This window comes from Melanerpes formicivorus, unplaced genomic scaffold, assembly GCF_026170545.1.
Source record: "Melanerpes formicivorus ecotype bairdi unplaced genomic scaffold, bMelFor1.0.p_v2 SCAF_43, whole genome shotgun sequence".
NCBI lineage: Eukaryota > Metazoa > Chordata > Aves > Piciformes > Picidae > Melanerpes > Melanerpes formicivorus.
This window is the reverse complement of record NW_027142395.1, coordinates 2,059,298-2,131,106: the sequence shown is the minus strand read 5'-3', so window position 1 is coordinate 2,131,106 and position 71,809 is coordinate 2,059,298. Positions and strand designations below refer to the sequence as shown.

Genomic DNA, 71,809 nt, shown 5'->3' with positions numbered 1-71,809 from the left:
ATTCTCTGATTCTGTGATATCATGAATAAAGGTGTGGAAAGCTACCTGAATAATTTCATTTCACAAAGTGAGACCACAAGCTACCTGAAAACCAGCTTTGCTCTACTGAACACAAGGTAAGGATATCCAGATTCAGTATATCTAAAAGCATCTCACTCAAATGCACACCAAAATTGTTATCCTTCACCTAGGCAAATGAATAGTTCAATGTCTATCTGAAGGTATAAACAGGTATTTTGTGCCTGCAAGTGAAAAACTGACTTAGTGGGCCAAAATCAGCTAGATTTCAGTCTACATTCTCTATCATATAGAGTTAAGTGGTGTCTATTGCCAATTTTTTTTTATGTTTCCTACACCAAAACTGGATTAATATCTTGTACCTAGTAATAGATGATACCTATAATTATATACCTTATATATATTATAATATATGTGTCATATCTATAATTTATATATAATATAATATAATATAATATAATATAATATAATATAATATAATATAATATAATATAATATAATATAATATAATATAATATAATATAATATAATATAATATAATATAATATAATATAATATAATATAATATAATATAATATAATATCTGTTAGATATATTATGTATTATAGTAATAGACAATATCTACTGCAATAGGCTGATCTTAGGAACAACTGAGAGTCTTTGACTTACATTACCACATACATACAGTAGAAAACAGCCTGCTGAAAAAAATAATAGTAATTCTTGTAAGTTGAGCAGATTTCACCTAAATTCAGATGGTTGTTGCAGTTTAAAGGGCATGGTCTATTTCAGATTTCAGTTCTAAAACATTGTATAATCAGATGTATAAATCTTATAAATCCTTTTAAAGGAAACATCTAAGTGCACAACATTCACTACAACAGTATGCAGTGGTTATTTTTATAATATCATAATTATTTTTCTATTATGCATTTTGGTGAGTTCCATTTTGCCTTCTGTTATACTCCAGGTTCAGATCCTCAAAGGGTAATTAGTATCTATTTCACTAGAATAGGTGGGAGTTAGGTATTTCAGAGATAAGGAATTCTGACATTGTAAGGAGAGATCAGCATGACTGTTTGAGTTTCCTCAAGTAAATTTTGCTCTAGTTGTAAGGCTACATTTATTTTAGGGATACTGCCAACTAAGAGGCCATCTACTTGTCAGTTACAAATAAAGAAAATCTAATAGTACATTTGTTTACCACAAGAGCAGTCTTTACCAATGGAAACAGCCTGATGGGAGAAAACAAGGTAGCCTGGAGGCTCAGGGAAGACCTTATTGCTGTCTACAACTACTTGAAGGGAGGTTGTAGCCAGGAGGGAGTTGGTCTCTTCTCCCAGGCAACCAGCACCAGAACACGAGGACACAGTCTCAAGCTGCTCCAGGGGAAGTTTAGGCTTAAGGTGAGGAGAAAGTTCTTCACAGAGAGAGTCATTCGCCATTGGAATGTGCTGCCCAGGGAGGTGGTGGAGCCACTGTCCCTGGAGGTGTTCAACAGGGGACTGGACATGGCACTTGGTGCCATGGTTTAGTCATGCGGTCTGTGGTGACAGGTTGGACTTGATGATCCTTGAGATCTCTTCCAACCTTGGTGATTCTGTGATTCTGCTTAGAAAAAAATAAGCACTGGAACTAGTAGTATTATTCGACCGTATGTTACGTTCCCACTCAGCCAATATATGCAGGTTGACTCCAATGGGCTTTCAACACAAAAGAGGTGGAGATGAGGAGTCATAATAGTCAGAGCATAAAGATCTAGCATTGCACCTCTGCTTCAAACAGACAAAATTTAAATAGCATCATTTAATAAGAAATCAAATGCCCCTTGTGCTGGAACTGGACTGTTTACCATGCACAGCTAAACCTGTGGTAAAGATGAGACACATATGATGTCCAAAAACACTTCAGACTGCCTCTTTTAGTCATAAGCCACTGCTCTTTGAAACAATTCTTGTGTGGGTTTGAGCATATCCTGAGAAAATGTTCTAGTTGTCCTACTTCTTCTAATGTGAGCCCTAATAAGAGCTCCTTTAATCTGTGCTTTTAATGTCCTTTAATCTGGTCACTGTTTTACACTTTAAGATGTGCCCCTGAGGCCTTCTCTTGCCTCAGAAGAGGTTTGAAAACAACCATAACTTGCTGTTTGCTTTGTCAGATGTGTCTATGTCTACATTCCTGGAGCCAGTGTTGGTCCTGATAGACAGACTTCACCCTAGATTGAAAAGGGGTCTGTGTAACTGGCAATGAAGCATAGCACTCATGGAAATACTCACTGGTGAAGTGAAGGTGTGATGAGACATGCAGCTTGCTGTTCAGCCCATTTTACAACCTGAGCGGCTTCACATTATAAAGCTGATCTCACAATCCATTTGAAGTCCAGAAGAATAACTGGAAAAGTTTCCTGAGCAGAATGGTATGCCTGTGGGGAACAACAACAGTGTCCCAAAGCTCACTGTTTTCACTGTCCCCTCAACGGTACAGGGTCACACAGAAACAAATGAAGCAGTGCCTAGCCTTACCTTGTGCAAGTACAGCCTGGCTTGGGAAGAAGTATGTGCTTGATGAACATGCTTGGTTCAGTGCTAATTACAGTGCAAAGCACCGTATGTGTATGTGTACGTAGTTGTGTGAGGCAGAAGATCAGGGAATTGTCTTACCTAGCTCTATTACCTGAGCACCTAAACAATTCACCTATGCTCCCTTTTTGTCCATAGCAAGGTAGGTAGGGCAATACATTCTGTTCTAACCTAGGAGAAAAGGCCTAGAAAACTAATACAGAAAATGAATAGCTCCTATATAGTTAGCTGAACATGTAATAAAAGTCTCCCCTTGTTTAAAAAATAAGTCAAACTATCACAAAATATTTTCAAAACATAGCACATGTAAGACACCTTAATTCCCTTCTAGGTTTAACATTCACATCTACAACTTTCTTGACCGCTTTAACTCACCTATTACAATTAATTTTGACCCTCTCCATTTTGAACCTAGCCTGGTTCACTTCTCCATAGGCAGCCTCGTGAGCCTGAGCGCTCTGGAGATAACCATACAGATGCTGGCTTCAGTGCAGACACCTGCTTGGCATAGGGCACTGCAGCCCATGACTCCTGTGCTCAAGAAGAAGAGGGAGGCTGACTATTCTCAGTAGAACCCAGAGACATAAGAACAGACAGTGGGCACAAACTGGAACACATGACATTTAATCTCAACACAAGAAAGCATTTTTTTTATTGTGAGCTGATTGAACAGTGGTGTGATAGTTATGCCCATCCTGAAAGCAGGGGGGGAGAGGTTGTGAGAGCCCTGCTCTCCCTGGAAGGGGATTTTCCCCCTGGGAAACCGACTTAGTCTGTTCTGCTCCCCCTCCCTGTCCAGCAAGTCTATAAAAAGGAAGACACTGCAGCCATTTGCTCTCTTTTGCTTCTGCCTCGCCGGGATGAAAGGACTAAGAAAGCTGCTGCTGGCTTCCTGGTCTCTGCCATGTGGTCAGGCCTGGCCTTTCTCCCTGCTGCATCCATGTTTCTCCAAGACTGTTGGTTTTGTATATCTCCCTATCCATCCTTGTTCCTTGCCTTTGTGAACCCTTCCTGTCATTGTTTTACATATATATATATATATATATATATATATATATATATATATATATTTTAAAGAAAATCTTAGCTCTCTACTTCCAAACCAACAAACCAACTCCAAATTATTTCTTGGTAGATTTACCTCCTCCCTTTTTTTCCCCTTATCCCCCTTTCTTTCCTTTTTTTTTTTTTTTCCCTTCCCTTATCTCACCCAGTTCTTTCCCCTTCCCTTTTTTGTCTCGATCAGGAAAGAGGAAAGGGGAGCGGGAGAGGGAATCTCAGTCTTGCCCCCTATCTGAGCTCTTCAATCCCAGTTAAGGCTCAAACCACAAGTGGCACAAGTTGGTCAGACAGGTTGCAGCATCTCCATTCTTGGAGATACTCAAAATCCAACTGGACACAATCCTGGGTAACCTGCACTATGAGGAGAGGCTGAGGGAGCTGGGGGTGTTTAGCCTGGAGAAGAGGAGGCTTAGGGGAGACCTTATTGCTGTCTACAACTACCTGAAGGGAGGTTGTAGCCAGGTGGGGGTTGGTCTCTTCTCCCAGGCAACCAGCACCAGAACAAGAGGACACAGTCTCAAGCTGTGACAGGGGAAGTTTAGGCTCAAGATGAGGAGAAAGTTCTTCACAGAGAGAGTGATTTACCATTGGAATGTGCTGCCCAGGGAGGTGGTGGAGTCACCATCCTTGGAGATGTTCAAAGAGGGATTGGATGTGGCACTTGAAGCCATGGTTTAGTTGTCATGAGGTGTTGGGTGATAGGTTGGACTTGATGATCTTTGAGGTCTTTTCCAACCTTATTGATTCTACGATTCTATGATCTGATCCTGCTTGAGCAGAGGGGCTGAACAAGATGACCTCTAGAGGTCCCTTCTGACTTGTAAGTTTTTGATTCTTTGGTTTTGGTTTAAAAAAAAAAAAAAAAAAGAAAAAAAAAGAAGAAGAAAACCCCCAAAACTTCAGGTCTTCATTAAGTTCTTAGTATAAGGACAACATTGTTTAATATCCAACCTGTATTAAACCCAGGCAGCCCTGTTACAGGAAATAGGTGCTAATTTTAACATAAATCCTGTTACCCTTATGTAAATGCCACTGGATTCACATGAATTGTGTTTTCATTCATAGTCTTTCCCTTCAACAGTCATTTGCCTATAATTTTCATTTGTGCAGTGCTCTTCAATTATGGCTTTATTTGTATATCCTAGTTTGTATTCTCCCCTCAACAGGGAAAGAAAAAAACACAACCCATCAACCCAAACAAAACCAAACCTAAGTAAATAAAAACACTGTGTTTTGTATGTTTCTTGATGAAGAGTTAAGAAAACTTGACATGCGTTCTCTCCTTTTTTACTACCATGCTATTGATTACTATTTTATATTTATATTTATGCATATGCTCAGACACAAGATGATTTAAGTTAAATTACTTAGGTGTTTTGATGTTGTATGGACTCCTTCAACACTTTCTTCCAGTCTGTAAATTTAGCTGTCAGCTTTTGGAAAGCAGCCCTGAGGAGAGAGACTTGGGGGTGCTGGTGGACGAGAAGCTCAACATGAGCTCTCAGTGTGCACTTGCAGCCCGCAAAGCCAATCAGATCCTGGGCTGCATCAGGAGAAGTGTGGCCAGCAGGTCAAGGGAGGTGATTCTCCCCCTCTACTCAGCTCTGGTGAGACCCCACCTGGAGTACTGCATCCAGTTGTGGAGCCCCTATTACAAGAGGGATGTGGAGGTGCTGGAGCGTGTCCAGAGAAGGGCCACGAGGATGATCAGAGGGCTGGAGCACCTCTCCTATGAGGACAGACTGAAGGAGTTGGGGCTGTTCAGTCTGCAGAAGAGAAGGCTCCGAGGTGACCTAATTGTGGCTTTCCAGTATCTGAAGGGGTCTACAAGAAGGCTGGGGAGGGACTTCTCAGGATCTCAGGTAGTGATAGGACTAGGGGGAATGGAATGAAGCTGGAGGTGGGGAGATTCAGGCTGGATGTGAGGAGGAAGTTCTTCACCATGAGAGTGGTGAAGCCCTGGAATGGGTTGTCCAGGGAGGTGGTTGAGGTCCCATCCCTGGAGGTGTTTAAGCCCAGGCTGGATGAGGCTCTGGCCAGCCTGATCTAGTGTGAGGTGTCCCTGCCCATGGCAGGGGGGTTGGAACTAGATGATCCTTATGGTCCCTTCCAACCCTGACTGATTCTATGATTCTATATTAGTATCCACTAACACCAAACATTACTGACTGTAATCAGATTTTTGTGAGAGTAAGGGATCTAAACCCTCAGTGCTACATCACTGATCTTCAGTGCTCTGAAAACACAGCAAGTTCAAAACTTCTTTGCTGCAAGTGTGTAATTCTCCAAGTGCCGTGAAGCCACCAAGAAGAATGTCTCCCAGACCACCTCCTTGTAGGCACTGCCACAGAAGAATATAGCCTGCACAGATATTTCTTGGACTGTTAGGCTGCTTCAATTTGTACTCAAATTATGTTGACAGTCAAGGGACCTAGGGAACAAAAAGATGTTTTAAAGCAGCTTCATAGGACACTCAAATCTATATTCAGAAATCTTGGACCCTGTCTCTAGTATTGATTCCTTATCTGTTTGCCTAAATTTCATTCTAAAACTCAGAAAGACAATACAACCCTGTTCATGCTGGTATCAGGCACCTGAGTTACACATAATTTTGCTTCACCTCTTCCTAACCATCCATGACTTCTGCGTATGAGAAGTGATATATTGGTGCTGAAAACTGGTCTTCCACGTTGAAGTGCAGAAGGCACAGCCTGCCAGTCTTGCAGCTCAGCGTGCAGTTACAGGGACTGAGCACTGAAAATACAAATCCAGAATGTATTTGGGTGGCATTAAATAGGTTCCAGTCTTTTTCTACTGTTGCTGTAGCCTACAAAACTATGCAAATGCACTGCTGCTGACGAAAGGAGGGAAAACAGAACAAGCCCAGACAACAGAACTGCCATCTCACATTAACATTCTGCCCCGGTGAAATAAACCAGATCTTTCAGACAAAATAGGCAGAAATTAAGATCTCATCAGGAAAATGGTTGCTTGTGTAGGACCAGCTCTAATCTCAGCAGTGCTGCAAATCCCCTTTGAGACAACGAATTCTGGAACACTTTAAATGTTTTACCATTTTCCAGTTTTCATGGAACAGTGCTGTGCCTCAGGCCAGTCTAGTAACATTCCTGGCTTGCCCTGCTGTAACAATCTGTAAAAACTCATCCAGTCAGATGATTTGGGTTTTAATATCAAGTTGCTCTGGAGAACATTCATGTTTGGAAGTGCATAGTAATGTGTTTTATTATTGCTGTGAAAAAAATAAATCTAGAGAAGAAGTGGTTTGCATTTGCTCATTGGGGAGCTCTGGTCTGTTATTATATGCTATGCAATGGTAATTAATGACTCCACAACCAGCACTAAAACGGTGTTCCCTGGCTAAAATTTTCAGAAGCAACTAATGATCTGGGGTTTCTCTGCTTTTATGTGTTGAGTTTGAAGTAGGTTAAAGAGACTTTCTGCAAATCTTCCTCTTGAAACACTCAGACCTTGTCATTTTAAGGTCATGGAAGGTGCTGTTTATTGGCAACATAAGGAAAGTTAATTCACAAATTAGTAATAAGGCACCAGAGTAGATCACAAATAAATCCCTCTCAAAAGAAAATATTCTAAAATAATACTTTCCTTGCACCTGCAAGAAGAGACTTAGAGACTCTTGGGATGTTTGGAAACTGCTTAATGAACAAGTATGTAAGCAAAAGAGGGTAGCGTAGGGACCGGTTCTAGCAGTTGTTTTGTATTACTCAGTAAAAGAAAAATCAAGACCACATCCTGCAGTCCTGGGTGGTGCTTGGACATGTCAGAGTGCTTTTGAATGTCACTGTATGTGTTGTGCCTGCTTGAAGTTGCCCTGGAGCCTGGCTGTCTTTTACCCAGCAGGCTGGCTGTCTTTTACCCAGCAGGAGGAATCACTTTTAACACCTGTGCAAAATGGGGAACCTGCAACATAATCACAAAGCTGATGTTTCAGCCTTGTGTCAATGCACATCTGAGGTATGCAACAACCATCATATATGTTCTTATTTCACCCACCCAAATGACTCATGTTCAGAAGAATCCAGAAAGGCTTCTAGGTCTTTCCCACAGCTCAGCTGCACTGGAGTTGGCAAAGCAAAAGACTGAAGAAGAAAACAAGTAACTGCTTCCAAGCTCTTCCTCTGCCACGGTGATTAAACCAGGCTATCCTCATGTCACACTGCTCTACTTCTAGTTGTGCTCAGTTAGTCCAGATTAAAAACCTTTGGACCTATGTCTCCCTGTCTTGGTTCCAGTCATTTAAGCAGACTTGCCATTTCTTCGAAGGGCAGTCCCTGGCCAGAGCAGGTGTGCTGGATGTTCAGGTCAACATTTCAAAAACATATTTCTCTTCTGATACCTGAGGTTTTCAGGTTTTTAAGTGCCATTTTGCCTTCTCTTCCTTTGGGCAAGATGCAGCTTTTAGTGCTGTAAAATGATGCTTGCAAACAACCAAATCACTGTGCAGTGGCTGATTTTACATGCAAGCATACCTGTCAGGGGTAGAGAAGATAAAGCAGGGTAGCACTTGGTAGCTTAAGGTGCACAGCTGCATGGAGATGGTTGACTCGCCCATGTAGGTTCCTCAGTTCTTTAATACTAGATCTGTCCCATGTTGGGATTATTTTTGACCAGACAAGGCTCCACACTTGTGTCAGCTTGCTCTGCCTTCCCCAAAGTTGTCCACTCTTGCTTTGCAGAGGTCTCTGTTACTATTGTAAGTCCCTCTTCCTAAATCCAGTGATTTATCTAGTGTGTGCTCAGCATTCATTTCCTTAAAGGTGTCCTTTGCTGGCAGGATTTATCCATAGGCACAAAGATTTCCTCATCAGGATAATGAAAGTGTTTAGTTTTTCACTCCAGCTCTTTTTCCTTGCTACTATCTTAGATTTTTCCATCATTATTTCTTTTCCTTTGCCTTGATGAAGGATAGGGTTCATCTAGTTCCAGTCTGAAGCGATAAAGCCTGGAAGTAAGGAGGCAGTGTCAGATGATCACACTTCTGACAACTACTCTGACTTTCCAGGGCAATCCTCTGGCTGCCTGTCATTACGGCTTAGAAGCACTCTAGCACAGGAAAGTTCTACCACTATAACTACACCACGGTTCTCACACACAGACTTCTGGGCAGAGGGCAGAGATGCTAGGTCTGCAGGGCAAGCTGCTTGCTACACTAGCCAGAACTGAAAAGGTGCTATTTCACTTTGCTGCACTCCAAGTGGATATTTCAAGTCCTGATGCACTAACTGAGGTTTGGTATGTGAGTGATGCTGCTGCCTTCACTAGCTTTGATATCAAACTTTGTGAAATTCTGTTTGGAATTAGTAAGTTTTATTTAAGGTCTCTGCCTGCATTTGCTTTCTCAGAATTACTCCAGGCTTCAGAGAGGAATAACCCTGGAGAAGGGAGTGGGAAAAGGTGCTCAGAGCCAGAGCTGCAGAGTTTGTCAGGGTCACGAAATCACTCATGCAGAACCAGGATATGGTGGGTTGAAATTTCCCCCCAACATTAACTTTGCCAGACCAGCTCAGTTAGAAGCAAATGGAAGCTGTATTTACAGGCAAAACTACACTCTACAATGGAATGCAATGAGTATGTACAAAATATACAGGAGTTACAATATTTACAATTAACAAACAACACACACACACACACACACCCCAGTCAAAAAGACCAGGGAAGCTGTCCCTCTGTCCCCCCAGCCTCTGTCCAAAAGGGAAAAAGGAGCAGAAATAAAGTAGTTGTTAGAACTTCACCAAAAAAAATGCAGCCAAGCCAAGCAGAAGCAGGGTTAGTATCCTCTCCAAAGCAACAAAGCGAGCAGAGAAGCCCCCAGAATGTTTTGGTACAAGCAGTCTTAGGGCAGATATTTCTCCAGTGGAATCGTTTAGAATTACCTTTATTTTCTTTGTAACACCCAATAGTGATTTATTTATGTTTCTACTTTTCTGCTCGAAATCTGTAACAAAATTTTAAAGGCATGGCCTAAACCCACCACACAGGATCAGCCAGTGGCACGCTGAGAAGCAATGCTCCAGCAGAGCTGGGCTAGGGAAATGCAGTCAGTGTGGCAGCTTGGAACTGGTGAAGCAACCATGGTGGCTGATAGCATAGAAAGTGGGCAGTGTCACCCAGAAGTGACAGGCTGAGGGCACTGTGCATGGCATGCCCAACAGTGCTGTGCTGTTGGCAGCACATACAGGAGCTGGCAGCATGCCCAGGAAATAGGCATCAAAAGATGAAAACGACCAATGTGGAAGGTAGCAGCCTGCTCGATTTCCAGCCTCTGATCACCTTCTTCGAAGCCCTGTTTTCCTCACAGTGTACCCTTGTCCTCCCACAATGCATGGATCATTGCCCTCCATCAGGAAAATGAATTGCCTTATGAAAAAAGGGATTGCCTGGATGTTTCCCCAGAAAACTGATTTGCATTCCAAGGCGTGTGCACATCCTGTGAAAGGAGGTGATCTGAATCCTTTTAATAGACTTATTGGAGTCACATAGTCTGGAGCATCCACAATTGTCCATGACTTCCTCTTACCCTTCTCAGAGTCTCACTGATACACTTTAGGACGTCCACACCAATGTACAGAAATAACATAGCAAGTAGCATTGTGCTTTGAGGTCTCAGCATTGCTCCCTTGCACCAATGCTTCCTCCCAAAATCTAAGTAGCTGCCACACCTGTGTGGGTCATGCTGGTTAAACCTGGGGATGATAACCACCAGTTGCACAGCCTGTGTCTCGCTAGGCTCTAGCTACAGCCTAGCTCTTCTGGTATTTTATATATTTTATATATTCTGGAAATTCTCCTGTTTATAGCAAGTCGCAGCCTATTTTCTTTCTTCTCCTCCATCCTGCCATCAGCTCCCCAAAACAAAACATAACACTATTGAGAATAAAGCAGTTCATTATTTCCTTCTATTCAGCTACCAGTCGTTTGCCCAAGGAACAGACCAGAATGGCCAGAAGACCCTGGACCTTAATCCTGACCAAAAAGGTAGTATCAGGATTTGCTCTATGAATAAGAAGAGATGTAGCAAACCTGGGGGTTTATGTTACTAAACCTTTATGTTTAGTAACATAACTATGTATGTTTAGTAACATACAAACCTTTAGTTTGTATGCATCTAGCATAACAATATTTACTACATCTTCAAAATTAATTCCAGTTGGCTGAAGTTAAAACTGACTTATAGAACTTTTATATAAATGGAGTCAGTAGCAAGAACTGCAGAAAAGAGTCATGGTTTAACCCCAGCTGGCAACTAAGCCACACAGCCACTCACTCACTCCCCAAGGTGGGATGGGAGGGAGAATCAAAGTGAGAAAACTCATAGGTTGAATTAAAGGCAGTTTAACAGGTAAAGCAAAAACTGAGCATGCAGGCAAAGCAAAACAAGCAATTAATTTTTACCAGCTTGCATTGGCAGGTAGGTGTTCAGCCATTTCAGGAAAGGTGGGCTCCATCATGTTTCCTGGGAAAACAAACAACACAGCTCTGAACTTTCCCCACCCCTGCTTACTGCTGCTTCCCCCAGCTTTATATTGTGGAGCATGGCCTCACACAATGTGCAATATTCCTTTTGACAGGTGGGATCAGTTGTCCCTGCTGTGTCCCCTCCCAGCTTCTTGTGCACCCCTAGCCTGCTTGCTGGTGGGTGGGGTGAGAGGCAGAAGAGGCCTTGACTCTCTGGAAGCACTGCCTAGCAATGATGAAAGATTCCCTGTGCAAATCCAAAACATAGTCCCACACAAGCTACTATGAAGAAAACTAAAACTCAGCCAAAACTAGCACAAAGGTAAGTGATGCTTCTGGAGTAAAAGCTCTCAGTTGATGTGGTGATACTGAAAGTTACAGAATGGTAGAGGTTGAAAGAGACCTCTGGAGGTCCCACCACCCCTGATCATGCAGGATCAGGTAGAGCTGGATACTCAGGACCATGTCTAGCTAGCTTTTGAGTATCTCCACAGATGGAGGCTCCACAGTCTCCCTGGATGACCTGTTCAGTATTATATTACCCTCACCGTGCAAAAGTGTTTATGTCCTGTGTTTCAGTATGTGCCTAGTGCCTTTTGTCCTGTCACTGGTCACTGTGGTCAAGAGCATGGCTATGTCCTCTTTATATCTTTCCTTGAGACATTTATATACATGAGTGTACCTTCATTTCTCTAGGCTAAACAGTTCCACTTTTTGCAGCCTCTCTTCATGGAAATGATGTTCCAATCCTTACTGGCCCTCTTCAGCAAGTCCACATCTCTCCTGTACTGGGAAGCCCAGAAATGAACATGGTGCTCCCCATGTGGCTGCACTAGTTCATAGTACAGGGGAAGGATCACTTCTCTTGATCTGCTGGTAACACTCCTAATACAGCTCAGAATACCACTACCCTAATCTGCAGCAAGGGCACATTACTGGCTCATGTTCAATTTGGTGTCTACCAGGACTCCTGGGTCCTTCTCTGCAAAGCTGCTTTCTAGCCAGTCAGCATGGACAGGCACCTGGAGCTGTTGCTCCCCAGGTAAAGGACTTTGCATTTCCCCCTGTTGAACTGCTAGACTCACCAGATCCTGGCCATGCTTACTCTGTATTTATTTTGCCTGTTGTTACTAAGCTCTCACTGTTTCTTGTACTGTTTATGCAGGACTGCCAAGGACTGCTGCAATTCAGCAGCATCTGTGCTGAGTGCACATGAATCCCTCGCGAGTGCTGCCCTGTTCTAGAGATGTAAATTCACACACTGGCTTCATCAGTATCATTTTGAATGCAACTAATATCAATTATGTATGTTTCATTGTATTTTTCATCCTCTTCCAAGATGCAGAATTGCTTATACAGTGTATTATTTCATCTTTGGGACTTTTGCTGGTAATGTACATGCTGTGTTCTGCATGCAGAAGGATTCTGAAGCTGCCTCTGCTCAAAGCTGAATGAGGCCAGTTACCTCACTCTCTTCCCTGAGAGTGCTACAGCTTCCCCTGGACAACTTGGTGGCCTCCACTGAGCTTGCTACAGTTTGTTGAGGCTTTCCTTACATTTGGGGACCCAAAACCGAACACCTTATTCTAAATGTGGCCAAGTAGAAGCAGATAATCACTTTCCCTGGCCTACTGCCTATGCCTCTGGTGGTAGGATCCAAGATGCTCTCGGCCTGCTTTGCTGCCAGGACACACTGCTGGCTTGTAGTAAACTTGCTGTTGTCCCACATCCCATGTCTTTTCCTGCAGAGCTGCCCACCAGTCCCCAGCTGCACTGTTTCAGAGAGCTCTTCCTTCCAAGGAGCTGCACTTGTTGAATTTCCTCGCATTTGTCCTTGCTGAATTTCAAAGATTTCCTGTCAGCCATTCCTTCAGCCAGTCCAGTCCCTTTGAATGGCAGCACTATCCTCCAGCATTTCCACTGTCCCAGTTTGGCATCACCTGTAAACTTGATGAGCATGCACTCCCATCTCTTCCTCAAAAATCACTAAGATGTCAAAAAAAAAGAACTGGTCCCTGCAGTACTCTGTTTGCTACTGGCTTCCAGTAGAGTACAGCCCATTGATCCCTACCATTTGAGTCTGAAAATCTAAGCAAATTTCCCCTAACTGTCCACCCAGAAAAATGAGGTGTGCTCTGTTCCCTAGAATGTTATCTTTTTGTACTGATGCATCAATGAGCAGTTCTTTTGTCTGATATGATCAAATGTACTTCTGCTGTACTTCAGCCAAGCAATGAATTTACTCCCTATTATAGGGAGGGAAACAGTTTTGAATGGGGGTATTAGGCCCTTTCAACAATACCCAGGTCTTCAAGAGCCTCACTTTGTAAGAATTTAGCAGCCTCTTCTGCTCACAACATGTTGTTTCACTTCTTCAAACATAAGGCTAGAGCAGATGCTGCAGCAGTTATGACAGACAGGTAACTAGTTCTATAAAACATGCACTCAGACCACGTTTGGGAGCTGCTATGAACACTTCTTGAATGCTTTTATGGGCTAGTAGTCTAGTGGGTCAGAGCAGAGCCTAGTAGACCTGGGCAGCTGGGCTCCCTTCAGATTGTTTGCAGGGAGGCAGCCTAAGCCCCACCCCAAGCCCATGTTCAGGGGGATTTATAAAATAGTTTGGGTTGGAAGAGACCTTAAACATCATCTCATTTAAACCTCCTGCCATGGGCAGGGCCACCTTGCACTACACCAGGCTGCTTAAAGCCCCATCTAATCTGACCTTGGCACACTTCAAGGGATGGCACACACACAACCTCTCGAGGCAACCTCACCACGATCACACTGAAGAATTTCTTGCTATGATGTAAAACGACCCCCTTTCAGTTTAAACCCATTAGCCCTCATCCTATCACTACAATCCCTCATAAAGAATTCTATCCAGTCTTTCCTGTAGGCCTCCTTTAAGTACTTATAGGCCACTGTACAGCCTCCACTGAGCTCTCTCTTCTCCAGGCTGAATATGCCCAATTCTCTCAGCCTTGTCCTCATAGGGGGATGCTCCAGGCGCCTGGTCACCTTCGTGGCCCTCCTCTGGACCCGCTCCAACAGGCCCATGTCCTTACGCTAGACGCTTTCTTATTTCGGATGCTTTGCCTCCCTAGAGCGGTCCCGCAAGACCAGGCAGCCAAGCACACTTTAACTGATGCCCACGGGCAGGTTATCAGCCTGCGCTCCGGAAGAAGCGACTCCTCCCGGTCTGCCCCTCCGCAGCCGCCGCTGTTCCTATTCTGACGCCGAGCATCATGGGTGAACTTCGCCTGCACTCTGACCACGGCACGGCACGGCACGGCACGGCACGGCACGGCACGGCACGGCAGAGCCGGGTTGCGCCGAGCTGAGGCACCACCCCCTGCCCCGCCAGCGGCCGCCTCCAGCCTCTCCCGCGCCGCTTCCTCCCGTCGGCCCCCGCCACATGACACAGTCCCTCCCCGCTCCCCTTGCCCGCACCCAAAATGGCTGCAGGCAAGCCCCTTGCCAGATTGGGCATCATGCCCGACTTTAAGATGGTCTTCAATGGAGGCTAGCTGAACACATCCTAGCGGGTCAGTCTCAACGCTGCGGCCTGGTAGGTTACACGAAGCCCCGCCTCACCCAGTTTGCCGTTCCTATTGGCTCTGCAGAGGGCCAGGCCTGTTCCTATTGGCTAGAGAGGTGTCGCTCCCGCTCTCTCGGCTCTAGGGCTCGGGGAACTATTTTCCATTCGGCGGAGGGGGGCTGGGGAGGGGGATTTTTCGACTCGCTCCGTCCGAGCCGAGCGGCAGGCGGCGGGCCTGGCCCGGGCGGGGCGGCGGAGGATGCTGCGGCCGGTGGGGCCGCCAGGACGGCGCTGAGGCGTCGTTCTCCCCGCCGCGGCGCAGCGGTAGGTGCCTCTCGGTCGGGGCTCGGGTTTGGTGAACGGGACCTGCGCCGCTCGCCCCCCGGCGGCGACAGGCGGCCGCTCCCGGCCGCGGCCCCGGCTCCGGCTCCGCTGCTGTCCGCCGAGGCCGCGGCTCCGTGAGGCAGGCGGAGAGCTGCCGCCGTCTCCCGGCCGCGGGCACCCAGCGCCTGAGGGAGCGTGGGGAATGGACGGGGCCGGGTGAGAGGAAAGAGGTGGGCTCGGCCAGGGCGCAGCGAGGTGCCGGAGGGGAAGAAGGCCGCCCCGGGGCAGAGAGGGCACACACAGTAGTTAGGGCCAGTGCTGCTCGCTCTCAGGTACTCCTCTGAGGGAAGCGAGGGAAGCCGGGGCTAGCGTTTGCAGCCCGAGGGCCCGGGGGTTAAACCCTCCCTAGCCTGAATGCAGTGACGGCACCCTCAGGCCGGCGGTGAGGGCTGCCCCGTGCCGGGCAGCTGGCGGGGCGGCAGCGCCAGAGTGGGGCTCCCTTTGGGCTCCCAGGGTAATTTGGAAGCTGGTGTAGGATCAGGGGGGTTAGTCGGCGGTCTCCTGAAGTTTAGTTCGCACGCGTGTTTGTCCATGTGGAAATCACCCGTGTAGAATTGCTGTGAGAGAGCCCTCAGGGCACATAATCACTTCTGTGGAGTTAAACATCAGGCAGTACTCAAAAAGTTTTTCGAAGTCATCTTTATATGCATCCAACTCAAAGTTATGAATGGTCTCTTGGAATTGTAGAGACTAAACCGTGTTACTTCTGCTGCTGTTAACTTCAATTCAGTGCTTGCACTGAATCACAAGAGCTGAATTCTGTGTAGTATATCTCTGATGTTCGTTTCATCAGGTTTATGTATCATCTGTTCATATGTTGTGATGAACACAGCATGCACAATAGTTATGCTTCCATTCCCTGAAGAATTACCAAATGCCTGGTGGGTTTTGTTTGGGTTGTTTTGTTTGGTTGGTTTTTTTAACTTTCTGCCCCCTTGCCTTGCTATCTTCTCTAAAACTTGTTGAAGTTTTCGCAGCGTTTTTGATTGTGAGCTATCTGGTTTAGGTTAATCATCATATGGGATACCATATCCCGTCATGTAAGGCGTGATCCCTGACTATGCCACACAACCCCTCCTAAGACAAATACAGTGCTTTTCCACTGAAGCTAATTCCAGTATGGTTTGTGAGTTTGGTAAAGGTGTGGCTTTTCTCACATAAATTGCAACAACTTCATGAGTGCCCTTGTCAGGGCAGTATGTTCCTACCAAAAGAAGGTATTTTGGGTACAAATGTGGCTCAAGTGAATTATTTGCATGGATAGGATATAAATGGGAAATAGTACCTAAGCTTGCATTTCTGTAGTATTTATTTTAAAGCAAATGCATTCTGCAGATTTGCACAGAGGTTGACTGAGTATAATTTTAAATTGATCTGCCTCTTTTGGAAGACAAAGTGAACTAAGTGTGTTCATTGGATATCACCATGAGCGCAGAAGTCTTGGGAGTTGTTTTTTTTCCCTGGCTTTAAAACATTGTGCAGAAGACTAAATTGCTTTTTCATGCCTAGCTAAAGCTTTGAATGTATATGAGTAATGAGTAGTCTGTTTTCTTGAGTTTTTTCCATAGTATCTTCTGTATAATTATTTTTTAAGCTTAAAATTCCCAGAGAGATGAGTGTTTCAGGGCACTTTGGGGTTTTTGTTTGTTTGTTTTTCCCCTTTTGGGTGAATGGCAAAAAAGACCCTTCTGTAGTCGCAAATGCCACAGTAAATATTTTACTAGGTTTTAAGTGCTTTGTCATTTAAAATGTAGCTTTAGAGTGATTTAACTTTAATTTTGTTAATACTGTACGAGTTAGGATGCAGTACTCCAAAGAGATTGTTCAGTTGCTGGACCCTGTAGTGTGAACTTCTTTATGGAGTCTGTCTTAATGTGCCTTTCTAGAAGTGATTTTTTTTCTTAGCAGATTATGCAGCGTGAGTGTAATTCCTAGTTTCATCTAAACCTGGCCAAGTTCAGTTCAGGGATGTTACTCCAAGACACAGTACTCTTCAAACTTACCAAAGAGACTTTTATTCATAATACACCCTACAAACCATTAATACAGTGTAGTTTGTGTGCTGGAAGTTTTGAGTCCAGTGAATTATTGAGGATGGCATGACCTTTCAGGAAGGAGAATTGGGGTTGTGTCACTAGGTGGTGACCGTGGAGTACATCATAGTCCATAACTGCCATTTGCCTTACTTGCATCTCAAAACTTTTCTGCTGAGTTCAAATCTGATGTGCCACTGTGTGCACAGATGACATTAGGGCAGTTCTGCAGTTAAATTGTGTTGCATCCATAGAAATCCTGAGATGTAAATCACACACCTCATGATACTGGGTCATGTAGGTTTGTGCCATTGGTAAAAACTTCCCTGCTGAAGATGTCATGCAGCCTTCAGCCTGAACATTGTGCTTGCTACTTTGAATATCCCCCGTTGATGAAGCTGTTATAGTGAGATACTGAAAGAAGGCAAGTTTCTGATTGAGCCTCCTAATTAATACAGTTGTGAATCTGTAAACCAAGATGTGCAAGTGGGCCTGGCATCAAAGCAATTGCTATAGGGATAGTGTCTTTGCCCAAGCGTTTAATTCTGGCTTTTTGTGGGTTTTGTACATTAATAACTGCAGCAGACTGAATTAGCTATACATTTAGTGTGTCTTCTTTGTCAGTTCCAAAGCAAACTACGTAAAAGAGAAAACAAAACCATTGTGAGACGTGGTGGACTGAGCTGTTGCGATTTGTTCTGATTCTCCATTGGTCTAAATGTGTTGCATCTACTCTGATTTTAGAATTGCATTAACAATACAACCTATTCAAACAGCTGGGTAACAGACCATAGCTTATTGTGACTTTGTATCTATGACACCATTGGAAAAATGGCTAGGTTAGTCCTTGGAGGAATATGTGGAACTTTCTTCTGTTGCTCTTTTAATGATTGCAGGTACATCTAAGAAAGAAAGAGCAGATGGAAGGGGTTAGACATCAACTGTGCTCTATTAGAAAGGGGTTTTTTTAAATCTTTGAAACATGTGAAACCTGTCACTCTGTGGCCAGGCTCTAGAAAAATGACTTTTGATCAAATTTTTTGTGGCAATTCATGTGTTTCTATGATGGAAATAATCTTGGAATGGTGTAACATGCATTTTGTCTGGACTTACTATGCTTAAAATTAAGAGATGTATTTTAGTCTAATTGAGGGATAGTAATGATGGATTTTAAGAGTTGTAAACCACCTTGTGCTTTAATCGCCTGTTTATAATTGCTTAGTTGTGGGGAGCTTTTTCATGGGGTTCAGATGCTTCCATGTGAATTTCATATGGTAGGTTTATCTATTCTAAAGATTTAAAGTGATGGTGATGTTTAATTTACTCTTACAAACAGTGGAAACAATTCAAAATCGAAACAGGATACCCTTGTCTTCAATAAAATGTACATTTCTGATTTAATAGAATGCAAGGAAGAAATTTCGATTTAAAAGCTTCCCCACGAGTGCCTGAAGTACTGATTTGTATTCCAAAATATTGAAAAAGGCTGGCTAGTTAAGTAGTTCTTTGGTAGCTGTCTGTTTGAGATTTCCTTGCCTTTGTTTCTCCAAGAGCTATGCTTGGTAGTTTCTTCAACCTTAAGGGGAAATTAGCACTTCGTATTCTGTTGTGGTATTTATGCCTAGAGGCTTCATTAAGGCCACAGGGCTTGGTTAGGTTGAGCAATCTGTGGTGGAGCAATCTACAGTGCTTCTCCATTTGATCTTGGCCTGTACTGTACTGAGATGCCCGATGTCTTCTAAAGATGTTTACCTGGTTTAATAAAAATAATGTATTTTGCTTTATGGCTCTTGGGGTCAAAAGAGCCGTCACCTTTTCTGATGCCGATAATGGATGCGTTAGCTTGAAACAAACATGGAATTACTCCATTAAATAAAAAGTGCCCTGAAACGAGATGCATTTGTAGGGTTTGGTTGTTGGGCAGCTTATTTTAATCTTTGTGTTATATCTGGTTAAAATACTGTATTTAAAGTTTAGTAAATGTATGCCATACCTTCTGCTATACCCTTATACTTTGTCAGCTCTATAAATTAACTCTGACACACTGAATATTTTTCACCAGCTAACATAGCTGTTAGTTAAGTTAAATAAAGGAGAAAAGCCCACATGCTTTCTCCATGCATACAGCTGGACATCTCTGTTAAATTTCCTCCCCCCCCCAAAAAATAAAAAAAAAGAAATTTTGATTGCTTTTTAAAGCTTCATGAATACACTAATTGGTGAATCATCTAATGTGCAGTTTAGTTTCAGGAAATATGAAATGGCTCACTAACTTCATGGTTATAAGATTATGCAGACCTTCTGAAAATCTCAGTGAGAAAATGTGTGCAGTGGTGGTGGTTGATATTTTTGGCTGCGAGAGAGGTTGGCTAAAACTCAATGTAGTTTTGCATAGTCTGCACTAGTTTATGTGGTAGAAACTCCTTTGAAGAATTATCTGGAAGGAAGAAGGAATATTTTTACAGGTTTACCTGCTCTTGGGACTTTATCCAGATTTTGTTGAAGAAGTTTGCACTCAGGAACCTCTTCTGGATCCGTAACTGCTCCTGAATTCCTGGATAACCAGTAGTTTTCATCCTACGCTTTTACACAGCCATGGCTGTTGAATTCTTAAGCCTTAATGCTGGACAGCTGCAAAGCATTTAAAGCCTGTCTTTGAAAGCTTGGGATAAGAAGGAGGGAAAATGGAGGCTGCCCAGATAATACTTTTGAAGACTCTAAAGTGTTTTCTTTATGTAGCCATATACGGTGTGTACCTAGCTAGCTCGATACTACTTGATGATGTTCTGTGGCTGGAGTATTTAAATCAGTAGTGCTTTCTTGTGAAAATTTGGGTCTCTACAGTAGTGAGATCCAGTTGGTCAGGAGTTTGCTTTTCGTGCTGAGGGGAAAAAAAATCAGTTCAATGCATTTTTGTAAACTCAAGGTTTTTATAATAAGTATTCTTATTGTTGAAGATGCCTGGAGCATTGTTAGAATAGTCTTGTGTTGCAATACTTGTGACAGGCATCAGTTTCTTATATATTTACAGAGGTGAAATTTGAAAGCTTGTTTAAAAATGTAACTATAGTAGAAGCAATGAAAAAGAGTTTTTCTGCAATACCATATCTGAAAACATTTTTGTCCTCCTCAGCAGAATGAATTCAGATAGTAGCTCAACAGTCAGCCTAGCTCCCAGATTAAATCATTTAGGTCTCATTGGTCTAGGCCCAACTGTCAATCACAGAATTAAGAATTGTAATTCTGGGATGAAATGGTCTGGCATATAGCACCTTTTACATATTTCCATTAGGCTAGCAGAGACTCCAGGACTGCAGTTGAATGAATTAGGGCTTGATCAAGACTGGTAAAAACTGATTAAGATATTCTCAGAGTATTTGGCCATTAATAACAAAAGCTTAGGTTGTAGGGATTGTTTATGCCAGTTGACTGTAAGTTTTTTCATGGAACTTGGCTAGCTAAGAATGGGCATATTTTTAATAGGGCACAACTACAGGTACCCTGTTTCTTGAAAAGAACATGAACTCCAGATTTCCATCTCCAAGGTGTCTCTAACTTCTGATATCCTAAATTCTATCTGCTAGCGTACATCTGCTTTTATATGTGACTATACACTTTGCCTCTGTACCTTAGGTTTATGGTTTTGAAGTAAGGCTTGTGGAGCAGTCTTGATTTTTTTTTTTTTGCTGGTGGTTTTGTTTGTTTTGGTTTTGTGGGCTTATTGTTGTTTTGGTTTGGTTTTTTACTTACCTGCTTATGGAAAAAGTACCCATTACTAAACTTAGATTTTGGAGAGCTTTGCATGTGGCCCATGTGAATAAGGAAGTATTTTAATCATTCCATTAGTGCAATAAAGAAGTCTTGTATTCTCTGCAGTAGTATATTGATAAATTAATTTTGGACTGCAAATTATCTTTAATCTGAGGCTGACTGGAATCTTTGAGGCAGGTTTGGTTAAAGACTTACATTGCCTAGTGGATGATTTGTTTTCTTAGTTTTTAATTTTCACATTCCTCTTGGGGAATGGTGGATTGCATCCTTTGAAACATGTTAAATCTCACCTGTATAGAAAATGGAATTTCATTAAATATCCAAATAGCATTTTAAAATTGGTTTGTCATTTTGTTGCTTTAGATATGCTTGATGAGTGCTCAAACCTGCAATTTAATTAAAACACATGCTTTTTAAGTTTAGCTTGGTACGTTAAAATTTCTACTCCCTTGTGTCTTGCTGTATTTTGAACTTGGTAGATCTTGGTTTTTATTCATTGGTTTTACTCATGGCTTGGAAGAGGAAGATAAACATGTATTTGTAAGCTGCCAAGCACTTGTGGTGATAAAATACTTAAAATTGAGAGGTCTGGCTGTCTTTACCAAATGAACATTCCTGTCAACAAAAAGCATGCAGCCTCCATTTGTTTCTGACTCCCCACTTGTGATCTAGGCTAATACCAGGGGGTATACCACTCCTATGGGCTCCACCAGAAACCGTCTCTCCATATAATCATATTACTGCTTGAGGACTCCTTAATGTGGCTGTTTGGCGAGGGATTTAAGGAGTCTACCCCTCCCAGTGGTGGATAGCTGGCTTTAACACTGAAAGTGTTTTTCCTCACCTTTTCTTGTTTTCTGAAATAGTATGTAGGTTGAGTCTCTTTTATCACTTGGCAGAGAACTGGGAGCAATTCTATTAATGTTCTTTTTCTGTGATGGTAATTAATAAAGCTTCTCCCTGACCTGTCCTAAATTGTACTGGCATTATTATACGTTTGGAGTCTCCAGCTTTTCTGACAGAGTTTCTCAATTTTTATTCAACCAGTTTTAATCCACTGTGTTCTCCTTTCTCTTCTGGATTTGTTGGCAGCTTGTTGAGGGAGACCAACTCTGAATGTCACCCTTGACCCAGGAGTGGTCTATGCTGTGCAAAGACCTACTCTGTCTTAAGTCTATGACATTTGGCCATACTTTTAATGTAAGAAAAATCTCTTGGATCCACTGAGCAAAGTTGCTGTTGCCAAGATCTCATTAGGTATTCCTGCAAGTTCTCACCAATAGTTAACTCATTTGACCACTTGACATTCTTTACAACTTTGGCAACACATGTGATCTGCTTTGGTTTTTGCTTTATTTTTGTTTGTTCACTAATAGAAAGTCAAGGCCTCCATGCAGAGTGTCACAATGCTGGGTAGATTTGAGAATAAATTAGATTTAAAATTTCAGTATCACACCAGCTTTATCTTCAAAAATATATGTGGTTTATCATAGTACCAGTCAGGGTTGGAAGGGACCACAAGATCATCTAGTTCTGATCCCCCTGCCATGGGCACGGACACCCCACACTAGATCAGGCTGGCCAGAGCCTCATCCAACCTGGTCTTAAACACCTCCAGGGACGGGGCCTCAACCCTACTGAAGAAATTTCTGTTCTATTTGAGGATGAACAATTTTTTTTCTTTATATTGTAAAGATAACTTAGCAATTAGTCTTCCAATATGTCAATTCCAAAATACCTTCTTTTTTGGCCTGCTACAGTGCTTTCATGTCTCCATTGAAATGTGTTCAAGTTCAGTAGTCTGTTACAGAGGTATTTTTATTCCTTACTGAGTTGTATTCTAGCAAAATTTCTTTGAATAAATAAAAGGACTCTTTCAGATTGACCTGCTGATCTACTGTTCCCCTTGCTGGAAATAAAAAGAGAAAATCTGAGAATCTGCTAGAAGTTTTAATTTTTCTAATGCTGAAATAGTTGTGCTGTAGGAAGTGAGAGAACTGCTTTGCTTCAAGACTCTGGGTTGACCAGTGTCCGTACAGTGCCGCTGATGTGGTTTTGTTCTCCTCAATTCCTTGGGGTCTGAAGCATCTGTTAGAGGAATTAGTACTTTTGTTGGTAGAACTGTTAGTCCTTATATGCATACGACATGTTGTTGTTCTCTCAGACTCCTTTGGGAGTGAAGCATCTGCTAAAGGATTTTCAGTGTTTCTGTCAGAAGGAATGTGACCAAAATTCCTATCAAGTAATTACATGCATCTATAGCTCAGAATTGCTTGTGTAGATGACTGATGACCACTGCATGGAACAAGTTTTCTATTCTGATATTCATCTAATAGTTGAAAAAAGAATAAACAAATTTTGGAGCCTTAAGGTCTAGATGAGGATAGTAAATGGTATCTCAAAAAGTGCTGGTCATCTTGCTTTTTAGATTAAGGTTTGGAATTTGATTCAATATGGCATGTGATTATGGAAAAAACATTTTGTTCTACTGTGCAAATGTATATAATTCAGGCAAAACTGACTTTTTGTTGATTAAACTTAAGTTTGTTTCCAGGACTAGTTCTAGAATCCAGCTTCTAAAGGCCAGTTTCTAAGTGATCAGAAAGTTTGAAATCTCACTGCTTTTGTGCACAGTATTGTTTGTTTCTTCCTTGCATCTATTGATCACTGTGGTGGTGGTGGTGGTATGTGTTTTGTTTTCCAGTCAGTGCTGTTTGGCTTTTATTGCAACTGGTTTTGATAGGAATTTTAAGAATGGTGAAAAATCAGCATGCCATCAGTTGTCCATTTGAGGCTATCTATACTTAACTAATAAGTGGAAGTCCGTGTTGGTAGTTAGCTCCAGAGGAAGTATAAGCCCTGTTTTCAGCAATAGGAGTGGTTTATTTGGGTAGAAAATATTCTCCCTGATCATCATGGGTGACAATAGATAAGCTGAACATTTGCAGTTATGCCTATTTTGTAAATGATTCTTAAGATACCAATTACTTTGGTCTAAGTCCTGTAAGTTGTTGCTTATAGACTCAAAAACAATCATGTTCTGAAATATTTTGTTTCAGTTCTGCAAATAATTCCCTTATTTTGACTGTGTAGCAGTAGAAACAGACTGCAAAATATCTATGTAACCTGTGAATTCTGTAATATTTTTTAAGCTTTAGTCAAATATAAGAGATAAATAACTTTGTACCATGATAAACCAGTCATCTTAATGCTAGTGAAGTTAACATGCCATACTGATAGCATCTCTGTTCATGATTGAGGGATATGCCATCCCTGTACTTGCTTTGAAACCTGTAATAAGTGAAAAGAATCTGTTTGCCACTTTCATTGACAGAGGCATGTATAATTTCACATCAAGTTTCTTAATGGGACACCTGCAATGGTGGTTTATGTTTTCCTGAGAAATACAGAGGCGTTAGGATTTTTTTTTTTCCCTTGCCTTTAGGCTGGAGGCGAGGAGAAAGTTCTTCACAGAGAGTTGTTAGCCATTGGAATGTGCTGCCCAGGGAGGTGGTGGAGTCTCACTGTTCCTGGAGGTGTTCAAGAGGGGATTGGACCTGGCACTTGGTGCCATGGTTTAGTAGTCACGAGGTGTTGGGTGACAGGTTGGACTTGATGATCTCTGAGGTTTTTTCTAACCTTATTGATTCTATGTTTCTCAGCAGTGAGTGAAGTAAACCTGAGCGGGGGGAGGGGGAGGGGAAGAGAATATTGTTATGTAAGGAGATAAAATGCCATACAGCTTTGGTTTACAATTTGTTCAGTAGTATAAACTTCAATAAAAATATATTCCTCCTTTTTAGTACTAATTTTGTTTGACAAAAGTTTGATTCAGCAAACCATGGAAAGAAATATTTTTGCCCTTATGTAGGGGATATCTAGAAAGAGGCTAGTCGTGTGCAGGAGCCATTCTAACTTATTTTTTCCCGTGTAAACTCTCTGCTTGCATCTCCTGCATTCTCACAAATGCTGGGCTTAGATTCTTTTGTTACTTACAGACTTACTTTTCTTTGTACCATGAATTATAGCTCTAATGCCAGAAAATCTACTTTGCAATTTAATTTTGGCTGGCTTGAAGAGGGTCAGTAATTATAGTTACTGTTTCCAGCAAGTTGATTTTTTTTTCTTCTTTTTCCAGCAGTCTTTCTATGAAGAATGTGACTGTGGATTAATTGAACATAAAAATGAGTCAAAAACCTTTTTCTGCCAAAGGCAAACATAGAAGTAGGTGCTAGTAAGGTTTTCAAAACTGTTACCTAGGTAATTTGTAGCTCTACTGTGACTTGTAATGCACAGAAGTATAAGATTGATTTGATTTAAAGAGAAAGTTATTGGGGCACAGTTTACTTGTAAAATAGATAGCAGTTTTGTGGCAATCTTTAAATTTTCACTCTTAGAAGTCAATGTCAAGGCATCTTTAAAGCCTACTGCCTCCAGTCTTCCCACCAACAGTGAGGTTGTCATCTCTGAAGCATGGTACCCTGTCTTTTTTCAAGTTGCTCTGAATTCAAAGAAGACAGTAAGTTACCAGTTGTTGATTTAAGAATATGCTGACACCGTGGATGACATACCTCACGGAGTTTCTTTTCTGCCTTGTTTATGTGCATTCCTTTAGCATCCTGAAAGGGCTGAAGAGGCAACAGTGGTGCTCTGTGGCAGCAGGATGATGTGTTTTAGTCGGTGAATAGTGTGGGATGGTGTTCAGCTGATGCCTCTCTTCTGAAAGAGATTTCAGTTCTGCACTTTCATTAATCACAAAGTTTTCCTTATGCTCAGTATGCACTTTTCTTTTATAAAAACACCATACTGCTGGTGTAAGGAATGATCTAGAGGGAAACGCTTTGCAAGCATAGCTGAGTTTGTTATTGGCATGGAAGAAAAAGCAGTCTTGATCATAGCTGTCATTACTGTGCTTTCAGAAACTCTCATGATTTGTGTATAGCTGGAGTTGTGGTGCTACAGATATAACTATGTTGGCAAGAAAATAGTAGTCTTTGATTTGGGACAGTGATGGAAGCCAAATCAGGAAAAGAATGTTAATGTACAAAGCTACTTCTCTTACAAAATCTTATGAGCTAGGCCCACTGATACGGCACCATTTGCAAATCCCTTAAGCATCCAGTGCTTCTGATCCTTGTTTCCTACTCATTTAGTTTTGCATGTGTGTTTTACAATCTTTTTAGTAATTTTGGAGTTGAACCATGCATTTAGCTCTAATGGGAAGTGATTGTACTTCAACATTCAAGGCAGCGTAGGTAGTTAAATGCCTCCATGCAGGAGCTAAGCCTGGGCCTCAAATAAATGGGTGTAGAAAATTGCTACTCCAAAGGCTTAGCAAGCATGCTTATCCTATACCTGCAGGAATGAAGTAGATAGAAGTAAACTCTGTATTCATATACTATGGTTGTCATAAGGGAATGGTCCTTAAGAAAATAGACTTGACCCCTCTTGGTGAGGAGCAGCAGCAAAGGAGTGTATCTGTCCTGGTTTGAGCCATGAGCTGCCCAGGGTGAAAGGAGTAAATAAAACACACAGAATTTGAGGTTAAATAGAAAATACTATTAACAAAAGTAACCAAAATTACAAAAGCTGTAAAAGCACAAAGGAAATATATACACAAAAATCGAAATCAGCTTTGGCCCAGTTTTCCTGGGTCTACTAGGCCTCAAATGCCCCCTTGTTGTGGCCCACACTCCCCCACAAAACAGAGTGGTAATAGGAGCTGCACATGTCGGGAGAGGAGGTAGAAAGAGAAAGAATAGGCTGTGATGTCTGGTTATGCAGAGATTGCAGGATTATGGCATGGAATAAAAACTTAGTTTCCTGTGTCCACCCCTGGGGCGCATCCAGCCCCTTGGTACTCTCTGGTACTCTGGAGGACTTTTTATCTCTGTGATAGAACACTTAGTCCTCAATCTATAGCAGCATCATAAAGTGAGGGAGGAGAAAGAGGTGAAATCACATTCTGTGTGTGTGGAGTTCGCAGATCTGAAGCTTGCAGCTTGGCAGTAGCAGTATTACAGCTGGTGATGGTGGTACCAAACTCGTGTGCAATCCCCAGGCTGTAATGTAGTGCCAACAGGTGGTGCTGTCGTAGGAGTCACTGCTGCTCTTGCATCTTTATTCCCTCTTGTCAGGTGGAAGGGACAGATGACTGGGGAAATCTTTTGGGTGAACACATTAAAGTCCCTGAATGCCTTCAGAGCAGGATAGCAGAGCTGGCAAAAGGTCTGGAAGGAATGTCCTGTGAGAAGCAAGTAAAAGGTCCTTGGGCTTGTCTAGTGTCGAGTAAAGGAAGCTGAGGGGTGATCTCATTGCTCTACAGCTTTTTAAGTAGATGAAGGGAGAGAGGGAAGTGCTGATTTCTTCTCATTTGCATCGAGTGATAGAATGTGTGGGAATGGTTCAAATCTGCATCAGGGCAGGTTCAGACTGGACATTAGGGAGCATTTTTGTTACTGAAAGGGTGGTCAGACACTGGAATGGACTTCCTAGTGCAGTGGTTGATGACCCAAGGCTGTTTAAGTGGCATTTGGACAACATCCATAATTACATGCTTTAATTTTGGTCATCACTGAATTGGTTAGGCAATTGGACTAGATTATCATTGTGGGTCCCTTCCAACTAAAAGATTCTGTTCTATAAAATAGACTGAAAAAACTCCTGAGAGCAAACAAGCAGTAATTAGGCTAAGGTGTAACTTCGGACCAGATGTAGCTAGATTCGAAGGTATTCCAGCTTTAGGCTGGCTGCATGTAGTGCTGCTCTTGTGATACTTCAAATAGCTTTAAATGACCCATAGTGGAACTTGAGCAAAGGTAAGTGGAAATAAATAGAGGCTGTGGCTGTTTCTGTTTTTATTTATATATGATTTGAGGCTAAACAGAATGTTCAAGACTGCTTCAAAGAGTCAGAAGAGTCAAGAAAAATCTCTCCTGATCATTGTGTTTTCTTACTGCTGTGGAAGAGTTTTTTCCACTCTTCAGACTCTTTGAGTAGTCTTATGAGGTCCTTGTGGACTTTAGTTCCTGCTTACTGTGGGTCTCCATTTTCTGTAATAACTTTAAAGAGTGTTGTCTTCTGTGTATGTCCATGTTGCTTCACTTCCTTGTTTGCTGCCTCCACTCAGTACTCATAGGGTGGAGTATAACACTGTATGAGATTAAGTGTTGCAGTTCAGTGTAATAGCTCTGAGGCTTGCAAGGGTTGCTCTGATTTGCCTTTTACACAGTGTTCTGTGGAGCAAACAAGATGACACAGTGTTAGTGTTACCTGATCTCAATAGTTGTCCCAGGCAAATAGTTGGAATTTTTAGAGGAAGATAGAACTATGTTTTGTTTGCTGGATCATTTCACTGAACCTGGGAGTATCTAGTTTACCCATCATTTTGCAGACTCTTTCTGAACAATTTGAGTAGTTGTGGTGCTGTATCTTTGACCAAGTGTCTTATTTTTCTTTTGTGCAGCTGTAAACTTCTTAAAGTGCATTGCTGCATAAGTGAGAATGGGAGCTCACATGAGTCATTGTTCCCACTATTCTTCCTTCATCTGTCTTACTTCCACATATAATAGGAAGTGTTAGAAATTTTTTAAGAGATGCTGTATTCAGTTGCTTATAACTTTGCTGAATTCTAATCTTTTGGACTCAAATACTTTATGCCTTTTCTTTGCCTGGAGTTTGATTTTATTTTTTTTATTTTTTTGTATAAAGCTTTCAGCCAGAATTTTTCATCTGTTTCTAGAAACAAAACTGGAATAATTCTCTGCCATTTTTCTGTGGCAGTCTCTTCTTGAAAATACTGTGGTGCACCTTTGAACTGGAACATGTATTGAAATTGGTCAGTTGGTGAGCTCTGGCTTAGATAAAATGTTTTAGTTTTATATGAAAGTCTGCCAAAATTGAGACAGTTCTCTTTTTGAAAATTTGTGATCTAGACAACACAACATTTCCTTGTGGAATTCCCTGGAGGCTATCTGTTCTTTGTGCTCAGCAGGAGTTTTCTTGCAAGTTTATTTCTGGGCTGTAATAACTGTGCAGAATGTGGAGACCGTAATTGTCTCAAGCTAACTGGGGGCTTGAGAGGGGTCTTATGACACAATGCCAGGAGGGAGTGTGAGGCAGCCCTGGGTGCATCAGCTGCAGAGTTTTGCACTCATTCCTGTCTCTTCTGGCTTTTTTCCTAGCTGAAGTGCTGTTTGTCTGGTGCTTCCATTAATTAATTTGTTGTGAAAATAGAGGTCAGGTGAATGTTGGAACCGATGCAAAGGAATGGGAGGGGAGCAGGAATGTCTCTTCTAATAGCAGCAAAACAATGGTAGGTCATCATGGACTATGACCCTTGGGGTTGCCCTGGCCGTGACTGAATTCTCTTAATGAGAATGGCCTATGAGGACTTGTCTGTCCATGCAGGGGATGGTAAATTGCCATCTCAAGCTGATAGAGGGAAATAGCACCAGCTACTCACTGTCTCTTGCAGTTTGGGTTTCGTTTAGTTTCGTGTATGGTAAAGAAGCTTTTGCTGTGTTTTACCTCTTCTTTTTTTTTCCCTTCTCAATACCTGCTCTGACAAGTTCATCATCCAGTAATCACTGTCTGATGTAGGTTTGCTCAGTTTTATGTGGTGCTACAAACTTTCTGCACGAAATACCGTCTCTTAAACCATTCATGCAACAGAGTCTGTTCTCATTGATCTCATTACCTGCAAAAGAGGATTATTAGTTTCATTAGTCTCCTGCAGCTGATGGTGCTGTTGTAAAGATTTTTTTTCTTGTCTGTTCCTTTGCTGCATTTGCTTGGAGTTCCTGCAGCCTATGCCTTAGACTTACCCTGTATCAGACAGGAGCCCACAGGTACTTAGTCACTTCCAATACCGAATGAGCTCTTGTGTGTGGGGATTAGAGTGATACCACAGGGTGGCAAGTTGCCTTTTTCAGATAAGTAATTTCCCTATTGATTAATAGGAATGTATATTTGCTGACTAGTGGGTTATTGGTCTGTGACTAAGTCTTGGTGCAACAATCCTTAGTGAAAACTGGGATCAGCTTTGGGACGAGGTGGGTGACATCAAAACGCAAACCATTTATCTATTTCCAGAATAATTTAGGAGCTAGTAGGTACATGCCCACTTTTTCTTAGAAAATTCTCATCCTGTGAGAGCTCAATTAATATACACAGGTGTTGCTTTGCTAGAATAAGGAGTTCATTCAAATAGTTGTGATGCAATAGGCTGCATTGTGTAAGGGCAAGAACAAAAATGCAGTCATGTCTTGACCAAAAGTACCACTTCCTTCGTCTCTTACTATGCAGTAGGATGGAGCTCCCTAAAGATAAGATAGTAAGTTAATCTAGTTAACACCTCATTATAATGGACTGAGGCAATTATGTTTGTTTGTACTTTGCTTGAAGCACTTGGTGCCATGGTTTAGTATTCCTGAGGTCTTGGGTGACAGATTGGACTTGATGATCCTTGAGGTCTTTTCCAACCTTATTGATTCTATGGGGAAGTTTAGGCTCAAGGTGAAGAGAAAGTTCTTCACAGAGAGAGTTTTTAGCCATTGGGATGTGCTGCCCAGGGAGGTGGTGGAGTCACCATCTCTGGAGGTGTTCAAGAGGGGATTGGATGTGGCACTTGGTGCCATGGTTTAGTAGTCATGAGGTCTTGGGTGACAGGCTGGACTTGATGATCCTGGAGGTCTTTTCCAACCTGATTGATTCAATGATTCTATAAGCTTTTATGGTGCATCCTGATACTGTTTTGAGTCATTAACAATCCTATTCCACATGGCATAAGAAAAGTGTTACTTAAAAAAAAAAGAGTTGAACTATATGGGAGTCTCCTTCCTCATGAATAGAGACCAAGAGAGCCTCTAAATTTACTCATGAGTTTTCTTTGTGTAAAGGGTCAGGATAGTAAAGAAAATCAAGTATTGCAAAGAGTTGGTCCCTTTCCTGTGCTGTGACTCTGAGCAACATTTTTGTTATTAGAGCAGTAACTCAGAACTTGGTAATTTATAATCTCATCACTCTGAGCTTTTTATTTTTTAAAGCTTGCTAGTGGGTCTTTGTATTAGTACTGCTCAGTATTACTGTCAGTTAAAGGAATGGTGTAAATGGTCAGTTGAAAACAGAGCAGCATACTCCCTTGCTCTTAGAGCAAGGCTGTTCTACTGATACCAGTAGTTCAATTATCAAGCAGTTCCATACAAACTCATTTTCACAAGCACCATAATTCTACATCAATGTCTGTTGATAAAAACATCTTTCATATTGTGACTGCGTACAAGTACTCACTGCCTTTTAACACTTCTAATTCCCCAGTTATTTAACTTATGGAAATACTTATGCTGCTGTACATTGTTGGAAATCTTAACTAGTGAGCTGGAAGTAAAATGCTGAGTACTTTGCTTTAAAGACATCTAGTTCTGACTTTTCAATATTTATACTTAAATTGTCTTGCACAAAAAGAAGTTAAATTATGAATTTGTCATGTATATATTTAACATACAGATTTCTGTGTATCTAATTAGAGAATGATTACTTCAGTAACCTCAGACTCTACTAAGCAAACAAACTCATATTTTTCCCCCTTACTGGTTAAAAAAGAAAAAAAAGAAAATCTCCCTACTGCAGGGGCTGAAACTGCCAAGCCAGTGTGTTTGGGGTTTTGGTTTTCTGTTTGCCCCCCCAACTTGAGTTCTAATATTGGGGTGGGGGGGAAAGGGCAGAATTGGAAAGTCTGAGATTCACCAAAATCATCATTCCTAGTGGAAGTCTAGATCTGTTCATAGAATCAATGTTGGACCTCAAAATCACGTCCAACCTGTCACCCAACACCTCCTGACTAGTAAACCATGGCGCCAAGTGCCACTTCAAATCCCCTCTTGAACACCTCCAGTGATGGTGACTCCACCACCTCCCTGGGCAGCACATTCCAATGGCTAACTCCCCTCTCCGTGAAGAACTTTCTCCTCACCTCAAGCCTAAACTTCCCCTGGTGCAGCTTGAAACTGTGTCCTCTTGTTCTGGTGCTGCTTGCCTGGGAGAAGAGACCAACCCCCTCCTGGCTACAACCTCTCTGCAGGTAGTTGTAGACAGCAATAAGGTCTCCCTTGAGCCTCCTCTTCTCCAGGCTTAGCAACCCCACCTCTCTCAGCCTCTCCTCGTAGGGCTTGTGCTCAAGATCTCTCCCCAGCCTTGTTGCCCTTCTCTGGACACATTCAAGAGTCTCAATGTCCTTCTTAAATTGAGGGGCCCAGAGCTGGACACAGGACTCAACATGTGGCCTCTAACCAGTGTTGTGGTTTTTTCACACTTCTGTAAACTCCATTTGAAGTTCCTCGTGGTAGCCTATATCTGGATAGTTTCCATAATGTTGGAGATATGCTTACTATTTTTCCTCCTTTCTTTAAAGATGCACTGTCATTTGTTATGGTCATAAGCTGTCATTGCACATGTTTTATACATCCAATATACAGAAGATCCAGGACAATCTTAGTTTTGCTTTTCTGGCATATTAGTCTGTAATTTCAAAGTTAAAGTGATGCCTTTTAGTTAATTTTTATTAGCAATTGAAACAAAAAAATTGGTTCTTCTGCAGTTTATCAATAGAGTTGATGCTGCAGTTGGCTGTGCCACAGCGTGGTCCTGCACAGCAAGGCTTGGTGGGTGCTCAGTGGCAGAGCTTGCAGGTACAGAACCATAAAGCATGGGTTCCTTTCTGTTGCAGGAAAACGTTTCTGATTGCTCTAACTGGGTATAGTCTGGGATAAAGCTGCTTGTGGATCAAAGCTGAAAACATGTAGCAGGCTAGACCTACTGGCAGCCTTCCAGCTGTTTCTCCTCCTTTGCAGGGTTTATGTTCTTTTACCTACCCAGCCCAGCCTAGGGAACCAGGTGCTTGCTGCCAATTAGTCTTGTCAGGGCAGCCAAGAGCTTCTCTTGACAAGCCTGACTGCTGACAGCAGCTGTGGGGGAGTCTTAGGCAGTATTTTAACTCCTTGCTTGCCATGTATTTTGCAGATGAAATCCCCTGATTTCATTCTTCAGTTACTCAAATACGTTATTTTATGAAAACATGTTTTATACAGGAACTTATCTAAGAGTGCCAGTGGTGCTATAGTGGTAGCATTTACTTGTCAAACTTCTGGCATGGAAGAACACAGGCTGGGAGTTAAGTCATTATGAAGGCCGCTTCATAAAATCTGTGGATGCTATCAGAACTGTCACTCTGAAGTCACCTTCTGCTTCAGGTAGTGCATAGCTGGATAAGACACCAGCCTGGTCCAGCAGTTTTCTCTCCAGTAGCCTGAAGTTTAATCACTCTTCACTATTGCAGTGGCACAAGGGAGTTTAGCCAACTTACAGGTCATCATTAATATAGTTGTACTACAAATGATAATGACATTTTTCATACTTTCAAACATTTCAAGTAATTTTTGTTGCTGCAAAGAGAAGCTCATTTTTACTAGTGGAATTTCCTAAGTTTACTTGTCTTTCATGTGCATATCACAGGATGTTAGGGGTTGGAAGGGAGCTCTGGAGATCTTTGACCTTGCTATTAACAAGTGCTTTGCTCCAGTAATGTTCCAGTGAACAAAAAATACAGATGCTAGCCATAAAGCCTCAGATGGGGTTTTGTTTCTTTGTTTGGTGGTTGTGTTGTTGTTGGTTTTGTTTGGTTTTAATTATTTTTTTATTTAAAGTACACATAGCAGAATTTAGTCTTCAGGTTAACACTAACTTCTTTAATTTCTAAGTTCTTAAGAAATTACACTTTAGGCTATCACTCTTGCCAGTTGTGATTCTAGGAACTTCTGGGTCTGTGTCACTTAAATTTGAAAGGTAGGCAGCTTGCTGTAATGTGTCTTGCAAATCGCCCAAATAGTAATGCTGCTTTTTCCTTTATACTGACCATTGTGGGTACTTCCCTAGAGAAGGACAAAAGAACTTTGTTCTTTATCAGTTGTAAAAGGTGAAAGCTAGCTAGTGTGTATTAGAGAATATGATATCTGCTCAGATAGAAAGGACACGTGGGAAGTAGCTGGGTGCATGAGAAGAGCTCTGTGTGTTAAGGAGATGCTTGTGGGCTCGTGGGGAGCAAGGGTGCTATGGTGAGGGGGAGACTGTTGCAGTTTTGAAAAACATAGAGTATCAAGTGAGAAGAAAATAAAGACTTAAATCTGTATAAAGTGATTCAAGAATAGAGGAACTGCCCTTTGTAAAATAGCCACATAGCAATCCAATGCAATTCTCTATTTACAGAATACCTTAAATTGGCTGTTTCTGTGAAGCTAGCAAGGAAATGGGATATGATTGACCCATCTTTTCAACTTTGCTTCACATTTCCTTTGCTTTCAGTGAAGTGTGCTTTTCCTTCACTCAGAAATCCCAACTACTGCTTATGAATATTAATTAGATCGCTCTTTATATCAGTTTGAGACCTATTTATATTTTAGAACTTGATAGAGAAGGATATGCCTCATTAGTGTTCTTAAAAGGAGAAGCAAATTCTGCACTGCTAGAGGAGTGCTCCATAACTTTTCTCCAAGCGCTTAGGGCTTTCACAGAGTTCAGCGAGAGGGCTGTTGTACTTAACAGTGACTGGACCATTTATTCTACTTGCAATTGATAAGCATCATAGTCTTGAATTGTCAGAGCTTCTGCCATAGGTGTCTGCCACTATGTGGAGTTCTCAATAGATCTGTATAGCATTGTTTCTGAATTAATATTTGAAGCTTGTACTTGCTATGTGTAGGTCTGTGATCTCGATCTGACTAGAAATGCTAGCGTTGTTCATGGTAGTTGTATTATTATCCACTAGACTCATGTAAGTTTAGAGGAAAGAGTATTTCAGACACAACTGTCTATTTTTGGTTCAGGGTTGTTCACATTCCGTTCTTCCATTGATGTTTTTCTGGTGCAGGGATTTTGGATTTGCTGAGCAGAGGAGAAAGGGATGACAATGGTACAATGTTTTTTCAATGTAATATGTAAACGCATGTAGCCCTGACATTGACCTTTTTGAACCCCAGAGCCTGGTAAGGAGCTACAAGGATGTATCACACTTTCAAAATAACTTGGAAAGATTTTTTTTTTTAACTGAAGTTACTAATGTGTAGCTGTTTGGAAAGAAACTGGCACGACATCAACTATCTGAGCTAAGACTGCTTTTTGCTCATTGTGAATGTACACGGGGGAGGAGATAACTTCTTACTTTCAAGTTGGAACAATGGCAAGATACCATATTTCTTTGACCTGACAACCTGCCAGCTTAAGTCCTTAAAACTTGCAGCTTTCCCTGTGCTTTAGCAGGAATCATCAAGCCAGCTGAACATTTTATTTTTGAAGTAAACATTTTCAGAGGTTGAACTTTTAGTATGAATGTTCAAAGCAGCAGCTGAAATAGAGACCTAATCTCTCTTTGCAGTCAGAGCCCCAGATTTGACTTCAAATTGAGCTTTCTCTTCAAAGTAGCCATTTAAGGTCTTAATACCCTGAGCTGAACTAACCAGTGTTTCTGTGGAAGGAAGCAGTCTTGCCCTGGCTGCTGTTTCCTCCCTCCTCATCCGCTCCTCCCTTGTGTTAACATGAATGTTTATACAGCAGTCATAAACCAGATGGAGTCAATGATTGAGACTTTTTCTGAAAATTCACTTTTAGTAGGGATCAGTTTGTTGAGCTGGTTAACTGAGCAGACACACGGTGTAAACAGCTTCCCCCTGCACCAGCACAGGTGGCCAGGAAGAGGCTGATGGCATTTCTTTTGGTTGCATTGTTGACCTATGACCATTTTGCTTGGTTCTGGCTTTACAGTTTGATATCCTTTACCTCATCTTGGCAGGTCTGAGTTTCGATTTAGGGGTTTAGACCTTCAGATTCCTCTCCCTGAGCAACTGCACTTCCAAATTAGCAGAGCCTGGTAGGAGAAAAACAGAGCTCTTTGCTCTAAAGAGGCTTTTGTGAACACCTGAGATGCTTGGCCTATTTCTTTTTTCTACTTAAAAAAAACCTGACACTGGCCTCTTCCAGCCCTCCAGTTCTTCAGGCTGTCTACAGTGAGCACATTTTTGTGTGTGTAGAAAAATGCACAATTCCACTTAAGCCAACATACCCCTTGCTAGAGACAGCATTTCTAAAAAGCATTACAGTGGTAATTCATTATTTCTGGAATGTGTATTGAAAAGGAGGAAATTGCTTTGTAATCCTTAGTGTATTGCCGTTTCTTCCTTCCTCAAGTGGGTTACTTTTAAAAAGGTAGGTGTTTGCCAGCCTTATTCATTTTGACTTGAATAGGGTTGAGGAGTGCTTGTGTGAGCTGCTTTGTCAGTGCATCCCTAGAAGCAGTAGCCTATAACAGACATTTGGCAGTGCACATGTTGGATGTTAACCTCTTCAGCAAGCACACCACACTGAAATGGGAGCTCTTGTCTTTAATAACGGAATCTCTTGTCACTGTTAACTGAACAATTTTAAAGTAAAGAACAATCTGAACAGAAATGTAGTCTCCCTCTGGTTCTTTTGCTTATACCTCCATGGTCCAAGGTGATGTGTGCCAGTGTCACAGACACTGCCTGCTTGTCTAGGCTTGTACTATCACTGAACTAATATGCAAGAAGAACTGAGACTCTGCTTTCTCTACATGCTCACTGTCTCCCTTTTCCTCCCCCCTTTTCCCATTGGTGTTTTGCTTGTAAGAATTGTATTGGTTTGGTTTTCTTCAATGGTTTTTCCTTGTCTTTCAATGTTTCGAAGCTATTAGCATATGAAAGTACCAAAACAATGAGTGTCAGATATAAGCATACTACACATGTTTTGTAAGGTGTCCTACATTATGCAGTGTATCCACTTCTGTGAAGATGGGACATTTATGGGAGTTAATTTTTTGAGTGAATTTACCATTTCAACTAAATTTTTCATTGGGTAATGCTGAGAGCAAAACAAGTATATTATCATTAAAGCATAGCACAACCTTGGCTTTGAGTGTTCCTCCTGGGAAGTCACAGGCAGAAAGCTCTGGCTGCATCTTGTGACACTTCTGGAAAGAGTGGTCTGAGTTTTCACAGCAGTCTCTTAGTACGTGTTATTTCAGAATAGCAAATGGATTGTAACTGCTGTCTTCATTTAAATGATACTGCACAAATGTTTTTTCCTGTCCCTATTTATAATTTCATCATTTGTACACAGAATACTTGAATCCTAGAATCAATAAACTTGAAAAAGACCTCAAAAGATCATCAAGTCCAACCTGTCACCCAACACCTCATGACTACTAAACCATGGCACCAAGTGCCATGTCCAGTCCCTTCTTGAACACCTCCAGTGATGGTGACTCCACCACCTCCCTGGGCAGCACATTCCCATGGCCAACAACTCTCTCTGTGAACTGTGAAGAACTTTCTCCTTCACCTCAAGCCTAAACTTCCCCTGGTGCAGTTTGAGCCTGTGTCCTCTTGTTCTGGTGCTGCTTGCCGGGGAGAAGAGACCAACCACCACCTGGCTACAACCTCCCTTCAGGCAGTTGTAGACAGCAATAAGGTCTCCCCTGAGCCTTCTCTTCTCCAGGCTAAGCAACCCCAGCTCCCTCAGCCTCTCCTCATAGGGCTGTGCTCGAGGCCTCTCCCCAGCCTTGTTGCCCTTCTCTGGACACATTCAAGAGTCTCAATATCCTTCTTAAGTTGAGGGGCCCAGAACTGGACACAGGACTCAAGGTGTGGCCTAACCAGTGCTGAGTACAGGGGCACAATGACTTCCCTGCTCCTACAGGCCACACTGTTCCTGATGCAGGCCAGGATACCATTGGCCCTCTTGGTGACCTGGGCATACTGCTGGCTCACGTTCAGCTTGCTGTCAATCAGTACTACTAGGTCACTTTCTGCCTGGCTGCTCTCCAGCCAAGACTACACTTACACAAGAGTGTAGACTACACACACAAGAGTGAAGACTACACTCACATGAACTTCATGGCTTTGAATGTCTGTAAATTTACTGCAAGTGGAAAGATACCGCTACTCATCGCTTCTGGAATCCCTGTAGAGTGTTTACTGCTCGGGTTTTTGTGGTTGGATGTTTTGGGGTTTTTTTGTTCCTTGGTTGGCTGGGGGAGGTTTGCCCTTTTTTGTTTTGTTGACTTTTTTTTTCAGACAACTTATGCCAGTTAAAAGTAGATAGATACAATTCTTAGTTGAAAAGATACTGGTTTAGGGATGCCTGTATCACTTTTCTTTCTCTTAGAAGGTCTACAAATTGATGAATTCACATTGTGGATATTGGTAGAATTAAATTTATTTTCAGTTTAGGCTAAAATAGCAGCTGGCAGTGTTCCTTTGTAAAACAAGGGTGACTTTAGGGCCAGTTCAGAAGAAATTTGTGTTTTTGTCAGCCTTAGTGCTGCCACAAATAAAATTTGTAGACCCACAGATTTGTTACACATTGGTTTAAACTAATTAAAAAATGTTTGACTGAATACTAAGTGCTTGACCAGCTGCCCAAGCTTATTGTCAAACAAAGTCGAGAGGTTTGACTGAGTCAGTAACCAATATTCAGGAAACTGTTTCGCATGAACGTTCAAGGCAGCTTCCTTTTTATACTTTTAATGAGTTAGCTTGGTTAGTGTGCATGCCCCCTTTGCCAGCATTACTGGTTTTATATGGAGTGCAGATAGGTCTTCAGAGGTCTGAATGACCTAATGGTTAAAGTAAAGCATTACTGAAAATTGTATACCCTTTAGAATCATAGAATCAATAAGGTTGGAAAAGACCTCAAAGATCATCAAGTCCAACCTGTCACCCAAGACCTCATGACTACTAAACCATGGCACCAAGTGCCACATCCAGTCCCTTTTTTAACATCTCCAGGGATGGTGACTCCACCACCTCCCTGGGCAGCACATTCCAATGGCCAACAACTCTCTCTGTGAAGAATTTTCTCCTTACCTCACGCCTAAACTTCCCCTGTTGCAGTCTGAGGCTGTGTCCTCTTGTTCTTGTGCTGGTTGCCTGGGAGAAGAGACCAACCCCCACCTGGCTACAACCACCCTTCAGGTAGTTGTAGACAGCAATAAGGTCTCACCTGAGCCTCCTCTTCTCCAGGCTAAACAACCCCAGCTCCCTCAGCCTCTCCTCATAGGGCTCATGCTCAAGGCCTTGCACCAGCCTCGTTGCCCTTCTCTGGATGCATTCAAGTTATTCTCCCTACTTTGTTCTTCTCTGTTCAGGCTTCTCTCTGAACTAATTTTAGTATTTTTACTGTCTTGTCTTTGTAAACTTGCTAGGAAAATAATTGGGGGGAAAGGAAGAAATGGGTGTAAATGCTACAATTAAAAAAAAAAGCTTACATTTGGTTTAATCTTTGTTTTGTACTTGGAACTCTTGCTCTCTGGAAAGGTTACTTTTATAGAATTTTTCAGTAGTAGTGCAGCCTGATTTTCAAAGTGTTTCAGCAATTTTAATTCTTCTAGAAGTGAATGGAAACAAAAAAAATGTTTACTACTTTTCTGACATTATTCTGGAGTCTCTGCCTAGGAACATTAACTTTTTATATTCATTGCTCCACCCCATTGTTTGTTCTTCAGGCATACAGGCATTACATTTGAATATTTTTCTTCCTCTTCTCCACGTAAAATTTAGCCTGAGTTCCCAAAGTTTTCTCTTAATTCATACTGCTGTTCTGGGGTTGGTTATAGTGTGGAGAAGCAAAGTATTTTCCTCTGGCCTGTTATTGTTAAATTTCTGACGGTGGTGCAGGCATCCTAAATCCCTCAGCTCCTCTTGGATTTTTGGAAAACAATGATGATTATTTTAGGGAGGTGCTGACCTACTTTGTAAATAAAGAACCTATCTTATATTCCACTTTCCTGTTTTTAGAATGATGGTTCATATTCCTCTTGCTTCACAATCATATAACATCCTTGTGGCAAGTACAGCAGTTGCTTACCTGGAAAAGTAATATTAGAAAAGTGTGTATTTTTAGCTGCCTTTTGATGTGATGTAGCAGCTGGAAACAAGGAGAGGCGATATGAGGTGATCTGACAGCACTACCAACCACAGCTTGGGAAGCACTGCTTGGGGACTTGAGACCAAAACACAGAGAAACAATTTTTGAAGGCCCGAGTATGCCCATTGTGCCTGGCACTTCAATGATTTAGATACTGTGGCTTTGCTTTTCATTCTCAAGAGCTTCATTTGGGAGGCCTTCCCTGAACTCTATTAGTCAATGTTGTTAATGGATGAAATAGAAAATTCTGTGAGGCTTTTTGTTAATATGCATTTAAAATACCTAATGATCAGGTGCACATATTAGTACATTATCCTTTTGATACTAGTAATTGATTATAAAGTTCTAAGTGAAAAGATATTTTAACAACTAACAAAAATACCATTTTTTTTCTTTGTAGTAATCATGTCCACAACTCAGAAAAGGAATGTAGCAAGCTCATGCTGAGGTATATTCTCAAGACAAGATACAGTGACTCATATGCTTTTCTGGGTAAGAAGGGTATCTGTGTTCTTTTGAATATGGCAAAAAGTAGTTAACCTTTTCAATTAACTGCTGAAAACTACAGTCTGTCAAACCAGTATGGTGGGGATTTTGTGGATGTGTTGGTTTTGACTTACTCTTGAAACATTCTAGGAAAGCTTAGGGAACTCTCTACCCATCTAACAGCCTAAAGACACTCTGGACTAATAATGCAAAGGAAGAGCAATAATGAGCAATTATAAAATAACAGACACCGCTGAATAGGGTATGGCAGTTTGGTTAGAAAAGTAATTCCAATTCATTGTCACAAAGATAGTGGACTGTTTCTAGCCTAATTTCCTACATGCCTACATGCTCTCTCTTCCATTCCCCCAAATTTTAAACATCTCTGTGACTAGGAAGAGAAATAAGTGTTCAACTTGACAGAAGAATGGGTAGGAGTCAACCTTCTATGTACTGTGTTGATTGGCTGGGAGCTAGCAAACAGATGCTGCCTGCTGGTCAGTGTGGATATTCTGAGGCACCACAAGCAGCTGGGATTATTGTGATGGCATGGTACCCAGTTGTGTGGTTCCTACAGACCTGTACGTGTTCTGGCTTTAATCATTCCATTGCTCTTGGAACACCCCTAGTTCCTCAGCTTGGTCCAAAGAACTCCAGAGAACTCAAATTAATGTACGCACACTTTAATGTATGCACAGAACTCTGTAGAATCTTCTATGTAAAACGTTGCTCTGCAGATGGTTGCCTCCTTAATAACTATTTTAGGTGTTGTTCAGATTGTCATTAGCTCTGCTGTTCTAGGTAACTTTTGCCAGTAATCTTCACAGACTCTGAAGGCTTAATTTCTCCTCTTCCCCTCCACACCTTCCTGCATCCTCACTCAATTCTTAAGGTTTTCTTTTATGCAATTGAATGTAGAATTGAATGGCTGGGCTGCCAAATTCTCTGAGGAGGTGGCAGGGAAGAAAGCTTGTGTTGTTTTTGCTTTCTGTTCCTACTGTGATATAAGTGTTTCACTTTTATCATCCTTTCATGGTTCTCACGTAAGATATACCCCTGGCTCTTCCCCAGTCCAGAGGATTGTGCCTTAAGGATTGTGCTTTCTAGCTGTGAGCAGAAGGACAGCAACAGAGGAATGTTGCTTCAAAACAATGTTTCAAAAGAACAGAGTAGTTTCCATTAGGAGTTAAATTAGAGAACTTGACATGTTTTAGTCCTTTAAGTTTAGCGCTTCTTCCAAAAGTTAATTAGATCTAATTTAGCTTGGCATTGCCTGACTCTTTTTTAGTACAGAATTAGCCTGCTTCTCTCTGTCCTAGGGCAGTCCTGTGTTCTAGGCAGTTGTGTTCCAGTTATGAGACTCTGTTTCTGAAGAAGTAGTTGCAGAATACATGTTGCTAATGTTTTTATCTTTTTACTGTATCTTTATGATTCTCTGTCATTATGTCTCTGCTGTGAAGCTGTTTGCTTTTTAAGTGCTCTTACTAACAATTAGAAAAGCTCCTTGGGACTCTTCCATGCTTTATATCTTAAGTAATAAAGCCAGACAGTTTTGGAGCGTTTTTTTCAGATGTTTCATATGCATGCCTTTTATCAGGCAGAGAAGTCTAAAATTCTTGCTGGCCTTTCTTATATTTTGGTGATTGCCTCATCCTGAGAATGCTTTGCCCCTAATTTCTATTTTTGTGCCTTCCCCCACACACACACTTTGTCAGTTCAAGTTTAGAATTTATCTGACCTGCAGCTGGAGCTTTTGCTGTTAGATGATTTATCTGGACATTTGCAGGACACTTGTTGGATTTCACTAACTGCTCTCACAGTTGGCAGTGACATGAGTAGTTCTTTTCTAGGATGTGTTTTACTGCTGCTTTTTGGAAGCTTATCAGGGGTCAAATGTAAGATGTGACTCGCAAATTTTTCCTAAAATGAAGATTTATTTATTTTTTTTTATGTTTTAGACTGCATTTTCTCTTTCCATCAGCTACAACTGTACAGACCTACCTCTGTGCCTACAGAAAAATGAGAGGGCCTGTTTGTGTGGAGGGAACCCCAAGTTTATAATTTCCCAAGCATTTTCTTCACAGTGATTTTTGTGAATATCAAACCAGTATGATACATCTCACCTCCACATAACCAGGCAAACACTTGGATGCTTTTCCACTTAACAGTTGTCTTGTGTCTTTAACTTAATGGCTAACTGAAGATATGTCCTCATTTTTTTTAAAGCTTTATTTTTATTTTAATATTTTCTTCTCCTCTTGAATTTAGATAACGTAACCCATGGATAAAGTGGGAAAGATGTGGAACAATTTCAAATACAGGTGCCAGAATCTCTTCAGCCACGAGGGTGGGAGCCAAAATGAAAACGTGGTTGTGAACTCCAGTAGTTGCTCACCTGCTAACGAAAAAACCGTCCAGATAACTGACCTGGCTCAACAACAACCCAGCAGCCCTTTGAGAGAAAACATTGCTTTCCAATTAGGTTTAAGTCCTTCAAAAAGCTCAGCAAGGCGTAACCAAAACTGTGTCACAGAAATTCCTCAGATTGTTGAAATAAGCATTGAGAAAGAGAACGATTCATGTGTCACCACAGGAGCTAGGCTCGCTCGAAGAGACTCTTATTCTCGGCATGCTCCTTGGGGTGGGAAGAAGAAACATTCCTGCTCTACCAAAACCCAGAGCTCCTTGGATACGGAAAAAAGGTTTGGTAGAACACGAAGTGGTTTGCAGAGGAGGGAGAGACGGTATGGGGTCAGCTCTGTCCATGATATGGATGTGGTCTCAAACAGGACAGTAGGTAGCCGTTCCCTGCGACAGCGTCTACAAGATACTGTTGGGTTATGTTTTCCCATGAGAACTTACAGCAAACAGTCAAAACCTCTGTTTTCTAACAAAAGAAAGATCCATCTCTCTGAACTAATGCTTGAGAAATGCCCTTTTCCTGCAGGCTCAGATCTGGCTCAGAAGTGGCATCTGATTAAACAACACACAGCGCCTGTGAGTCCTCATTCAACTTTTTTTGACACGTTTGATCCTTCCTTGGTTTCCACAGAAGATGAAGAAGACAGGCTCAGAGAGAGACGCAGACTTAGTATTGAAGAAGGGGTAGATCCCCCTCCCAATGCCCAAATACATACTTTTGAAGCTACAGCACAGGTTAATCCGTTGTATAAACTGGGACCAAAGTTAGCCCCTGGCATGACTGAGCTGATGGGGGACAAAAACATAACACCTCCGGGGAACTGTGACTCTGAAGAGGACACAACAACACTTTGTCTGCAGTCACGCAGGCAGAAGCAGCGTCAGATGTCTGGAGAGAGCCACAGCCACATCAGCAGGCAGGGGGCTTGGAAAGTGCATACTCAGATTGATTATATTCATTGCCTCGTGCCAGACTTACTTCAGATCACAGGTAACCCGTGTTACTGGGGTGTGATGGACCGCTATGAAGCAGAAGCACTTCTGGAGGGTAAACCCGAAGGCACTTTCTTGCTCAGGGATTCCGCGCAAGAGGACTACCTCTTCTCCGTGAGCTTCCGTCGTTACAACCGATCGCTGCACGCACGCATTGAGCAGTGGAACCACAACTTTAGTTTTGATGCCCATGATCCCTGTGTGTTTCACTCCTCCACTGTTACAGGGCTTCTGGAACACTACAAAGACCCTAGCTCTTGCATGTTCTTTGAACCGTTACTTACTGTATCCCTGAACAGGACTTTCCCCTTTAGTCTGCAGTATATCTGCCGGGCAGTAATCTGCAGGTGCACTACGTATGATGGAATCGATGACCTTCCTCTACCCTCAATGTTGCAAGACTTTCTAAAGGAGTATCACTATAAACAAAAAGTCAGGGTGCGATGGCTGGAGCGGGAACCTATGAAAACGAAGTAAATGGAAATCAAAATAAGCTTCTAGAATACGCTTTTTTCTTTCTTATATTTTTTTTTGGTGTGTGTTACAGTTTAACTGCAGCAAGTGCACCGACCATGTCCTAGCTTCTCTGCAATATCCTATTTAAGCTGAGTGTTAGTATCCTGTCAGATGCTGCCTGCTGTTAATCAAACTAAGTCGTGATGCCTCTTGGAAACAGTAAGCAGACAATTCTGCATGTTTTTCATTAAGACCTAATGAAAATATTTTTGCTAATTTATGAATATTTTGTTTCCCTTTTCTAGCTGTAGTAATTGGATGAAGAAACTATGTGGCATTTTCCACGGGGCGTTCATCTGATGCTAATAAAGACAAGACTCTATTAAAGGAGCATTTTTGGTAATATTTGGACTATTTTTTTAAATTATCTTCTTGAAAGCTTTCCACTGCTCAGAGTACTAATTTAGCTCACAAACAAATTTCCAAATAGCAACAGACAAGAGTATTTTCTTTTAATGAAGAGCAGTTCATTAGAAGCAGTCCATTAACAGTTAATGGTGCTTTGATGCTAAGAGATGACTCATGCTTTTCTCAGTGTATAAGGTTTCCTAATCATTAAGACTTGAATTTGCCTGCTTAGTACTGTAATTCTATTTTAAACACTTGGAGATTTAAGTGGCATTGTTAGCAAAACTAATTCTGTCTTGGACAGATAAATACCTTCTAGTGTGACTTACTGGTTCAGTGGCAGGACATGGGATTAGATCATTGACGTGAAACTAAAGGTTACCATTTTTTCTAAACCAGAATTTGGTGGTTTGACTGCTAGTATCTTACAATGGGAGGTAATAGTGAAGAGAAAAAAATGTCTATTTAAAGTCATCTGGTATTTTTCTGGATAAAATTACAAGAATTAGAATACAAAATTTGACGCATCTGAAGTAAATGTCAGGTCTCAAAGGTACTGTTACACTTTATTTGTAAATAATCTTTCCATTTGTGCTTTTAAAAATGTTTAAAAAGTAATATGCACTGATTATAGTTTCAACAGATTACTTGGAAACAGGATTCTGAGTTCTGTTTGCTTATTTATTTGGAGGCGGAGCTTCAAATAGTTCCGTCTTAGACATTTTTGCACTAAAATTCTGTTGGAATGCCCTGACCCTGTTTGATGTTTTGTACCAATTATAAGTGCTCCCTAGTTTCTTTACCAGCTGCTACAGTTTGTTATTACTTACTTCTCTATGGCAGTGACCTGAGTGAGGTAGGGAACATTTTGGCTGCGAGTACAATAAACGTTATTCTTGTATGCTACACTAACCCTTCTATTGATGTATTTTTCTGCTTGCTGTGCCTTGTTCTGGCTTTTTGTGCTAATAAAGTACAGTATGTTCAGTGTTATACTTGTATATCTGCTCTGTTTTTATATATTCACGTAACTTGTAGCAGTTAACTGAATTTTTATAGGCTTTTCTTGGTACTTAGTATAGCTAATGCACAAATGCTGTGCGGTTGAGTATCGGTCGATCAGCACACCCTGTTACCGGTTTTTGTTACGTGCTGTTCAGAAACCTAACAGTGTACACTATTGAATAACGTTTCTGTAGTCACTGTAAAGTACTGGACTTGTCTGCAGGCATAGAGCGTTTTCACAGGTTTTGTAATGCAAAGGATAAATTTTAAGCAAAATATTCTAAAGTACTGTTGATCCCCTGTGATGATTGCTGAAGATGGTTCAGCTTGCTACATAGCTAACCGCTAAGCTTCATGGTTTGATGCTCCCCACTGAGTAAGGAATGGCTGTTCCTTTAAATTGACAGTACAGCAGTGGCATTTGCTCGCTTGTAGACTAACAAATAGATGTACACCCAAACTGGTCAAATGTCCTGTTTTTACCAAAGAATACTGTCAGTTTATCCAGGGGGACATGGTTTTTTTTCTTCTTTTTCAGTGAAAAACAGTGGAGAGGTGCAATTTCTGTTCTATCAAATATTTATCCCAAGCTATGATTAAACCAAAGTATTTGACGACTTCATCTGAACTTTAAGTAATGTATACATTTATGTTGGTGGAGCCTAAAACTTTTACATCAGCAGTGTTGTCATTTTTCTCTTGAGCTCAAAATGCACCCGAAGGGGAATGGCTTAAGTAATTTTGTAATGACTGGAACAGCACTACATCGTAGAAGCTCATACTACAAAGGGTTAATCTGAAGCACCTAGAAAGCACTTTAAAACATGTCTTTATATGCTTGTGGAAAATTTGTGATCCCATTATGCACTGTTTGTAGTAATTTATCTTCTTTCCTGTGTTGAAAGACTTCAACTGTTAAGCAGAACATTGTTTAGAATATGTAAATACTAAGTTTGTGTAAGTACGTGTACAAATGTGCTGATGATCACTTATGTTTTCAATTGTGTGTCGTTGGATATGCAACTTCTGGTTTAAAAATCTGCTCTAAGCATAAAAAGATTTTAAAAAAATTCACCAGCATGAAATTACACCTAAGTGTACCTTCACTCTGTTATTTTCACTATTCCTTCAGCTGCATCTGACTTCCAGATGAGTTTACTTTAAACCTTGCTTTCAATACTACTATCATACAGTCAATCTGCAACCAAGCTTTGTCCTGGTGTCCAGTTTGTTGTTTACTCCCATTCCAGTGGTTTGTCATAAACTAACCGATGAGATTCTAGCTGTGACATTATCAGCGTGGTCTGGAATACACAGTCATTTAATTTTTTGTCATGTGGTGAAATCTCTGGGGGAGGGGGGAAATGCAAAACAACCCTTAGCTGAGAAAGTTTGCTCTTGCATTTGGGTAAAAAAAAAAATCTGTATGGAGAGGATTTATTGCTCCTCCAGAACACACAAGAGAGGAATGATCTGTTTCTCTACAACTTTTGATTAAAGCTTTGCTTCACTGAAATACACAGAATAACTTGCTAGTGTGGCCATGCTAAAAATAATTACTTTTTGGATTACTGTGGACTTGAGTGTTGACTGCTCAAGGTGCTGTGTATCTTTTAACAAACACATTTTCCATTCTAAAGAGACTAAAATGTTAGCATGTTGAGAACTCAAGGAGTTGATTCATTGTTTGAGCAATATGCTTTAACTTTCTGATTGTTTACTTTTTTTTTTTAGACCCTCTTCACATGTATTCTTCAAAAGATTTGCACAAACCACTGATTGAATCCTATTGCTAAAAAAAACATAAACCAATCTGGTAAAGTATGCTAACGATTCTAACGTAATTTGGTTACATGACAAATATTGAAGCCTCAGTCGTGTTCAGTGTTCTTTTGAGGTGATTCTCATTTCTATAGAAAGGGCTTACTTTTGGTAGGCTTCTTATGCAAAAAAAATCTTAGGAAGCTCTTTGACCATATTTGAAAAGAGCAGGGCAGGTGGTGCTATGTGGGAACAAAGATCTCTGAATACCTAGCAGAGCATGGTGGGTTTGTTGTGTATAAATGCACATATATTTTAGAAAGTCAGCAACAGCTCCAATTAGGAATGATATGGAAATGAAAATAATTTCCATATGAATTGTTATCTAGTATTGAATAATTATTGTGTAAATAAAATAATGTCAGTGATGCAGTGACATACAGTTCATGGAGGTTTTGTTTTTGCTATGAACTGGATAATTGTAGAACAGAATTACAATTTTAAAACTATGGCATTAAATCAATCTTTTTTAGACATCTATTTTTATCTCCCTATGGAATTTGAGGAAAGTAATTATACTGTGCTTTGACTATATGTAAAGGTCTATGGGTTGGGGTTTTTTTATCACTTTAAGAGGCATAATAACTCTTCTGAATATACTCCTAAGGACATGTAGACCCTTGTCCAGATAATTTGCTTCACAGAATGGAACTTCTCTTAAGTCGTTTCAAAGCCATGTTTTGCACTTAGATATTTTACATCTTGTGCTGTTTTGAAGACTTCTTACTTACAAACTGGTAGTCTTTTAGTCAGCAGCATGTAGTCTTTCAAAGACCTGCCTGTGTATCCATAGTGTTTGATGAGATGAATTGAGGCCCTTTGCTAGACTTCATCCTGACAGTCACTTACATCCTGAAGTCCATATGTAAGCTTCTGCACTACAGACAAGCAAAGATTCTGTATTTCTGCAATACAAAACTGATTTCCGTTAGTCTCCATGTGCAAGCCAAAATATTTGCAGAATGCTTTAAAGCTTGCTTCTGCTGCAAAGTTGCATGCAAGACTGAAGCTGCCGAGTCAGAAATATTTTTGTTTTGTTTTCTTTCTTTGTTCAAAGCTGCCCTAAAATACAATATTTAATTGAGAAATTGGGAACTGAATCTTCTGTGATGCTTCATCTAAAATGATGATACATGTTTCCATTTAAAACTATTCCAAAAGCCCTTTTTGATTCTCATTTCCCTAAAGTGTTGTGAAATGATCAGGTATGTGCCAAACCTTCATGCCTCTACCTAGCCCATCTATGCCTCTCTGTGTGTGTGTGTGTGTGTGTGTGTTCAGAAGGCGCCTCCAAGCATGTGTGCATTCTTTTTTGAAGCTACCTGAAGTGTACCTATATGGTGAGAGTTAAGATATTTGAATTCTCAAAATTTCTGTCCTTCTGTCTTTGTATGGCATGAATTGCAAGTAAAAGGAGTATTTTAATGTTACCTTCAGTTGTATTTATATATTATAGCCAGTTGATGGGTGTGTGTTCTCCTGCTATTGCCACACTTGCCTAAGCAGTTGTCTCCTGGCAGTGATCAAAGAGATTAAAAAGTTTTTGCTCCTCATAACCTTTTTCCTAAATCTTAAAATAAACAAACTGAACCATTTAGCTTGAACGTGGATTGTGTCTACCAAATGCAGTTGACTCTAAATACCTGGATTTTCAGCCTTTTTTTCCCCTCTTAATTTTTAATTGAAATAGTTATTGATGAGGCTATTGAAAAGACTTGATATTTTCACAGCAAGATATGCAAATACTTTGCAGTGAGGTAAGGCTCTCCCAAAGATACTGTTTAAGAAGTTTTACCCCTCTCACTATGTCATAAATCAAAATTCATTTAAAAAAAACCCCACCGCCACCAAAAAAATCAAAACCCACCACAATAAAAAGCACCTCTTGATGACTTTAACCTTGCAATCATTTAAAGACTGAAAAGAAATCTGGTGCTTTTACTACGTTTAGGTGCATGATGCCATTCCGATTTAAGAGTAGTTGTTTCTCAAAGCAGTTGTTAACTCTGTTATTTCAATGAAGCATTGCCAGTTCTTACTTTATGAAATATTCTGTTTACCAGGGGGAAAAAGACATAAATGCATCAGTAGGATGTTCACCTGATTTTGTTGTCAAATCCGTTGTTATCAAGGTAACTGTTGTGTACGCTTTTCAAGCTGAATAAATGTTCACTTTGTAAATCTGCATTAAAGCTGCAGCTGTTATCAGCTAGGTTTCTTAGGGCAAACACAATGTATTTATGAGCTGAAGCTCCTGGTGCTTAACCCTTTTTTCTCCCCTGTCTTCAGTAGCTGTTTGTGTGTTATAGCTAATAGTGTTGCAGATTTGCTTGCTAAGCACACAACTACACTGACAAGCAGAAACCTATCTGAACTTGCTTGTTTGGAGCAAAGCAACCTCTGATTTCTCAGCAGGAGTTGTAATTTGGGGGCACATTTGCAAAGAGGAAGCAGAATTAGGTTTTGCTCTTCTTTGAGCAGCTGTTAAATTGAACATGGTGTGTGCTTCCTGCATGATAAAGTTTATTAACTTCTAAGAGCCCTGAGAATTTGAACAGCTTTTGGAAGAGACAGAAGTCCTTGGCTGCTTTGTCACTTCTTACTCCTCTCATACTTGTAGTTTTGCAGCAGCATGAAGAAATGTATTTATTCAAAATGAATCTATGTAGTCACCAACTGTGTAAGCACTACTTTGTAATATCTTTACAGAGATAGCAAATTCCTACACGATTATATTTAAAATGTTTTAGGAGAATGAGTAATGACACTGTGGGCACAAACGAATTCAGATTGCACTATAAACTTTCTTACCAGAAGCCTTCATTCTTACAGGAAAAAACTATGCGATCCCTGCACAGAAAAACTGTAGCTTTGGTAATGCGCTCTTTGGGAGGTGTCCAAAAAAGTGGCACCCAGATGGTCCCCGGACCTTTTCTCGACATTCCAGCTCAAGGGGCCCTGGCAGGCCCGCCAGGCATTCGAGGAGTTGGCTGGCAAGCGTGCCATGCCAAGCGTTGCCTGATGCCAGCACCTTGTGTAACTGCACTTGTTTGGGTCTCCCTAGCTTAGATGGCTTTTAACCCACTACAGCTTAAATGTTCTTCACCTTGCCTAATTTGTCTTTGTTATCTGGTTGGCAAACTGTCTTGCATCTTAATATAGTAAGAAAATAATGTGATTTATGGCTACTCAGCCAGTGTATTAGTAATAGATGACTCTGTCTTAATAAATGGGGTATAAACTACCATACTGTTTTCTTTTGATATTTGTTTGGGAGCAAAAAGTGGTGGTTCTAATGAGTTTATACTGTAAATACATATAGTTTGCAAATACTTAGTTGCCCTATGTGTCAAAGGGATAAGTAGTTGGGTCAAAGTAATCAGTAACTCATATTTCTTCCAGTCCTTTTTCTGTTGCATGTAGAATACTTGAGAGGAAATCCAGACATTGATAATTACCACCTTTAGAGGTTTCATCACGCTCTGAAATTTCAGCAAGCTCTTAATTCAGTTACTTTTCACATCAATATCAAAAGGTTTTTCTTCCCAGATGTGGGCTGAGTACACATTTTTGTGACACAAATGTGTATTCTAGAGCACAGCCCCCATGAACACAAACTAAGGAGCAGTCATGACATGCCTGATGGGAGCTACTCCTAAGGTAAATTGGTGCAAACTCTATAGGTAATTATTGGGCAAAATGCTGCTAGTGAGGAGTTAGAGCTGTGCACAACAGCCGTGTGACAAACTGCAGAAGTATTGTGGGCAGTTCTGTGGAACTATTTCAAGCCTCTTAATTTGCTAATTATATATTTTCTAGAGCATTGCTCCTAAAAATATGTTTCATCTAGGCTCCTTTGGAGTCTTTCACTACTAGTGAACTAACAGAAAAGCAACCCCCTGAAAACAAAACTGGGGTCTTGGGTTGATTTATATAGAGAGATTAGCTTTGGAGTTCTAGCTTCATCAAAACATGCAGGTTAATTGTCTTTAACTTGGTTAAAATAAATACATGATTGACTAATAAATTAAAACTGAGGGAATTTCCTATTATAGTGGTGTGCTTGAATTAAGAAACTGATGTTGTTAAACTTATGGCAGAGATCATAATTCATAGTATATGATTAAGTATTTAGGTGAGGAAGATGGAGGTTTTCAAAGCACCACATGATATGAAGCTAAGATTTCTAGAATATGTCTCTTCTGCATCACTAGAGGACAGAGTTTTATACATCTGTCTCAGCTGTTTGTATTGTGACTTTGCAGGGCATCAATAGAACAGAATACAGAGGTTTAGAGAATAAATACAGGAGAGACCCTGGAATGCCCATGGCTTACCATGCTAGTGCAAGCTGTGCAAAGGAGAATCCAAACCTGCAGTGATTCTTCTTGGGCTTCTAATTTTTCAGATAAGCATTTTTTGGGTTACCTAGATCCAATGCTGAGAAGCAACAGGAGTTTCTGCACGGTAGAGATTCCTGAAGCAACATAGAATCATAGAATCAATAATGTTGGAAGAGACCTCCAAGATCACCAAGTCCAACCTGTCACCCAACACCTCATGCCTACTAAACCATGGCACCAAGTGCCACGTACAATCCCCTCTTGAACACCTCCAGGGATGGTGACTCCACCACCTCCCTGAGCAGCCCAATCCAATGGCTAACAACTCTCTCTGTGAAGAACTTTCTCCTCACATTACTGCTGCTCAACTGAGAAACCCAGAAGACCTAGACAAATGACTCAGTAAGAAACGTTTTGAGCGTCACTTCATATCTGAGGTAGCTGATGGTGTGAGGAGCGTTAATATGGTTCCATATTAGTGTCCCAACAGTCAATGGCATAGCTCAAGTGTGGATGAAATAGCAGTGGCACGACCTGCTAGCAAGACTCTTCTCACTTTGCTCTCCTATCAGGTGTCCTGTGACATCTAGGAAGGCAAGGTTGTAAACCTTTGGCAGGGTTTTTGAATTCTTGTCTCAAAACAGGCCAAAATAGAATAAAAAACCTGTGACTTATAGGGTCTCTGATCTTGTGAATACTGCTAATAGCCTCATCTCTTTGTCAGAAGGAATATGTATGTTCCTCTCACTTTTAAGAGTGGGACACAAACTTTGTAAAGATCAAAGAGCTGCTTGGAATCTGATTTGCTGGATCTGGGGTAAGTTGGGCACACTGCTGCTCGCTAGTTCAGGTTTCTGTTTAGTGACAGAAGAATGATGACACTCAATCTATTTATGAAATACTTTGCACTCTAGCAATTAGAAGCATAATGGAAGAGCTAGCCTGTGGAGTGTCTGGCACCCTTCACTGAGTGGTAGACCTGAGGTGGGTTTGTGTCTGCTCTCAGTATTTGCCGCTCAGTGGCTTTGCTCAGGTGGTTACTGACCACAGTGGACACAATATGTATGATACACAGGTAGGTCGGGTATTGAATGCCCTTTATTTCATAACCCAGCCTTTTGACAGGCCACAGTTTGGGATTTTCCATCTAAAGTGTTTTCTCCTTGCAAACTCTGTTGTGGAGACAGAGTTTTTCCTTCTTGCCTTTTTTCTTTTCTTTTTAATCCAATCTGATAAGACTGACAACCTGCAAGCAGCGTGTGAGGAGAGTTTCCTGGCATGAGCCAATGAATTGCTGAGATTGTTATCATTCTGTACCATGGAAGCACCCTGTCTCATTTATTACACTGTTTGTCTTCAGTTTCATTCTAAGCCAAGGGAAAGGAAAAAAAAAAAGGCAACAAAAAAGCCAGACTTTTCCTCCAAGCAATCACTTGTGTAACCATTCATACTGTGGGTGTGCAGATGCTTGTTACTGAAGCTTTTCTGGCCAAGCAGGGTTCCGAAAGGTCCTCTCCTTCCCTCCTCCCTGGTCTCCCATGTATGTTGTATACTCTTGCCTGGAGGTCACTTTCACCCTTGTTCTTTTTTCTTTCTTTTTCTTTTTTTTTTTTTCCATTTTCCAGGGTCTTTATTTGCCAAAGAATGGTATTGTTGTAGGGAGAGAGAATCCTGGAATGGCTCAGGTTAGAAGAGACCTTAGAGATCATCTACTCCAACCTCCCTGCCATGGACAGGGACACCTCTCAACTCAAGGCCTCATCCAGCCTGGTCTTGAACACTCCCAGGGAGGATCCATCCTAGGGTGCTGAGAGAGCTGGCGGATGTGCTAGCTAGGCCACTCTCCATCATTTTCCTCCAGTCCTGGCTCACTGGTGAGGTCCCAGATGACTGGAAACTGGCCAACGTGGTCCCCATCCACAAGAAGGGTCGGATGGAGGAACCTGGAAACTACAGGCCAGTCAGCCTGACCTCAGTGCCAGGGAAAGTGATGGAGCAGATTATCCTGGCGGCAATAACTGCGCACCTGAAGGATGGCCAAGGGCTCAGGTCCAGCCAACATGGATTCAGGAAGGGCAGATCCTGCCTCTCCAACCTGATCTCTTTCTATGATCAGGTGACCCGCCTGGTGGATGTGGGGAGGCCTGTGGATGTGGTCTACCTAGACTTCAGCAAGGCCTTTGACACCGTCCCCCACAGCAAACTGCTGACTAAGCTGTCAGCCTGTGGATTGGACCATTACACTCTGTGCTGGGTTAGGAACTGGCTGGAGGGCCGGGCCCAGAGAGTGGTCGTGAACGGTGCCGCATCCAGCTGGAGGCCAGTCACCAGTGGTGTCCCCCAGGGATCAGTGCTGGGCCCTGTCCTCTTCAACATATTCGTTGATGATCTGGATGAAGGGGTAGAGTCAGTCATCAGCAAGTTTGCAGATGACACAAAGTTAGGGGCAGATGTTAGTCAATTAGAGGGTAGAAAGGCTCTGCAGAGGGACCTCGACCGACTGGACAGATGGGCAGAGTCCAATGGGATGGCATTCAACAAGTCCAAGTGCCGAGTGCTGCACTTTGGCTATGGCAATCCTATGCAGAGCTATAGGCTGGGGTCGGAGTGGCTGGAGAGCTCCCAGACAGAGAGGGACCTGGGTGTGCTGATCGACAGCCACCTGAATATGAGCCAGCAGCGTGCTCAGGTGGCCAGGAGGGCCAATGGCATTCTGGCTTGCATTAGGAATAGTGTGGCCAGCAGGAGCAGGGAGGTCATAGTGCCCCTGTACTCTGCTCTGGTTAGGCCGCACCTTGAGTACTGTGTCCAGTTCTGGGCTCCTCAGTTTAAGAAGGACATTGAGACACTTGAGCGTGTCCAGAGAAGGGCAACAAGGCTGGTGAGAGGCCTTGAACACAAGCCCTATGAGGAGAGGCTGAGGGAGCTGGGATTGTTTAGCCTGGAGAAGAGGAGGCTCAGGGGTGACCTTATTGCCCTCTACAACTACCTGAAGGGTGGTTGTAGCCAGGAGGGAGTTGGCCTCTTCTCCCAGGCAACCAGCACCAGAACAAGGGGACACGGTCTCAAGCTGCGCCAGGGGAGGTTCAGACTCGAGGTGAGGAGGAAGTTCTTCACCGAGCGAGTCATTCGGCATTGGAATGGGCTGCCCAGGGAGGTGGTTGAGTCATCGACCCTGGAGGCGTTCAAGGGGAGATTGGACGTGGCACTTGGTGCCATGGTCTAGTCATGGGGTCTGCGGTGTCAGGTTGGACTCGATGATCCTCGAGGTCCTTTCCAACCTAAGTGATACTGTGATACTGTGATACTGTGAGGCATCCACAGTCTCCCTGGGCAGCCTCTTCCAGAGTCTCCCCACCCTCCTACTGAAGAACTTCTTCCTAATCTCCAGTCTAATCAGCTTCAAACCATTCCCCCGTGTCCTGTCTCTAGACACCCTCAAGAAAAGTCTCTCTGCAGCCTTCCTGAAGGATCCCTTCAGCTATTGGAAGGCAGCTCTAGGGTCCCTGTGGACCCTTCTCCAGGCTGAATACCCCCAGCTCCCTTAGCCTATCCTCATAGAAGAGCTGCTCCAGCCTTTGGATCATCTTTGTGGCCTCCTCTGGACTCACTCCAACAGCTCTGTGTCCTTCTGCTGGGATGGAGAGCCTGGGGTTGCTGTCTTCATGTCAGACACTTTACAAGTCGGCCAGGCAAGGGTCAGCCAACTGCTCCTCCCCAGACCACTGCTGGCTCTCAGAGAATCACTTCTACCCCCTGTGAAGCTGGATCTGAACAGCAGAGAGTGGCACCACCTGGTTTTTGCCTCTTGCTGTCTTCAGCAAAGATCCTTGACAAAGGTTTTCAGTTCTGTGAGCCACCAGTGGAGAAGATTCAGCATAGCTCCAGATCAGCTGTTTTTTGTTTTTTCCTTTCTGACAGTCCAGTTGAGCTGGAGTTCTATCAAATGTTTTTTAACTAAAACTTTGCTTTCTAGTCTTTATGGGAATGGCTTTGCACAAAGGCTGTGGCTTTAAACTGTTCCAGATGTGTCAGAGCCACTGTTGGCCATCAGATGAGTGCTGCCAGTGTTTATGCTGTTCAGGAAAAAGCTGGTGGTAAGCGTTCTCTGAGCAGGGGTTTTAAGCCAGGAGTTTGAAAGAACCATCTACAGCTTTAGCTATTTGTTTTTTCCTGGAAGATTTTAGCTTCATCTTGAGTCTATGCTTCAAGAAAAGGTACTTGTAAGTAATCCCAGCACAAACTTTCAAAGAACCATTTCCACCACTAGCATTTGTATAGCTTTAAGACCTGCTGAATTTCTCAGGTGTCTGGTATCTCTTACAGCAATTTAAGACTGGCACTAGCTCCAGAGATACAGTTGCCCAGAAAAGTTGAGTAGTGCCCTGAAACACTACTTGGCTCCGGCTCTTGGTACATGCCTTGGAAGTCACTTTCCAGCAGGTCAGCCCTAGGTCCTGGTTTCTGGCAGTTTAGACACTTTATCATAAAGATCCCATTCCTAAACCTTGCATCCTTTTCAGGACCAATGCCATCTAATAAAATGGCTGAAGGTGGTCTGTGGCTCTGAATGTGGCTCAGCCTTCCTTTGCTTCTTGAGAAGGTCTATGATATGTGGCAGGAGAAGGCCAGGCACATCTGATCACCACCTCAGAGAATGGATCCAATGGCCAATTCAGTTTTCCACTCCCTATAGTTGCAGAGCTTTTAGTACCCTCCTGTAGCCAGAAGTCTCAGGTTTATGAGAAGAAATCTAATTTGGCTGCTGCCTGAGTGAGCCATCACACCAAATCCCTCTGTCCTCGCAGAGCCAGTTCTGGCATCCTTGTCATGTGAAAAATAAGAGATTCTGCCAAGCTGGTTAAGGGTAACTGAACAAGGCTTGCCTCAGACTGCCTTTGTACAGAGATCATGTCTCTGCACCCATATCAGGAGCAATTTGCACTCTGAGCTGCAAGCTGGCTTCAGTTTTGCATAAGGAAAATGTCACAGAATCATAGGATGGTCTGGTTGGAAGGCACCTCCAAAGGTCATCTAGTCCAGCCCCCTCTGCAGTAAGCAGGGGCATCCTCAACTAGATCAGGTTGCCCAGAGCCCTGTTGAGCCTCACTGAGAACATCTCCAGGGATGGGACCCCAACCACCTTGCTGGGCAACCTGTTCCACTACCCTCCTGGTGAAGAACTTGTTCCTAACATCCAATCTAAATCTGCTCTTCTCTAGCTTGAAGCCACTGCCCCTCATCCTATCACTAGAGGCCTTTGTAAACAGTCTCTTTCCACCCTTCTTGCAGTCCCATTCGGGTACTGGAAGGTTGTTATTAGGTCTCCCCAGAGCCTTTTCCTGGCTGAATGACCCCAAAATTTCTGCAGGGTTATTGTCCACTTCAGGTAATTTTAAAGGCCTCCTCTTGTTTTCTCAGATCATATTTAGCTTTCATCATGTCCATTGTAACAGTAATATCTTATCATTTCTTTGTTTTGCAGCAGCAATTGTTGTCAAAATTAAGTAATTTACTACTAAGCAGCATGGAAGGAGCTGGGATTGTTTACTCTGGAGAAGAGAAGGCTTGAGGCTAGACCTCATTGCTCTCTACAGCTGCCTGAAAAAAGGTTGTAGTGAGATGGGTGTTCATCACCCTACATCAAGCAATAGAATGAGAGGAAATGTCTTCAAGCTGTGCCAGCAGAGGTTTAGGTTGGATATTAGGAAACAAATTCTTACTGAAAGAGTGGTCAGGCATTGAAACAGGCTGCCCAGAGAAGTCATGGAGTCACCATCCCTGGAAGTGTTAAAATGTGTAGCTGTGGCACTTCAGGACAGGGTTTAGTGATCATGGTAGTGTTGGGCTGCTGATTGGACTTGATGGTCTTAGAGGCCTTTTCCAACCTTAATGATTCTTTGAGTCTATGATCAAGAAGGCACTGACTGACATTGTTCCAGACCTGCTCACAGCTTTTTTTAATCAGCCTCTGCACTCAAAGCTCCATTCATTGCCTGCAGTCTGAGTCATGTGGTCCTGAGTGTTATCATGGCTTTGCATTTCTGTTGGGAGATGCCCTAATTAACAGTAGAAATGAATGCTAAAACCACGTAATTGGATTCTCTGCTTGAAGTTTAGTCATCTCTTTTCCCTAGGGACATGTTCCTCCCTTTTTGTTCTGGCATGCTGTTTAGTGTCTGAGCTTCTTAGTTAAAGGTTTGTCTAGAGCCATCTTTGCTACTCAGATACATTTTCTCCTTCATTCTGCAACAATTAGAAACCTTAAAGATTTGGGAATAACTTGCTTTCATTCTTTTCATTTTCCTCTCTCTATGTTGCTTTAAAATCCCTTTCCTTAGGGGATGTTTAGACTGGTTTAGGCATCTGTGAAGATCAGATCTCTCAGCCCGTGGCAACCATTCTGATGGCTGTGAAACTGATGAAAAGGGTGAGCAATACATGCCCTCACAGCTGCCCTCCCCACCCCCCCTCCTCTGTCTTGACAAAACTGCCTTTTGCATTTGCTTTACTCTTTTGTCTGATTTGAGGTGAGTTTTGTCTGTGCTAATTACTTTGTTCTTTCCAAAACTGCAGATGTTCATATCTGAATTGTCTCCTTTTATCTTGGATATTGAGGAATCTTGTGGTTTTTTTATTTGAACACTCTGAAACTGATTGCAAGGACCTTCCACAACAGAAGTCCAGGGCTCAGCTATTTTATCTAGAAGTTGTTTATTTAGAGCTGCTTGTGACACCATTTATAATGAAACTGAGAACCTGGAAATATTAAATGTGGTTTAAGTACCACCCACTAAAGCCTTTGGACAACTCTGATGGACTGGATGAGGAACACAGCTACCTGGAACTGCAATTGCATCCTTACTGAGGAGCATGCCGATGTGAGGGTGTAGTGGTTAGATGGTTTAATCCACCCACTAACATAAAGCACAGCTACACTCAGAGAAGCGAATGAAGCTGAATTTTACAAGCAATAATGAAATGCAATGAATATATACCAAATATACAGTATTGACAATATCATACAAGAATTTACAGGAGAGAACACAAGCACAGAAATCATCCTCGCAGGAGGATCCCACCTCAGGTTCCCCCCAGCCTCTCTCCCCCTTCCCTTTTTCTCTAGTTAATTAGACAAAAAGAGAAGAGTAGAAAAAGAATGCTAGGAGAATTCCAGGTGAGCTCAAAGCAGTCGTTAAGAAAGCTAGCAGCTTATCTTACCAGTTTCAGTCCAGGGTCATCATGCATGCATTCTGGCCAAGAAACAAAAGACCATCTGAGACAGAATGTAAGATCATAGAACTACATCCCACTCCTCTACTAATGAAATTCAGTTAGAATTATCTTCCTTGTGTTTTCCTTTTTATACCCAAGTGTTCAGCTAGAGAATTCTGCAGCTATCCTTTCTTAAAGGCCCATCCTAACCTGTCACAGAGGGCTTCCAGGAATGGTGTAGTTTCAGCAGAAGGGTGCCCTGCTCACTGCTTTCCTGAGAAATGCAGAGTCCTCCATCATGTAATTTGCTCAGGTGCAGGGGGCAGTATGGTTGTCTACCAAGTAAAGAATTTGTGGCAATGGATGTTGCACCTGGAAAAATGGCACTTCTGTGACCTGTGCTAGAAATGCATTTAATGTGATGAGAGAGGAACCGTATATGCTACATCTGCTCCAGACACAAGGTAAGCAAAGCGCACACAACTGTGCCTTGCGTAAGTGGTTGCAGGAGTACTTTGATACATTTCCAGTGGGATGTAGTAAATGTGAGCCTTGAAAGATGAAGACATTTTTATTAGTTTTCTGAAAAATTTGAAGCTTACCGAAGTCTTCCTTGAGAGGTTGCATTTCTGTGCCAAACCAATCTCTGAGAGGATAAGGGAAAGGCTAGGGAACTTCAGGCAAATGTCTTAAATTAAGCTTTTTGAACTGATCAGTAAATATAGTAGGCTGAACATGAGGCAGCAGTGTGCCCAGGTGGCCAAGAAGGCCAATGGCATCCTGGCCTGTATCAGAAATAGTGTGGCCAGCAGGAACAGGGAAGTCATTGTGCCCTGTACTCAGCACTGGTTAGGCCACACCTTGAGTCCTGTGTCCAGTTTGGGGCCCCTCAGTTTAGGAAAGATGTTGACTTGCTGGAAGGTGTCCAGAGAAGGGCAACAAAGCTGGGGAGGGGTTTGGAGCACAGCCCTGTGAGGAGAGGCTGAGGGAGCTGGAGTTGCTAAGCCTGGAGAAGAGGCTCAGGGGAGACCTTCTTGCTGTCTACAACTCCCTGAAGGGAGGTTATAGCCAGGAGGGGGTTGGTCTCTTCTCCCAGGCAACCAGCACCAGAACAAGAGGACACAGTCTCAAGCTTCACCAGAGGAGGTTCAGGCTGGATGCTATAAAGAAGTTCTTCATAGCAAGAGAGATTGGCCATTGGAATGTGCTGCCCAGGGAGGTGGTGCGGTCACCATCACTGGAGATGTTTAGGAAGAGACTGGATGGAGTGCTTGGTGCCATGGTTTAGTTGATTAGATGGTGTTTGGTGATAGGTTGGACTCAATGATGTCAAAGGTCTTTTCCAACCTGGTGAATTCTATTATATTCGATATGCAAAAGGTGTTTAAAACTTTCTAAAATGCTTTCAAGTGCAGAAAAACTCTGCCAAGGTGCATCTTCATTCTGTGACTTACTTAATGTGCTTGTGTGTATAACTTGGTAGAGTTAGATAATGGTTGGACCTGACTATCTTAAAGGTCTGTTCCAGCTGAAATGATTTTATTATATATATATATACACATATATATATATATATATATATACACATATATATATATATCTCCAGCTATTCCCTGCCAGAAGTTACTGTGTGGTTATTGTCGGTCAGCATACTTGAGGTGAAAGTCAGATGGTGTGCTCAGTCTGTGTGTGATGGGGTATTGGAACGTGGGGGGAAATGATGGGACTATGTAACATTCTGTAGGTGTGAACCAGACCTGAACTGGCATCTAGCCAACAATTTTTCTCAGGATAGCTTTTAGATCTACAAATACAGAATTTGAAGCTGCAGTTTTTAGTTGCATGCATTGTCCTGGTTTAATTGGTTCAATCTACAGTGATTTAATGCTGCTGTTGAGATCAAAAATTGGTATGAGTTTACAAGACAGACTTCAGGGAAAGCTTTGAGGTGGTGTTTTGTTTTATTTGGGGAACCTGTATAACTAGACTCAGAAGCAGTGGACTGGGTTGCACAGCACTGCCTATCTGTGTGTCAATGTGAATTAGAATGGAATAGACCAGACCAGACCAGGTTGGAAGAGACCTTCAATATCATCGTGTCCAACCTATCATCCAACACCATCTAATCAACTAAACCATGGCACCAAGCACCCCATCCAGTCTCCTCCTGAACACCTTCAGTGACGGTGACTCCACCACCTCCCCAGGCAGCCCGTTCCAATAGGCAATCACTCTCTCTGTGTAGAACTTCTTCCTAACCTTCAGCCTAATTGTTCATGGGTTATCTTCTGGGATACATCCCACATCCTTAGCACTAGAACCAGGCAGCTTGTCAAATTATTTCAGCTTTTGAAGCTGTTTCCATGTTATTTGCATGGAAGCTGTGGCATGAAGAAAGTGGCCACAGATGATGCAGACTCACTTACTTCCTCAAAATGTCCTACAGCATGGATTTGCTATCTGTGACCGTCTCTGTGAGGCCACAGTCCTTCAAGAACACAGCTTTGCTTTGTTCCCTGTTAGCATTAGGTCATTCATCCAAATAAAAGCTTCCTTGTGCATTTGTGGAGGAAAGATTGAGCCTCCATTATCCCTTAATCACTCGAGCTGAAGCCACATGTGGTACTGTTTGGTGCCTGTGTACTCATCCCCTGTCATATTACCTTGTTATGGGCTGACTCAGTTTGCTCTTTGTCCTAAGCAAATCAGCTGCTATTGCATGCCTGCGTTCCCTGGGGCTCCCAGGTCATCTGCAGGTATATATTTTCATGATGATACAACATGGTCATCCTGGAGCTGGCTTGTCACTGCAAAGACCTCAACTTCACACATTGGCCACAACAACCCCATGCAGTGCTACAGGCTGGGGTCAGAGTGGCTGGAGAACAGCCAGGCAGAAAGGGACCTGGGGGTACTGGTTGACAGATGGCTAAACATGAGCCAGCAGTGTGCCCAGGTGGCCAAGAAGGCCAATAGCATCCTAGCCTGTATCAGGAGTAGTGTGCCCAGCAGGAGCAGGAAGGTCATTGTGCCCTGTACTCAGCACTGGTTAGGACACACCTTGAGTCCTATGTCCAGTTCTGGGTCCCTCAGTTTAGGAAAGATGTTGAGTTGCTGGAAGGTGTCCAGAGAAGGGCAACAAAGCTGGGGAGGGGTTTGGAGCACAGCCCTGTGAGGAGAGGCTGAGGGAGCTGGGGTTGCTTAGCCTGGAGAAGAGGAGGCTCAGGGGAGACCTTCTTGCTGTCTACAACTCCCTGAAGGGAGGTTGTAGCCAGGTGGGGGTTGGTGTCTTCTCCCAAGCAAGCAGCACCAGAACAAGAGGACACAGTCTCAAGCTGTGTCAGGGGAGGTGTAGGCTGGATGTTAGGAAGAAGTTCTTCCCAGAAAGGGAGATTGGCCATTGGAATGTGCTGCCCATGGAGGTGGTGGAGTCGCCATCACTGGAGGTGTTTAAGAGACTGGATGGGGTGCTTGGTGTCATGGTTTAGTTGATTAGATGGTGTTGGGTGATAGCTTGGACTCAATGATCTTGAAGGTCTTTTCCAACCTGGTCTGGTCTGGTCTGGTCTATTCTATTCTGTTCTGTTCTGTTCTGTTCATACAGTGGCTAGAGTTTGAGCCTGCTGTCTTCCAACATGAGAAACCAGCCGTGAGAGATGCTGCAGGTAATTGTTCATTGTAGAAATTTCTCCCTCAGGACATATACCCTAAAGAGTTTTGACCATGATCCCAGCAATCACTCATGCAACAGAAAGACTTTTCAGCCTCACAGAGATGATTAAAACAGGTCATGCAAACATGAAGCACAGCAATTCACCTATGTGTTTTGTCACCCGAATGAGGTCCTATGTGTCTCTGTGCTTTGTGTGAATAATTATTACTAAAAAATATAGACATCTTTAAACACCAAGTTTTGGGTTGTTTTAAAGCTGCCATTGAGACAACATAATTCAGTCTTTTCTTTCATAGGATGATTGGCTTTTAATAGATTAGAGTTACTGTTCTGGGAATGATGCTGGTTGGTTTTGTTGAGGTTTTGTTTTTTCCTCATGTTTGTTTGTTGATGGTTATTTTGGTTCCCCCCCCCCCCCCTTTCCTTTTACATGTATTTAATTAAGCTTTTTGTAGCATTTACTTTGCCTGCAAATATTAAATGGGTAACACAGAGAAAACCTTTAGAAATTGTTTTTACAGTAATAAGTTGGGAGCTGTGACATTGAGAGCTTTACACTGCAAACTGGACATATCCATGTTCCTATTTATTAATGGGACTGCTCATCTTGGAATGGAATCTTCTATTCACAAATCCCATTTATTATGTGAAACAGTAATGTCCCTGAAAAGTTTAATCTGTGACAAGACACACTGAAACTACTTAGAGTACTGTAGTGTCTTGTGTTGTAAAAAGCAATGAAAAAAATCAAAGCAATCAGCCAATCTTTCTGTTATCAGAGCTAGAGATAAGGTTGGAAAAGACCTCAAAGATCGTCAAGTCCAACCTGTCACCAACACATCTTGCCTACTAAACCATGGCTTCAAGTGCCACATCCAATCCCTTTTGAACACCTCCACCACCTCCCTGGGCGGCACATTCCAATGGCTAACAACTCTCTCTGGGAAGAACTTTCTCCTCACCTCCAGCCTAAACCTCCCCTGGCACAGCTTGAGACTGTGTCCTCTTATTCTTTACATTGAATTGTGTTTGTGATAATGAAGGAAGTCAGACTGATCTAACCTTGGTTACCTCAAAGTACTGAAAGCCCCAATCATGTTTTTCAGGTTTGAAGGTTTTGAAAATAATTTTGAAGGCCATCTGCATTGTTTTCAGATTTTGAAGTCTCCTGAAGACAGGGAGGCCTGAAAATAATGTATTAATCAGATTAAAATCATATTAATCTCCAGATTAGATACCTTAAAGAGGTATCTAGGTGGTTAAACTAGAAGATAATCTTAGAGCTCTGCTGAATGATTTGAAGTTGAAGAGAAAATACCTAGTAAGTGTGGAGATAAGCAGAGAAGGACATTGAGACTCTTGAATGTGTTCAGAGAAGGGCAACGAGGCTGGGGGAGAGGCCTCAAGCACAGCCCTGTGAGGAGAGGCTGAGGGAGCTGGGGTTGCTTAGCCTGCAGAAGAGGAGGCTCAGGGGAGACCTTATTGCTCTCTACAACTACCTGAAGGGAGGCTGTAGCCAGGTGGGAGTTGGTCTCTTCTCCCAGGCAACCAGCACCAGAACAGGAGGACACAGTCTCAAGCTGTGCCAGGGGAAGTTTAGGCTGGAGGTGAGGAGAAAGTTCTTCCCAGAAAGAGTAATTTGACATTGGAATGTGCTGCCCAGGGAGCTGGTGGAGTCACCATCCCTGGAGGTTTTCAAGAGGGGATTGGACATGGCACTTGGTGCCATGGTTTAGTAGTCATGAGGTGTTGGGTGACAGGTTGGACTTGATGATCTTTGAGCTCTTTCCCAACCTTATTGATTCTATGATTCTGTGGTAAGTGGTGCTGTTGTAAGGTTGCCTATTACCGTGGCTACATGAGCTGAATGCTGGCAACAGCTGTTTTCTAGATTCTCAGATAATGAAATCCCCATGAATTCCAGCTTCTTTGAAATACCTTGAGGGAAGCCAAGGAATGCTGAATGAGTGCAGTATGTATTGCTCCAGCAAAGTCACTTTTTTACCAGTCGCAGGCTGCCCAGGGAGGTTGTGGAGTATTCTTCTCTGGAAAAAAATCAAAACCTGCCTGGATATGTTCCTGTGTGACCTACTCTAGGCAATCCTGCTCTGGCAGTGAGTTTGGACTAGATAATATTTTGAGGTCCCTTCCAGGCCCTAACATTCTGTGATTCATCAAAGTCTCTGGGGAAGCCTTCCCTGTGGGCACCTTGGAACAGCCTTTCTCAAAGCTTCAAGCCCTCTTTACCTGTCAGGTATGTGAGTCCAGCCAGGCAAAATCACATTCTGGGCAATTTCAATGGGATGAAAAAGGCGCAGCTCAGGAGCTGTTGTATCTAGGCAGGTTTTTAAGCTAGTAGTAGCAGTAGTGAGTCCTTCAGGAGATCATTTTGCTACCAGAAGAGGCTGAGAGCATAATACATCTACAACTGTTAGTTTGGACTACTCCTTCCTGCCTCACTTCACTTTGACTATTTAAAACTGCTAAAACCCAAGGTGCTGGGGCAGTTACCAACTGGACAAGGAGCACCACAACTTCACCCAAAGATGCTGGATGCTCTTGTTCCTTCACATCAATCCTCTTATTTGACATCTCCTCTAGATTGATGGTTTCATTGAATCACTAGGGTAGTTACAGCACAGCTTTTTTTCCCTGTGGGGTGCTTACTGGAAAGCCTCTTTAGTTGATTAGATGGTGTTGGATGATTGGTTGGACACGATGATCTTGAAGGTCTCTTCCAACCTGGTTCATTCTATTCTATTCTCTGAGTGGTCAACCTGCCATGAAGATTTCATGCCAGCCCCTTCCAAGGATTTCTTCAGATGCATGTCTGGAAATGAGCTGAGTACAAGGCTGTTTGCTTCACGTTGCCTGTCTTTACATCATGGAACTCTGAAGACTCAGTTGCTGCCAAAAGTGTTCTCTGCTTCAACAGTTTACTTCAACAGTTTACTTCAACAGTTATTTTCTTCTGATTCTTTGCTGTGCCCAACTTTTACAGATTTATTTTGTTCTTCAGAACATTGTAATTCTAATGGTGAGTTCTGTTCCTTCTGTAAGTTAGAAAGGAGGGGACAGATGAGGCTAGAGTTTGCTAAATGTTACTTCATATGACTACATCAACTGGTCCAAGGCCTGCCCTGACAGGGAGGGATGGCAAGTTGCATCTCTAAGGGATATCTTTCATAGTTGGTGGATCTTGTTGCACTGACCAGGCTTTTAATATAAAAAACTGAATGTATTGGAAAATGTTATTTCCCTTTCAGTTGAACATGTACAGCTGTGTGCTGGTACCAGAAAATGCCACATTTTTCTTCTACAGTTTGAACAGGAAATAATTGTGGTTTCTGAGATCCCACTTTGAAGCAGCAGTTGTTTATAGCTGGCTGACTTTAATAGCTGTAATTGTATGTGCAGTCCAGCTCCAGCTGTGCACTGGGCACCATGAGTCACTGTCCAGAAACATTCCTTAGGATCAAACCTCTCTTAAAAGAGGTGGCTCTAAAATATTTCTGGATATCCTCTGCCCTATTATTGGGCAGTCCCCTTCTGGTCAGGCAGCTGTGTTGTGGCTCTTTCAGATAGTTCTCCTGGAGTTTGCCTAGAGACATCCTTCATTTGCACAGTCCCAAGCTGGAGTCAGGAGCAGAGGAGTGAGCTGTCCCTGGGGAGCCACAGCTTGGCCAGTGGTGGACCTGTGCAGTGAGCTCAGCCCCAAGCACAGCGAACGAATGTGCATGCTGCACGTGGGCCGCTGCCCGAGCTGCTGGCGTCACCCCGCAGCTTCTCCTGAAGGCGTGTGCAGGCCTGGGGAGCCCTCCCACCCCTGCTGCTTGCCCAGTTTGTGCAGACCTCAGAGCTCTGCATCTTGGTGCAGTTGCTCCAGCATTCTTCCTTGTAGATTAATTTGCTGTAAACACCAACCAAGAACTCCAGCTGTGGTTTAAATATTCTTGTACTGCGTTGTGATAAATCACACCAGGCTTTGTAAATCCCTTTCTACACAGAATCATAGAATCAATGAGGTTGGAAAAGAGCTCAAAGATCATCACGTCCAACCTGTCACCCAACACCTCATGACTACTAAACTATGGCTTCAAGCAACATGTCCAATGCCCTCTTGAACACCTCCAGGGATGGTGACTCCAACACCTCCCTGGGCAGCACATTCCAATGGCTAACAACTCTCTCTGGGAAGAACTTTCTCCTCACCTCCAGCCTAAACTTTCCCTGGCACAGCTTGAGACTGTGTCCTCTTATTCTGGTGCTGGTTGCTTGGGAGAAGAGACCAACTCCCACCTGGCTACAACCTCCCTTCAGGGAGTTGTAGAGAGCAATAAGGTCTCCCCTGATCCTCCTCTTCTGCAGGCTAAACAACTCAAACTGGTTTATTGAACAGCTCAGTATTGCCTGGTGTGGCTGTAAAAGTAAAGAAACTGAGGCATAAGAGTGGAACTCACTTTGTGTTGCCAAGTGACCAGTAATAAAGATGGGTAAAAGGGGTTTTTCCACTTCTGTTCCCAGTGGCTATTGCTATGCTGTCAATAAAGTTTGAATAAATATTTTTAACGTTTCTTTAATGATAATAAATGCCTTCTTATTTCATGCATGTCCTGCCCACATAGTATATTTACATATTACATGTAGTTGGAAGGTATTATTAGAGACCCCTGTTCAGGCACCTGAGTCATAGCACCTTAAACATGCCACCATAAATAGGCACATTTGAGACTGCTTGTGACGTGATGCCTCAGCCTGTACATCAAAGGCTCTGGCTCCTAATGAGAGCTAGGGCAGATGTGAAAGTGAAACTTCTTTCTTACAACAAAATCCTCTCTGCTTGACCACTGGCAGGTGTTTGCACAGGCTTGGGAGCTGAAGCTGTCCTTCAGTCTGCTGCTGAATCATTGAAATAGAATGAAGATCACCTTCGAGTTAAAACACTCACAAGACATTGTCTAAATGGTGGGACCTAGGGATCTGTTGCTACAGTGCCAACATGACTCTCCACCCTGTCTGTCCATGTCAGTAATGCTGGAGGCTAACTGCTGGTGCTTTGGGAGATGCTCAGCTGCGAAGCACTAGCTCTCTGGAAACCAGCTGGCCAAAGGCAGAAGTTGGGCACTTCCATCTGATATTGTTATGTGCTGAGGCACACAGAAAGTGAAGAAATAGCTGTTTTAAGGTATCTCAAGCAGTAGGTCTGAAAACAGTCTCTGGTGCTACCCTTGTCTGTACTAATGTCTATTTGAATTTGCAAGTGCAAATGTCCAAGAAATGTTGAATCTTCCTTGCCTAAGCTGGGAATGTGGCTCAGGTGCTAAGTGAGTTACCTGATGCTTTGGAAGGTCTGTGACTGTATGTGTGAAACGTGCCTACTCAGCATAACCTGAGGCCCAATCATGCAGGATCAGACGTGTGTGAATCCACCATCCAGCACTGAATAGTGTGTGGAGCAAGCTACTGTGGAGGCAGGCTGTGTGTGCTATAGTGGATGTGTGCCTTGAATTCACAGTTTTCTGGTAAGCCTGAACAGATTACACTGGATAAACAAGTTGTGGGAAAACACAGACAATAGTTGTCCACCTGGACAGAAGCTGAGTGATAAAGAGAGAGATTTCTTTTTCCTATATTGTTACTGAGTATATTTGTTCCATAATTGAACCATGCACCTGCTCTGCTTAAGAAGTCATTCTACAGCTCATCAGATCTGATTTAGTTGTTGGGACTGCAAAGAGAGGTTTGTTGGTGACTATAGAAAGATCAGTAGCAGTCCTGGAAGGTGGCTGAATTTGGAATTTGTCTTGTGACAAATTGCCAGCCACATATGATGCAGAGCAGGAGGTTACAGGCAGAGGGAATCTTAATCTCAGTTATTAAACATGGAATCACTTATCTGCTTGTGTTCTGGGCCCCGCAGTTTAGGAAAGATGTTGACTTGCTGGAAGGTGTCCAGAGAAGGGCAACAAAGCTCGGGAGGGGTTTGGAGCACAGCCCTGTGAGGAGAGGCTGAGGGAGCTGGGGTTGCTTAGCCTGGAGAAGAGGAGGCTCAGAGGAGACCTCATTGCCATCTACAACTGCCTGAAGGGAGGTTGTAGCCGGGTGGGGGTTGGTCTCTTCTCCCAGGCAACCAGCACCAGAACAAGAGGACACAGTCTCAAGCTGTGCCAGGGGAGGTTTAGGCTGGAAGAAGTTCTTCCCAGAAAGAGAGATTGGCCTTTGGAATGTGCTGCCCAGAGAGGTGCTGGAGTCACCATCCCTGGAGGTGTTTAAAAAGAGCATGGGTGAGGCACTTGGTGCCATGGTTTAGTTGATTAGATGGTGTTGGGTGATAGGTTGGACTTGATCATCTCAAAGGTCTTTTCCAACCTGGTTAATTCTGTATTCTGAGGCATGTACAGCAATTAGATTCCAGAAATGCAGAGCAGAGAATCTCAGAACTTCTCCCCTGAACTTCTTTATTGCTGTGTTGTAGAATCCTCAGCATTACAGAGTCTGAGTTCCACTTGCAGAAGTCCTGGAAGCCCTTAACAGACAAAGCAGCTAACAGAAGTCCCAAGCATATCCCTCACAGCATCCCTAGACCAAAACCCTAGCCAGAAGAAGTAGCTAATTAACAAAAGCAGAAGTCCCTAGCAGCCCTAACTGAAGCTGTTCCTACCTAAGTCCCTAACCCGAGAGAGAGAGCAAGAGAGCAGGAGTGACTGAGTGGCTGTTTATATATTCTTTGTTATCAAACCTTTAAACAGTAAAACACAACCACATATATAAGCTAAAATCTTTTCCTGATAACAGGTGCCAGCATGTCAAGGAGGTGGATTCTGCAGCATGGCATTCACCTGGGCATAGAAGGAGATCAGGAGACCTGCCCTTCCTGAATTCACGTTGGCTAGTTCTTATCCCTTGGCCATCCTGCAGGTGCACTGTGATTGCCCCCAAGATGATCTGCTCCATAATCTTTCCTGGCACTGAGGTCAGGCTGAGAGGCCTGGAGTTTCCAGGTTCCTCCGTCCGACCCTTCTTGTGGATGGGCATCATATTGGCCAGTTTCCAGTCACCTGGGACCTCTCTGGTGAGCCAGGACTGGTGGTCAATGGTGGAGAGAGGCTTGGCAGCTCATCTGCCAGCTCTCTCGGCACCCTAGGATGGATCCTATCCGCTCCCATGGACTTGCTTGTATCCAAGTAGCTCAACAAGTCCCTAATAACTTCCTCATGGATTTCAGGGGGACTCTACTGCTCCCTGACCCCATCTACCAGTTCAGGAGACCAGTTGTCGTGAAGTCCTCCTGCATGACTGTTGAAAATGGAGGCAAAGAAAGTATTTAGAATCTCAGCCTTTTCTTCATCTTTAGTTACAGTGTTCCCCTCCAAGTCCAATAAAGAGTGGAGGTTCTTCTTGCCCTCTTTTAGCATTAATATATTTATAAAAATGCTTTTTGTTGTCTTTCACAGAAGTGGCCAGGTTAAGTTCATGCACTCTGCCTGTGCCCAGCAGCTGCCCTTAAAACAGTGGCTGCAACCGGCAGGCAGGCTGGACTTGATTCCTCTAACATTCTGTGATTTATGTATTGAAGTATATATATTGCAGTTCTAGTGTTGTTCCTACTCTGTGCACGGGAAAAGGAACGGTGGATGCGTCCCGAGGAAAGGAGTTAAGAGGTATGTTAACCATTCCTCTGATTCCTGCTTTGTAGCCCCTCGAGTCTTTTCTAACTGCTTTTACCTAGCAGTAGTTAACAAACTGAAACCCTTCTCCAGGGTGGTGCTGACATGCCAGTTCTCTGGTTTGGATAATTATTTCTGAGGTCCCACAGGAAAGAACAGCACAATCTGCTGCAGATCACAGGAAAGATAGGCTCCTGTGACAGATGGGGTAGTTTTGTTTGACTGCTTCATATGTTTCCTCCATAGATCTTTCTGCTTGTCTTGAAACCATTGCCTGGCTGTGCTGTGCTGTAAATCCCTGGGGCCATGACGAAGGAACCACTTGGTCTAGATAAACTCTACTTAACACGCTTATTCAGATGGAGGTCGATTGGCTTTGTCCTTTCCCCAAGAGCCAAGACCGAAGAATTGCTGAAAAGCTGCAACATTATCAAGTGGGTGAGTGCTTTCATTGTCAATCTGTAAATCCTGTTAACCCCTATTTATAAGAGATGAATGGAAGCCCTGCAAGCCCACCTTCTCATGAACCATCGGTCCCATTCATCCTACAGATATAATGCAATTACAGCTTTCTCCCTTTTAAATGTAAGAGCATTTATCTGCCAGTCCTCAAACCGAAGTGTTTCTCCATGATCTGAGAAGAGCTGTCTAGATGGTTAACAAATGCAGTTACAAAACATCACTTTGAAGAGATGTTCTTGTCTGTGCTTTTAAAACGAACAGCAGCCTTGATTTTACATCAGCTTCAGGGAGACAGCACCTGAATGCAGGAGTTTGGGTTTGGGAAGCTGTCTGCAGAACGAGTGCCTATAGTTCTATTTCTTCCAGAAATTTTCACTGCATTATTGCATACAAACCTCATTTAAAGAACTTTACTGAGGCAACACATTCAAGCCTTCATTGTTTGGAGATGTCAGCAAGGAGATTATCTGTTTGACATTAATTATTCCAGTTGTGTCTCTGTGTATCATAATTGCCCTGATTTATTTGGTCACAGTTCATTTTCTGCAGCATCCCCTTGCCTGCTCAGTGGTCGTGGTACTGAGGTTGAACCCAGACTGTGTAGCAGATGGGGCTGTGGTATATCAGACCTGTGCTTGGGCTGTCACAGGCACCCAACCAGCCTGGAGCTGGAACAGTAGTGGGGCTAGTGGGGCAGGGGCACTGACAGTCCTCTGGCCACAGGTGGAAACTGCTGCCCTTGTTGGCCCTCTGAGTATGGGCAGCTGTTTCATGAGGAACAGGGGTCAGCATTTTCTTAATGTGTATCAGCTAAAAAATTGTCACAAACATTTGGACTTGTTTCACATTGGAAAAATATGGAGATGTCAAATACAAATTCTGGTGACTTTAGCCCAGCCTTGACCCCATACCTTCATCACCCAGCCATGGATGCCTTGCAGGCATAATCAGACCTGGTAATGGATGAAAACAAGCTGCCACTGACTG

At 42.5% G+C, this 71,809-nt stretch overlaps 1 protein-coding gene across 7 annotated transcripts; it reads left to right on the top strand.

The window, feature by feature from the left end:
• The first annotated feature begins 14,667 nt into the window (after positions 1-14,667).
• Positions 14,668-70,625, top strand: SOCS5 (suppressor of cytokine signaling 5). 7 transcript variants are annotated; one of them, XR_010989811.1, is made up of 4 exons: positions 14,889-15,018; positions 40,273-40,364; positions 42,627-44,627; positions 70,607-70,625. XR_010989811.1 is itself a non-coding variant. In XM_068158831.1 (3 exons), exon 3 carries the CDS (start codon positions 42,639-42,641, stop codon positions 44,247-44,249), a length of 1,611 nt encoding a protein of 536 aa, XP_068014932.1. In that variant the 5' UTR covers positions 14,668-14,724; positions 40,273-40,364; positions 42,627-42,638; the 3' UTR covers positions 44,250-50,707. The 7 variants fall into 7 exon arrangements, 4 of the variants coding, with proteins under 4 accessions (XP_068014932.1, XP_068014930.1, XP_068014934.1 ...); XR_010989810.1 differs by lacking the exon at positions 70,607-70,625 and having other exon boundaries at positions 42,627-44,447; positions 44,534-50,707; XR_010989809.1 differs by lacking the exon at positions 70,607-70,625 and adding an exon at positions 47,376-50,707.
• Positions 70,626-71,809: the final 1,184 nt, after the last annotated feature.

Bases quoted from the DNA above. Each gene is read 5' to 3' on its own strand.
- SOCS5 (XM_068158831.1), top strand. From the start codon at position 42,639: ATGGATAAAGTGGGAAAGATGTGGAACAATTTCAAATACAGGTGCCAG.